This window comes from Oncorhynchus clarkii, chromosome 20 (genome assembly GCF_045791955.1).
Source record: "Oncorhynchus clarkii lewisi isolate Uvic-CL-2024 chromosome 20, UVic_Ocla_1.0, whole genome shotgun sequence".
Classification (NCBI taxonomy): domain Eukaryota; kingdom Metazoa; phylum Chordata; class Actinopteri; order Salmoniformes; family Salmonidae; genus Oncorhynchus; species Oncorhynchus clarkii.
In genome coordinates, this window is record NC_092166.1 from 42526304 (window position 1) to 42598392 (window position 72089).

A 72089-nucleotide genomic window follows, 5' to 3' on the forward strand; every position below is an offset into this window, starting at 1 on the left:
CCACGACACCCCCTACATGTACACAGCCTGAGGACGTGTTTGATGGGGTGGTCAGTACTACTTTTGTGGACCCCATCAAGGCCTCTGTAGCCACGCTTTTAGACGTGGTGATTGTAGAATATATACGAGAAAAATGCATCGGTTGTGAGATCAATCACCCCAGCCAGCGCAAGCATCCATGCCTATACGACCCCCCAAGATACTACTTCTTCAACCATTTTGAGGCGCTGGTGAAAAGACTTTGGTCCTGCAGGTTTATACCATCGCTGGTCAGAGCCCTGGAGTCTATGGGTCTTGTGCCGTCTATCCCCAGAGTTTACGGGGCTTTCCTACATGAACTGAAGGAGGCGATCTACATCCACGAGAAACTCAAAGAAATTTGACACACCCTGGTGGACAATAACAAATACAGGGAAGCTGTAGTGGCTGATGTGATGACTTTCTGGCTCAATAAACCCCAAGAGACCGAGTGACATTTTTGTTATTTAGATGTAAAGCAATGAATGGGTAACTATGTGTATACGATGTTAGAGAGAATAAATACATTTTTTATTTTGAGAGAACTTACAAATGCTATGCATCAAATTATTGAAAATAAAGTGAACAATGTATCGTTCTACACAACCCACAATTCCGGGACTAATGTAGAGAGTGTGCTGAAAATGGAACAAATCATGAATCATGTACGACATGCGGGCGAGAGTCTACAATTGACACAATTGGTCTCCCGTCTTGGGGGTGATTCTGAAGAACTAGAAACAACTTTGTCTAAGATTTTACTTTATTTGTTTGAAACACCATTTAATTGTAACGTATCATATTTGTTGTTTATATACTTACATAGCGGATGTGTGTGTTTTAAAAATTCAGCGACACAAGCCTGTTAATCTAAACCAAATATACAGGGTGTTGCATGATGTGATCATTGAGAAAACGGGGACATGTATCCTGCAACGAATTCTGAATTGTCTGTATACGTAATACATAATGTTTTCTTGAAAATAAAAATAAAAAGAATGAAAATGAAATGTTGTCGTTATTTGAAAGTGGCTCATTAACGTTATTGTACCTCAGAGAGGCAAGAAGGATGGCAGAGCAGATGTTGAAAAACATTTATTATAATCCCTCTAACCCTGGGTCTTATGGTGGTAAGGAACGTTTACAGAGAGCTATAGTCGAAGAAACAGGTAGCCGGTTAAGCGATGCTAAAGTGAATGAGTGGTTATCAGAGCAGGATGCGCACACTCTACATAAACCCATTAGAAAACAATTTCCAAGAAATAGAGTTTTTTCTACACAACCATTGTCCCAATTTCAGGCTGATCTATGTGACATGCAGGCCCTTGCAGATAAAATGATGGAAATCGCTACATGCTAACGGTTATAGATATTTTCTCTAAAATAGCTTTTGTCAGGGTCTTAAAAAATAAGAGTGGGGCAGAGGTGACCCGGGCCTTCTCTCCTGACTCTATCTTGAAGGAAGGAGGAGCCCCCAAGAAAGTGCAGACTGATGGCGGAAAATATTTTTTTAATAATACTTTTCAGAAACTCATGAAGAAGCACAATATAGTACATTTTGCTACAGGCTCGGATTTGAAAGCTTCAGTTGTTGAACGCTTTAATAGAACTCTGAAGGAGCGGATGCGGCGCTATTTTGCAGCTCACAACACGCATAGATACAGTGCCTTGCGAAAGTATTCGGCCCCCTTGAACTTTGCGACCTTTTGCCACATTTCAGGCTTCAAACATAAAGATATAAAACTGTATTTTTTTGTGAAGAATCAACAACAAGTGGGACACATTTATTGGATTGGATATTTCAAACTTTTTTAACAAATCAAAAACTGAAAAATTGGGCGTGCAAAATTATTCAGCCCCTTTACTTTCAGTGCAGCAAACTCTCTCCAGAAGTTCAGTGAGGATCTCTGAATGAAACAATGTTGACCTAAATGACTAATGATGATAAATACAATCCACCTGTGTGTAATCAAGTCTCCGTATAAATGCACCGTTAAAAGCGCAGAGAGAATCATGAAGAACAAGGAACACACCAGGCAGGTCCGAGATACTGTTGTGAAGAAGTTTAAAGCCGGATTTGGATACAAAAAGATTTCCCAAACTTTAAACATCCCAAGGAGCACTGTGCAAGCGATAATATGGAAATGGAAGGAGTATCAGACCACTGCAAATCTACCAAGACCTGGCCGTCCCTCTAAACTTTCAGCTCATACAAGGAGAAGACTGATCAGAGATTCAGCCAAGAGGCCCATGATCACTCTGGATGAACTGCAGAGATCTACAGCTGAGGTGGGAGACTCTGTCCATAGGACAACAATCAGTCGTATATTGCACAAATCTGGCCTTTATGGAAGAGTGGCAAGAAGAAAGCCATTTCTTAAAGATATCCATAAAAAGTGTTGTTTAAAGTTTGCCACAAGCCACCTGGGAGACACACCAAACATGTGGAAGAAGGTGCTCTGGTCAGATGAAACCAAAATTGAACTTTTTGGCAACAATGCAAAACGTTATGTTTGGCGTAAAAGCAACACAGCTCATCACCCTGAACACACCATCCCCACTGTCAAACATGGTGGTGGCAGCATCATGGTTTGGGCCTGCTTTTCTTCAGCAGGGACAGGGAAGATGGTTAAAATTGATGGGAAGATGGATGGAGCCAAATACAGGACCATTCTGGAAGAAAACCTGATGGAGTCTGCAAAAGACCTGAGACTGGGACGGAGATTTGTCTTCCAACAAGACAATGATCCAAAACATAAAGCAAAATCTACAATGGAATGGTTCAAAAATAAACATATCCAGGTGTTAGAATGGCCAAGTCAAAGTCCAGACCTGAATCCAATCGAGAATCTGTGGAAAGAACTGAAAACTGCTGTTCACAAATGCTTTCCATCCAACCTCACTGAGCTCGAGCTGTTTTGCAAGGAGGAATGGGAAAACATTTCAGTCTCTCGATGTGCAAAACTGATAGAGACATACCCCAAGCGACTTACAGCTGTAATCGCAGCAAAAGGTGGCGCTACAAAGTATTAACTTAAGGGGGCTGAATAATTTTGCACGCCCAATTTTTCAGTTTTTGATTTGTTAAAAAAGTTTGAAATATCCAATAAATGTCGTTCCACTTCATGATTGTGTCCCACTTGTTGTTGATTCTTCACAAAAAAATACAATTTTATATCTTTATGTTTGAAGCCTGAAATGTGGCAAAGGGTCGCAAAGTTCAAGGGGGCCGAATACTTTCGCAAGGCACTGTATGACAGAAACATTTGTTTGAATGGTAACAGCTCTTCAATTCCTGTTTCATTTAGTATGCTGAACGAAGCCTATGATAGTAAGCTTGTGGGTGTTCATTCGGAGATTGTTTGACAGTGTTAACCAGTGAGCTGTCGTGTTTGTGAGTCGCAAAACCATTGAATTCTAATTTCAAAGCTGTGGCAAGTTTAGCGTAGTAGTTTTGCATGTGTTGCTGTTATAGACGAATGGAACTTGTCACGTGTCTATTCGATGTATGCTTCAACAGGTAAAGCCTGTCAGAACACGTATTGTTTCTGTAGCCATCCAATGCGTCCTCTATGTCTGCTAGGAACGTCTCAGTGTCGTTTGGCTGACCTGGAACGAGGTCAAAGATGAGGAAGGTTTTGACGAGTTTGTCAAGGGATTCCGTGCCAAGCGGGCGGAGAGGTTTGGCTTCATTCTGTGGGGATATTGGGGCCGAAAGGACAAGAGGAGAAGCTAAGCTTTGGCACGATGGTGCAGAGTACATAAAAGCCCTTTTACCAAATTCAGATCGGACATTTGGAATAGTTAGCAGGATTAAGTCCAGCGAACGAAGAGAGTACTCACCACATTTCTGAACAATAAAAATGCCAGCCAACCCTGGTATACAAAGTGAGGTGGTGCGTAAGGGTTTTGCAGTTTAAAATCAATCTCAAAGTGCCATGGTAAAGGCTGTCAATTGATCTCAAACACTGAGCGGAAGCATTCATATATAAAATATCCCCATAGTCTAGTAAAGGCATAAATGTAGCTTATACTAGCCTCCTTCTGGCTTCAAAGGAAAAACAGGCCTTATTCCTAAAATAAAATCCTAATTTCAGCCTCAATTTTTTTGTAAATGGTTAAATATGCATTTTTTTCACCTTTATTTAACCAGGTAAGCTAGTTGAGAACAAGTTCTCATTTGCAACTGCGACCTGGCCAAGATAAAGTATAGCAGTTCGACACATACAACAACACAGAGTTACACATGGAATGAACAAAACATACAGTCAATAATACAGTAGAAAAAAAGAAAACAAAGTCTATATACAGTGAGTGCAAATAAGGTCAAATAAGGGAGTTAAGGCAATAAATAGGCCATGGTGGCGAAGTAATTACAATATGGCAGTTAAACACTGGAATGGTAGATTTGCAAAAGATGGATGTGCAAGTGGAGATACTGTGGTGCAAAAGGAGCAAAATAAATAAATACAGTATGGGAATGAGGTAGATAGATGGTCTGTACACAGATGGGCTATGAACAGGTGCAGTGATCTGTGAGCTGCTCTGACAGCTGGTTCTTAAAGCTAGTGAGGGAGATGGGAATCTCCAGCTTCAGTGATTTTTGCAATTCGTTCCAGTCAGTGGCAGCAGAGAACTGGAAGGAAAGGCGACCAAAGGAGGAATTGGCTTTGGGGGTGACCAGTGAGATATACCTGCTGGAGCGTGTGCTACGAGTGGGTGCTGCTATGGTGACCAGCGAGCTGAGATAGGGCGGGGCTTTACCTAGCAGAGACTTGTAGATAACCTGTAGCCAGTGGGTTTGGCACCTAGGTATTTGTAGTTATCCACGTATTCTAAGTCAGAGCCGTCCAGAGTAGTGATGCTGGATGGGCGGGCAGGTGCGGGCAATGATCGGTTGAATAGCATGCATTTAGTTTTATTTGCATTTAAGAGCAGTTGGAGGCCACGGAAGGAGAGTTGTATGGCATAGAAGCTCGTCTGGAGGTTAGTTAACACAGTGTCCAAAGAAGAGCCAGAAGCATACAGAATACTGTCGTCTGGGTAGAGGTGGATCAGAGAATCACCAGCAGCAAGAGTGACATCATTGATGCATACAGAGAAGAGAGTCGGCCCGAGAATTGAACCCTGTGGCACCCCCAAGGAGACTGCCAGAGGTCCGGACAACAGGCCCTCCGATTTGACACACTGAGCTCTATCAGAGAATTAGTTGGTGAACCAGGCGAGGCAATCATTTGAGAAACCAAGGCTGTTGAGTCTGCCAATAAGAATGTGGTGATTGACAGAGTCGAAAGCCTTGGCCAGGTCGATGAATACATCTGCACAGTAATGTCTCTTATCGATGGCGGTTATGATATCGTTAAGGACCTTGAGCGTGGCTGAGGTGCACCCATGACCAGCTCGGAAACCAGATTGCATAGTGGAGAAGGTACGATGTGATTCAAAAGGGTCAGTAATCTGTTTGTTAACTTGGCTTTCGAAGACCTTAGAAAGGCAGGGTAGGATAGATATAGGGCTGTAGCAGTTTGGGTCTAGAGTGTCTCCCCCTTTGAAGAGGGGGATGACCGCGGCAGCTTTCCAATCTTTGGGAATCTCAGACGATACGAAAGAGAGGTTGAACAGGCTAGTAATAGGGGTTGCAACAATTTCTGCAGATAATTTAAGAAAGAAAGGGTCCAGATTGTCTAGCCCGGCTGATTTGTAGGGGTCAAGATTTTGCAGCTCTTTCAGAACATCAGATATCTGGATATGGGTGAAGGAGAAATGGTGCGGGCTTGATCTGGTTGCGGTGGAAGGTGCCGGGCAGTTGACCGGGGTAGGGGTAGCCAGGTGGAAAGCATGGCCAGCCGTAGAGAAATGCTTATTGAAATTCTCAATTATAGTGGATTTGTCGGTTGTAACAGTGTTTCCTAGCCTCAGAGCAGTGGGTAGCTGGGATGAGTTGCTCTTATTCTCCATGGACTTTACAGTGTCCCAGAACTTTTTTGAGTTTGTACTGCAGGATGCAAATTTCTTTTTGAAAACGCTAGCCTTAGCTTTCCTAACTGCCTGTGTATATTGGTTCCTAACTTCCCTGAAAAGTTGCATATCACGGGGGCTATTCGATGCTAATGCAGTACGCTACAGGATGTTTTTGTGCTGGTCAAGGGCAGACAGGTCTGGAGTGAACCAAGGGCTATATCTATTCCTGGTTCTACATTTTTTGAATGGGGCATGCCTATTTAAGATGATGAGGAAGGCACTTTTAAAGAATAACCAGGCATCTTCTACTGTCGGGATGAGGTCAATGTCGTTCCAGGATACCCCGGCCAGGTCGATTAGAAAGGCCTGCTCGTAGAAGTGTTTTAGGGAGTGTTTGACAGTGATGAGGGGTGGTCGTTTGCTCGCAGACCCATTACGGATGCAGGCAATGAGGCAGTGATCGCTGAGATCTTGGTTGAAAACAGCAGAGGTGTATTTGGAGGATGAGTTAGTTCGGATGATATCCTTGAGGGTGCCCGTGTTTACGGATTTGGGGTTATATCTGGTAGGCTTATTGATAAATTGTGTGAGATTGAGGGCATCAAGCTTAGATTGTAGGATGGCCGGGGTGTTAAGCATGTCCCAGTTTAGGTCACCTAGCAGCACGAGCTCAGAAGATAGATGAGGGGCAATCAAATCACATATGGAGTCCAGGGCACAGCAGGGGGCAGACGGTTGTCTATAGCAAGCGGCAACGGTGAGAGACTTGTTTCTGAAATTTTTAGAAGTAGAAGCTCAAATTGTTTGGGTACAGACCTGGATAGTAAGACAAAACTCTGCAGGTTATCTTTGTAGTAAATTGCAACACCGCCCCCTTTGGCAGTTCTATCTTGTCGGAAAATGTTATAGTTAGGAATGGAGATTTCAAGGTTTTTGGTTGTCTTCCTAAGCCAGGATTCAGACACGGCTAGGACATCCAGATTGGTGGAGTGTGCTAGGGCAGTGAATAAAACAAATTTAGGGAGGAGGCTTCTAATGTTAACAAGCATGAAACCAAGGCTTTTACGGTTGCAGAAGTCAACAAATGAGAGAGCCTGGGGGATGGGAGTGGAGGTAGACACTGCAGGGCCTGGATTAACCTCTACATCACCAGAGGAACCGAGGAGGAGTAGGATAAGGGTACGGCTAAAGGCTAACAGAACTGGACGCCTAGTTCATTCAGAACAGAGAGTAAAAGGAGCAGATTTCTGGGCACGGTAGAATATATTTAAGGCATAATGTACAGACAAAGGTTTAGTATGATGTGAATACAGTGGGGGTAAACCTGTGCATGTAGTGATAATGAAAGAGATATTGTCTCTAGAAATAGCATTTAAACCAGGTGATGTCACTGCGTTTGTGGGGTGTGGAACTAAATTGTTTGCCGAGGCGTGTTGAGCAGTGCTAGAGGCTCTACAGTGAAATAAAACAATAGTTACAAACCAGAACAGCAATCTACACGGCATCGTGACGTTAGGGAAAGGCATGCGTAGCCGGGTGATCATACAAGTCCAGTGCGTGGCTTCAGGCAGCTAGCGGCACGGGGCTAACAATATACAAACTGGAGATGTTTTTGAAGGAGGCTTTTTGTCAGTCACAAATTTTGCATATCTATACTTACTCAGCTTTCAAATAATAATGTCTGTTGCAATGTTGTCTTTTTCCAGTTTCGTACAACTCACACAGAGAGAGAGAAAAGTTATTGTTGAGAGAATTGTGTGCATACTGTAGCTGAAAGCAATTGGGGTTTAGCTCAGCCCCACAGACTGCAGTTGACCATAGATGTTGGCAATAGATGTAAGGCCTATGGTATGTAAGTGAAGTCAAGGTAGGGCTGAGGCGGTCATAACATTTTGTCAGCCGGTGAATGTCAAGCAAATAACTGCCGGTCTTATGGTAATTGCTCGTTAATTAGCATAAACACGTTTAGCATCTCCACGCATAGCCTACAAGCCACTGATTCAGACCTTTGGAGCATCTTCATTTTAAAAAGTCTAATAAATCAATTTAGTATTGCCGACACCATCAAAATATATCCATTATTTATTTTAGACAGGTCTAAAGAAACATGATATGAAAAAATGTAGTCTATTTCAGAAGAACAGAATAGCATGCTCTGAGTTGTCCTTATGTTAGGCCCTGATATGGCTGTGGGCTACACTAGTTAATTTAGCAGACAATATTTGCATATTTTTTCATTATTTTATAGTATGAAGAATACAATTGAACATAGCTGAATAAAATAGAAAGGATATTTTCTCTAAGCGATTTACTGGAAAGTGCGCACATGCAGCTAGTTTGAGTGGTCAACAAAGAAACATCTCCTCCTATATGCTTAAGAGTTATTTATGCAACATTAGTTGTGATACAAATGTTGGGCTATATGTTTTGATTTGCAATACATTCTAAGGCTGCAGGATGCGACTCTTATGATAATTTGCATGAAAGACATGAGCTCTGTTTTGTTTCTTGTGCAGGCTGCACACACTTCATCAGTCCCTCAGTCACAAATTGAATAGCACTTGATAATATTCTCCCAGGCCTCAAATTTCCTTGCGGCATCCCCTTGTGTGGCTGTTACGCCCCCTAAAAAATCCATGCCTTTTGCGGCCAAAGTGACTTTTAATTATAATTATAATTCCCTTCTCCCGGCTGCCGTGCTACAAAGCATCTCTCACTCACATGGTTCTCTCATGTATCTCAATTCTTATTAGCCAATGCCGTCACGTGATCAATTCCTTCTCACAGGCATCTCAGCAAGGAAGTAGACTAAGTGAAGACAGACACAATGGGGATGCAACTGCGCATGTCCCTTTTATCAAAATTTGAGGCACATATTGAAGATGTTAGAGGAACTGTCCATATTTAGCCTACTTTGTCAGCCAACAAGATGAGTAGGCCTAACGAACAGCAAAAGCACTAGACTACATCAATCTACTATTCCCCATAGTATAAAAGTTTACCTATTCTATTGGAGCAGCAATGCGCACACGGCTATAGGCTATAAGCGGGAATGTACTGTTCTCAAAAGTGACCGCAAATGCGATTATTGTTGTCATGCTTTATTATAAAGGTGCATTTTTATGGTGAAATGTATATTCCCCATACTTGAAACTCACGCACCGCCTATGTATGCCAGTTAGGCTCTACACCCGTTGTAAAGCGGATTAATGCGCTTCATTTTAAGAAGTTATTTGGCCACTTTAGTTGTGATACAAACCTTATCAAAACATATAGGCCTATGGGCTAGGCTACATGAGACGTGTGACTATGATTTGAAAAAGTCAAAACAAAAAAGGCATGTGCTGTTTCTTGCCTGACTGCACACTCTGGGCAAGTGATAGGCTAATATGGTCACCCATCAGAATATTCGTCATTTAATGTTGTCTTTACATATTCTAAAATGAATGGACCATTATCAGTCACCTGTCTCAGAACAAGGGCATAAAAAAGACATGTCTTCTATGCACTTAAATAGCGAATGGAGGACAGTTTTTCAGTGGTTCATTTTAATGCCAGCCAGGTAGGCTATACTCCTGTTGTAAAGCAAAGCAATGCTATAGAAAACTGATGAGATCCTCTTCTTTTTAATAGAGACCATCAAAAATCTGTTTTCTCATGCAATTGTTACGCAACATGGGCTCTCATGAAGTGTTTGATTTGATTTTTGAAAACATTTGCATTGATATCAGAGTGATTCGAGGGACAATTGAGTGCTAAGTACCAGGCTGTTAGCAAGTTTGGTGGGCTACTAATAACCATCCACAGCATCAGAGCTTGGAAAAGCCTAGTTACCATGACTTAACGGTCACATGGAATGTGACTGCGGTCATGACTCGTCAACGCCGTTATGGCGGTAATATGGTCACCGTAACAGCCCTAAGTCAACACCATATGTTTCGAAAAGAGTTTCATTTAGTTTAACTGTGAAGATGTACAACCTTATTGCTTTATTGTAAACTCAGACCAGAGAGAGCAAGAGAGAAAGAGAGAGAAAGAAATAAAGAGAGAGAGTGAGAAGAAGAAAAAGGAGCGAGAGGTAGAGTCTGAGAGTTGAAACCCTCCCTCTACAGGGCAGTGCTTCAGTCTCTCTAGTCAGAGGCGTCCGTCGGGTCTGTTCAGCCATGCAGTCTGTGGCTGCTGAAACCCCTCTTCTCTCATCAGTCTCTTACTCCTCTCTCACTGGCTGAGGATTCCCTGACTGGCTCTATCCAAGCTGCATTTAATTGAAGGGTGCCAGGTTGTAACCACCTAGCAAGCAGGGCTAATTAGCTCAGAAAGCTGTACTGGAGCAGGAGACTCACAGCTACACCGCTGTCTAACGGACTGACTGGATGATAGAAACACACAGAACTAGATCTCCGGTGGAGGAAAGAGAGAGGGTGAGAGAGGGAGAGGAGACATTTACAGGCGACTGTGTGAGAGAATGAGAGAGAAGAGAGAGAGTTAGAAACAGCAGCAAGACTCAGAGTGTGAGAGGTGGAGCAATAGGAGGAGGGGAGGGGAAGGGAGGAAACGGGAAATGCAAAGCCAAGTGAGGGAGAGCGACGGGAAGCCTGCAGCAACAAATAAGACTGAGGAACGAAACAGGAGAGGTAAAGAGAGAGAAGGAGAGAGAGAAGGGATAGGGGGAGGGAGGGAGGTGGAAAAGAGGGGCCACGAGCAGGAGAGAGGGCTGCAGGGTGAAGGAGTGAGAGAAAAGTTAGAAAAGTGAGAGAGGGGGTCAGGGGAAAGAAAGAAAAGAGCATAGAGAAAAACAAGTATAGAAGAGAAGGGGAAACAAGAGGCAGGAAGAAAGGGGGGAGGGAAGTCTTAGGTAAGAAAAAAAGAGCAGAGCTGAAAAAAAGTTTTGTTTTGCGGTGGAGTCAGTCATAGATGAGGAAAACAGCTTGAGTGAATGGCTAGTTTGGAGTTGGAGAGCAGCGTGGAGGAGGAGGGGAGGAGGAGGGGAGGAGAAGGAAACCAGTTGTTGTTTAAGGCGTTTTCCACAGCAGCCTCTACTCTAGACGGACTGTTTTCATTCTGACATGTACTCAGACAGCACACGGATGGGACACTATAGATTCATTCATCAAAACACAGACGACTGCTGCTACTGCCTTCACTGTGTCCAATACGGACCCACGCTGTACCAGGGAGGACCAGGGGGGTACAGACCACCACCCACGCACCCAGACCACCCAGAGTTGGACCTCAGAGGAGACATCAGCCTTCCTCCTTTCCCTGTGGAGCCAGAGGATATAGAACCTGGACTAGAGAAGTGTGAGAGAGGAGGTGAAGGAAGAGGAGATGGTGGAGGGGGAGAAGGTGGAGAAGGAGAAGGTGAAGGAAGTGGTGCTGAAGCTGGAGCTGGATGGGGTGTAAGTGGTCACTGTGCCCCACAGAGGAGGCCAGTGTTCACCGGGCCGGGTCAGCATGGTCAACCTCAGCCAGGCCAGTTTAGCCCCAGCCACCCCTGGAACTACAACCCTGCCCAGTGGACCTGCCCAGTGGAGTCTGGCCTGGGTCTGTTCTACTCCCCTGTGAAAGAACAGTGTGGCTATGTGGGACAGGGTGGAGGTGGCACTGCTGGGACAGGGATCGGGACAGACCCATTCAACAGCAATAGAAAAGCGTCAGCCTCATCACTCCCCCTGGACCCGGCAAACACACAGTTCAGGGGTCAGCGGACCAAACACAGACAGGCTAGCTACAGCTACGGTCCTGAGAAACCGATCTGGGATCAGTCAAAATACAGACTAGAAAGACAGGCTAGCTATAGTCCACAGGAGCAACACAGACAGGCTAGTCTCGGTTTAGAAAAGCAGGTCTGGGGTCAGTCGAACCACAGGCTAGAAAGACAGAATAGCTTCAGTCCACAAGAAATACACAGCCAGGTTAGCTACATTTACAGTCCAGAAGACAAGCTGACACAACGACAGCTAGTCAGCTACGGTCCAGAACAAAAGGTCTGGGGTCAGTTGAAACACAGACAGACTAGCTACAGCTACAGTCCAGAGGAACAGGTCTGGGGATATGCTGGAGATGAACATGATCATTTGGACAGGTGTGTACCGCTTGAACAAAGAGAATTACACCCTCACATGCCAAATGGACATAGTGGTGGTGGTGGTCCCAGCCCCAGGCATGTGTACTCTCAGGGCGTGGGAGATAGAACTAACTACCAGGAGAGGACTACTAGATTAATGGCTGGGGGAGCTGTAGGTGGGGCAGGAGTGGACAGCTGTAATGGACGACATGTCCCTGCTGGCTCTGGCTCTGTTCAGAAGACTTTATTTTCCACTGAAGTCCCCCAGAAACAGTTGGTCAGCCAGCCCAGGCAGATGAGTCATTGTGGGCCTGGCCTTGGCCATAGAACCCCAAGTCATGGAGCTACTGGACCAGTGCATGGAGCCACTATAGGCAGGGAAGAGAGATTCAACCAAAGGGCCAAACAGCCAGCAAGCCAGGGAGTCAACCAGAACCAGGGAGGAGACCCAGACGTAGACCCCCAGAGACAGAGGGTGAAGCAGAAGGATGGTCAGGGTTCAGTCCGGAAAAGCCAGTGTTCGGTCTGGGAGAACCAGTGTCATGTCCGGGAAAACAAGGGTTCTGTCCGGCAGAAGGAGGGCTTGGTTCGGGAGCAGATCAGACAGGTGGTGTCAGACCTCGAGGGGGTCCTGGGAGGTCTCAAACAGGTCCACGTGGAGATGAAGGAGGTAAGAACCCTTTGCTGTAGACAGCCTGGTTAATCCAGAAAAAAATGAAATTGAAAGCATCCCAGTGTTGTCTAATTTTTCATACCTTAGCTTGTCCATTGAGCTTTTGTCAATACTGTATGTTTAACCTAGCAGTTAGTCTGGTCCCAGATCTGTGTGGGGCCAAACATGGGAACTTTTGCTTAGACCATGGTTTAAACCATTGGTATGAAATGGCTTGCTGCTAGCTTTTCTCATCCGATGCTAAGGGCGGCCAGCTGATTAGATAATTATATCCGTTAACAAATTCCATCTCAGCCAATTAAAACGACTGCAGTAATCCACTAGGTGAAGTCTAGCATCCTCCTGGCTTCACTACTTATGAAACTGATGCAGTAAAAGACACAAAATCTGATTGTGCTTTCCTGTCAATTCTGTTACACATGCTATTGATTGACTGGCCTAGCCTTTATAGACATTCAGATCAACAATAGAGCTATCATCATTGTCATGGATGTGTTATTAGCTGGGTTAGCATATATCAGCACCATTTTTCTTCAATGTTGATATAGGCAAGCCTAGCCCACTATAGGCAAACACGTAGTAAATTAATAATATGAATTGAGCTTCTTGGAGTCACTCAGACCAAAATACAGGCTATAGTATAGGCCTAATATAGAAATATGAATCACTACAATGAATATAGGTGAAGATACATAAACGTATACACTTAATTGTACAAGGATTTATATGCATTTTGATAATCGGTTACTTCGTCACATTTGCACTATTTTTACTTGAGTACACATGGTAAATTACTATTGGGTAAATGACTGCTATTTGACCACACCACAAGAGTCATTGCCTTTGACTTTTACAATGTCTGAATATAAACTTACATGTTATATAATCCTCCTACTTTTTTTCAGTCAAAGTACATGGATGTTTGTTAAATGGATGAGCAAAAACTTTGGTCATATACGGTATCAGTCAAAAGTTTGGAGGGGTTTTCTTTATTTTTACTATTTTCCACATTGTAGAATAATAGTGAAGATATCACAACTATGAAATAACACATATGGAATCACGTAATAAACACTAAAGTGTTAAGAAAATCTAAATGTATTTTATATGTTAGATTCTTCAAAGTACCCACCCTTTGGCTAGATGACAGCTTTGCACACTCTTGGCATTCTCCTAACCAGCTTCATGAGGTACTCACCTGGAATGCACTTCAATTCACAGGTGTGCCTTGTTAAAAGTTCATTTGTGTCATTTCTTTCCTTGTTAATGCATTTGAGCATATCAGTTGTATTGTGAAAATGTAGGGGTGGTATACAGAAAATTGCCCTATTTGGGGAAAGATCAAGTCCATATTATGGCAAGAACAGCTCAAATAAGCAAAGAGAAACAACAGTCCATCATTACTTTAAGACATGAAGGTCAGTCAATATGGAAAATGTCAAGAACTTTTAACTTTTCTTCAAGTGCAGTCGCAAAAACCATCAAGTGCTATGACTAAACTGGCTCTCATGAGGACCGCCACAGGAAAGGAAGACCCAGAGTTACCTCTGCTGCAGAGGAAAAGTTCATTAGCGTTACCAGCCTCAGAAATTGCAGCCCAAATAAATGCTTCACAGACTTCAAGTAACAGACACATCTCAACAGCAACTCTTCAGAGGAGACTTAGTGAATCATGCGATCAAATTGCTGCAAAGAAACCACTACTAAAGGACACCAATCAGAAGAAGAGACTTTCTTGGGCCAAGAAACTTGAGCAATGGACATTAGACCGGTGGAAATCTGCACTTTGGTATGATGAGTTAAAATTTGAGATTTTTGGTTCCAAATACTGTCTTTGTGAGACGCAGAGTAGGTGAACAGATGATCTCCGCACGTGTGGTTCCCACCGTGAAGCATGGAGGGAGGAGGGATGTTTGTGTGGGGGTGTTTTGCTGGTGAAGCTGTCTGTGAATTATTTAGAATTGAAGGCCACTTAACTGCCATGGCTACCACAGCATTCTGCAGTGATACGCCATCCAATCTGGTTTGCACTTAGTGGGACTATAATTTGTTTTTCAACAGGACAATGACCCAACACACCTCCAGGCTGTGTAAGGGCTATTTAACCAAGAAGGAGAGTGATGGAGTGCTGCATCAGATAACCTTGCCTCCACAATCACCCAACCTCAACCCAATTGAGATGGTTTGGGATGAGTTGGACCGCAGAGTGAAGGAAAAGCAGCCAACAAGTGCTCAGCATATGTGGGAACTCCTTCAAGACTGTTGGAAAAGCATTCCTCATGAAGCTGGTTGAGAGAATGCCAAAATTGTGCAAAGTGGTCATCAATGCAAAGGGTTTCTACTTTGATGAATCTAAAATATATTTTGATTTGTTAACACATTTTTGGTTACAACATGATTCCATATGTGTTATTTCATAGTGTTGATGTCTTCACTTTTATTCTACAATGTAGAAAATAGTAAAAATAAAAACCCTTGGATGTGTAGGTGTGTCCAAACGTTTGACTAGTACTGTATTCAAAAGCCGTTTTGAATCTTGTATGATGTCAGGAGCCTAGTCAAGGAAGTATATTGTCACACTCCACTTAGACCATGGGTAACAAATTAAACCAAGCAGTTAGCCACATGGGCAGATTGTTAAATCAACAATCTGCCTCTGGTGGCTAAATTGGATGGTTGCTCTACCATTTAAGGTCTCTGATAGGTTGTTTCGTTATTTTGTTACAATATATAATTATCTGATCAGCTGGCCATCCTCAGGATCGTGTTGAAATTATTAAGGCTTATCATTTTGAGTTCCGTCCATCTCATTTTCCATTGACTGTACTTACCAAGCCCTTGAAGTGTTCCAAAAACACATGTGATCTCACACTGAGTATACATTAAGAACAACTGCTCTTTCCATGACATAAACTGACCAGGTGAATCCATGTGAAAGCTATGATCCCTTATTGATGTTACTTGTTAAATCCACTTAAATTAGTGTAAATGAATGGGATGAGACAGCTTAAAGAATGATTTTTAAGCCTTGTGACAATTGAGACATGAATTGTGTGTGTCTGCCATTCAGAGGGCGATTGGGCAATACAAAAGATTTAAGTGCCTTTGGAATTGTAGTAGGTGTCAGGCGCACCGGTTTGTGTCAGGAACTGTAACGCTGCTGGGTTTTTCATGCTCAATAGTTTCCAATGTGTATCAAGAATGGTCCACAACCCAAAGGATATCAACTCATTATTAGGAAGGTGTTACTAATGTTTGGTATATTCAGTGTATGTGAAATGAATGTGATCACTTGTGAAGTGTTCCAAAAACACGTTATTTTCACATGATTCCACATGTGAAATCATGTGATTCATCTGTAAGTGAGGACCCAGCAATCATTTTGATAGATATGTTTTCATTAATGTGTTTATTATGAATTGTAATAAATTAATGTTATGAGTAAAATAGACATAGGGAGAGGAGTTGACTGAAATGTACTCAGAGATCAGAGGACGAGGCTATGTAACCTTAAGTCTATGTATACATTTCAGCAGGGTCTATGCTTACATTGACATCTGAGGCAAAGCAGACACAGATCAATGGATATCCTCTCTTTCTGTTTATGTAATGGTACATGACATTTAAATTACATTTGCATTCAGCTTTGCAGAAAAAAATACATTGCAGGCAAGTATGGAACAAGATAGCATTGCTTGTGTTTCACATCATTTCTTGTAGTTGCATTGATTTAAAGCTATTCACATAAACCTTTTGGCTAAAACCTGCTGCTGAAATTGGCAGAGACACAAGCAACACTTTAAAGAGCCTGCCTTGAGACAGGTTCTGAATTATGGTTTGCTTTTATGGTGTCCATATGCAATAGGGCTGTAATGTACTGTACGCTGTAAAACACAATCTACATCTCATAAGTCTTAGCTCTTAAGCGGCAATCAACTGACATGTCATATCATAATGTAGTATAATGTAGTGTTAATTAATGTAGTATAATGTATTAATATACAGTATTTTAGTAATGTAGTATATTGACTATGTATTGTCATTTAGGTGGTTGAACAGATTGATCTGCTGACAGCTAACATTGACCTGGAAGAGGGATCATGTAACAGTTCCCCTCATGGTGGTGACGCCATCCCCAACCCCAGAGACTGCAGAGTCCTGATGTATAATCAGAAGACTAGTACTGGAGAGCAGATGTATACCCACAAGATTAGGACTGTTGACCTGAAGACTAATGGAGACCAGGGATTACTGTACAGAGACCCTGACCATACTGTCACCATACAAACTACCTCTCCGTCCCATGTCCTCACCGCATCAGTCATCAAAACCAACCGGGTTGGCGTCACAGCCCTGAGCCCCCTGAGCCCGAGCCCTTCCAAAGACTCCAAACCAGAAAGACGCGGGCTCAACAAAGACCCTCCTATACCTGGCCCTTCCAGAGACATAAACCATGTGACCCAGACCCCTGGGCTAGAACAGATTCCCTCCCTACCCCTACTATTACCGACCCACACCCCTATCCCCACAGCCATGGTTGGATACAGTGTCCCGTCTCGTAGGAGCCAGAAACCACCACTGTACCCCCACCCCAAAGGACGGATGGAGAGGCTTAATAAGGGTCTGGCTCCACCACCCTACCCGGCCCAGTTAGCCCTGCCGGTCCTGCCCCACCTGGCCCAGCCACCCTACCCTACCCACCCTAACCACCCTGCCCTGCCGCCCAGTGCCCTGAAGACACCCCCATACCTGGAGAAAAGCAGACCGAGCTCCAGCATGGTGTGAGGGGACAGCCTCACTTCCGTGGGGGCCGGGAACATATATGACAAGGACAGACCTACACTGAGAGGTAGTCTGAGAGGGACTGACCAGGGACATGGTAAGTGTGTTTGTGTGTGTGTCTGCTTATGTTGTCACTTGGGTGCTGGTGATGGGGGAAAAACTCTATAAAGTTACATATTGGGATATTATTTTTTATTTCTTAGTATTTTTTTTACCCCTTTTTCTCCCCAATTTCATGGTATCCAATTGATAGTTACAGTCTTGTCCCATCGCTGCAACTCCTGTACGGACTCGGGAGACTCCTGTACGGACTCGGTCGAGAGTCGCGCATCCTCCGAAACACAATCCAGCGAAGCCACACTGCTTCTTGACAATGTGCTAGCAGCACAGCTAGCACTGCGATGCAGTGCCTTAAACCTCTGCGCCATTTGGGAGGCCTCTGGGATATTATTTTTGATTATTGATCGTATTGTTTTGACTATTTCGCAATATAATTTTAGATTGCTGTACCTGCACTAAAACTCCAGGATTTTTTCTTCATAGCTTGTTCTCCATCTTCTTTTTAATAAAGTAGCCAATTCGTTTTCAGCACTTTTATTTCCATGAATGATCAAAACTCGTTTTATCATGGCTCTCTCTTCTCCCTCTGCAGAAGACATAGTTGAGCAATAAAATCACAGTATTGAATTGAAATGCATATAGAATCGTGAGAATTGCAATAGATATCATATCGGCACCTAAGTATTGTGAGAATATCATATCGTGAGATCCCTAGCAATTCCAGCCTTAATGGGTTTCTTTGTGAGATCCCTGGCAATTCCCAGCCTTAATGGGTTCCTTCCTAATGGTTCTGACTCATGACTTCATGACTTTTTTAACAAATCAAAAACTGAAAAATTGGGCGTGCAAAATTATTCAGCCCCTTTACTTTCAGTGCAGCAAACTCTCTCCAGAAGTTCAGTGAGGATCTCTGAATGATCCAATGTTGACCTAAATGACTAATGATGATAAATACAATCCACCCGTGTGTAATCAAGTCTCCGTATAAATGCACCTGCACTGTGATAGTCTCAGAGGTCTGTTAAAAGCGCAGAGAGCATCATGAAGAACAAGGAACACACCAGGCAGGTCCAAGATACTGTTGTGAAGAAGTTTAAAGCCGGATTTGGATACAAAAAGATTTCCCAAGCTTTAAACATCCCAAGGAGCACTGTGCAAGCGATAATATTGAAATGGAAGGAGTATCAGACCACTGCAAATCTACCAAGACCTGGCCGTCCCTCTAAACTTTCAGCTCATACAAGGAGAAGACTGATCAGAGATGCAGCCAAGAGGCCCATGATCACTTTGGATGAACTGCAGAGATCTACAGCTGAGGTGGGAGACTCTGTCCATAGGACAACAATCAGTCGTATATTGCACAAATCTGGCCTTTATGGAAGAGTGGCAAGAAGAAAGCCATTTCTTAAAGATATCCATAAAAAGTATTGTTTAAAGTTTGCCACAAGTCACCTGGGAGACACACCAAACATGTGGAAGAAGGTGCTCTGGTCAGATGAAACCAAAATTGAAGTTTTTGGCAACAATGTAAGACGTTATGTTTGGCGTAAAAGCAACACAGCTCATCACCTTGAACACACCATCCCCACTGTCAAACATGGTGGTGGCAGCATCATGGTTTGGGCCTGCTTTTCTTCAGCAGGGACAGGGAAGATGGTTAAAATTGATGGGAAGATGGATGGAGCCAAATACAGGACCATTCTGGAAGAAAACCTGATGGAGTCTGCAAAAGACCTGAGACTGGGACGGAGATTTGTCTTCCAACAAGACAATGATCCAAAACATAAAGCAAAATCTACAATGGAATGGTTCAAAAATAAACATATCCAGGTGTTAGAATGGCCAAGTCAAAGTCCAGACCTGAATCCAATCGAGAATCTGTGGAAAGAACTGAAAACTGCTGTTCACAAATGCTCTCCATCCAACCTCACTGAGCTCGAGCTGTTTTGCAAGGAGGAATGGGAAAAAATGTCAGTCTCTCGATGTGCAAAACTGATAGAGACATACCCCAAGCGACTTACAGCTGTAATCGCAGCAAAAGGTGGCGCTACAAAGTATTAACTTAAGGGGGCTGAATAATTTTGCACGCCCAATTTTTCAGTTTTTGATTTGTTAAAAAAGTTTGAAATATCCAATAAATGTCGTTCCACTTCATGATTGTGTCCCACTTGTTGTTGATTCTTCACAAAAAAATACAGTTTTATATCTTTATGTTTGAAGCCTGAAATGTGGCAAAAGGTCGCAAAGTTCAAGGGGGACGAATACTTTCGCAAGGCACTGTATGTACGTGATGCATGTACTTCATGATGGTAGTATAACAATTTGATTATACAAAATAATATTGGAGCAGCTATATTTGTGAAAATGCGAGATGATTGCTTGTATGTGTGTGTGTGTGTATGTATCTGTGTGTCTGCTAATGTCACATGAGTTCCCACTTCTCGTTATATCTTAGTCATCATGACTTCAGAGAAGTGGAGAGTAGGCTGGAGTTCAATCATTTCTTGTAACGAGACACTGACATCTGATATTGATAGTGGAAACAAATGTCACTAAGTATTTATAGGATAACAGTCATGAGTCAATATATATCTGAGCATTGCGGGACTACAAAATAACTCCCTGACACATTTATCTTACTATCATTCACAGATATAATATTTATAAAGATTGTGTTACACATGAAAGATCTAATTGACCACCATCAAACATCACAAATTAAGAATTCCAGAACACGTGTCTAAATGGCTGCAGAGATTTACACCACCATGTATAAATATTTGAGTAGATAAGGTCCCCAAAAATACAATATTGTTCGATTTGGTAAAGAAGCGTGAAAATTGGCACACTTTTATAATTTTTAACACTTAACAACACCTGATATAATGCCATTCATCAAAGCCCTGGGTCGGTATATAACGCCCCCTGTAGGCCAATTGTGAAAATGCATGTAGGGTACTAGGAGGTAACTAGCCCCCTCTAAGAACAATGTCTAATTGTTGACACAAAAAAGCAACGTTTGGAGAAGAAAAATTGGTATATGGATGAAAGTCATGCTTAGTCAAATAAACTATAAAGGGAATTAAATGGCTACAGTTTACACTTTTTTGATTATTTCATGAAAAGTAGATTTTTTTTAAAGTACTGGGGTAACTGCCCCCCTCCCCCCGGGGGTGCCAGTTACCCCGGTAGAAGATTATGGCATAGGATTTCACACAAGTGTGTTAAAATCCATTTAATTCTTTAGTAAGTAATACTTAAAAGCTAAGTACAGTTGTCTCATTTTAATTATTTAAATAAAATATGGGGGGGAAGTGGTGTTGCACATGTCACCATTAATATCCGCACTATGAGGAGATTTGATGTAAAGTCCCTCTTTTTAACTCACATGAATTTTCTTTGTTCTTTCTTTGTTGTTAATTTTCGATACAATCCATTATGTACAAATGCACCTAATATTATTTGAATAATGCAAGATTTAAAACCCAGCAGTCTTTAAAATGATATTCAGGATCAAAAGGTTTTCAATAGTTGGAATATAATATTGGAATGGAATATAACCAAAACTATTAAATGACATTGGAATATAACATTTCATACAATAACTTAACTAATTAACTCAGTGTAACATTGATGTGACAACTTTCTTATGCTCTGCTATTGCACAATTCTAAATTGTACATAGGTCCCAAATAAAGCTATCCCCAGTAAAATTGGAGCACCCCTCATGAGCCCACCAATCCAGTCCCCACCTGTGACTGAAAACAGGGGGAGAGGTGCCAATTGAAAAGCTCTCTTAAAAACATAGCTAGCTAGCTATCTACCTACATAACATAAAATGCTGTGTAAATTAGCTAAAAGGTTATAAAGTAACGTCAACTGTGAAGCTATCAGTCACTAGTGTAAACATTTACAACTGCAATTAAGTTATGTTATCTTTTGAATTACCTCAGACGATCTGATAGTAAGGTTGCTAGCTAGCTAGCATTTTCTGCTAGTGAAGTTGCTAGCTAGCAAGCTAGCATAAACTAGCAATAACTGGGCCAGTCATTTTCTAAAAGACAGGTAGAAACACATTTGTAACACTTTGGGGGTGTATATCATGGCTCCCCCCTCTCTCACTCTCCCCACCACAAATGTTATGACTTTACGACAGGTCATAAATACCTGGTAGAAACTGCCATGCAGTATTGAGGGAGAGAGTCTACCACAGGGCTGCCCAACCCTCTTCCTGGATATCTACCGTCCTGTGGGTTATCAGTTAAACATAGTGGCAGGTAATTTTTTACCCTTTCGACAACACAAGGGTTAAATGTGAAGACTTATTTTATCAAATCAATCCTCTATGTGTAATTATTATTACGTGATTAAACTAATCATGTAAACTTTAATTAACTAGGAAGTCTCTATTTCCCGAATTGACTCTTCAGATATTTTCATATCTTATCAAAACAGTCACTTATTAATGAATTATTATTATTACCTCATCAGTTCTTATTAGTGAACAGTGCAAACCCTTGGATATCTGCACAAACCCTAGTTTCCATAATGAATCAGCAATATACATGTTGACCTAATTATTTATTTACTAGCTAACTAAATAATCACACAGTATTACATAACAAACAAACAGTAGATATTTGGGTTCTACATGATACAAAGAAAAAGTCCCCGCGGACGAAGCCGATATGGCAGCTTGGTAGACGAAGGAAAAGGGTGGGGACTGAGAGAGCGAGACAGAGAAAACGGATTCACTACACCAAGTGGATAATTATAATCATTGAAATGCTAATTCTTTGCACATGAACGGCCGCTTATTCGAGAATAATTTAAATGTATATATTTACACCATGTCGTTGTTGTCTCTCCGTAGAAAACAGTCACTTGTTCTGTAGAGTTCATCAGAGTCTCTGGTAAACTTTCCCAGAAGACACAATGTCTTTCGTAGTTGTAGGTGGTTAGAATGGGTACTTCAGAGTACATTTCGGAAATGTTCTTATAGAATCGATGCTTCGGCGGTTGTCGGTATTCTCGTTCTAGACTTACGTAATTTCTAGCTGCAGACCAGTAATTGAATGTCTAAGATTTGCTCTTATTCTGTAGTGATCGATAGTCTCCGAGTTGAACCATTTCCAGACGTGTAGCCAAAACTACAGCTGTATGGTCTCCGATGGCCTATAAAATTGTAGCCGTTCCAACGTGGGGACTCTGTCCCGGCGTTCTCTGACTTAAAACCTCTTAGAGCTCCCCCCCTACTTTTTTCAACTTCCGCCTGAAAACATACCCAAATCTAACTGCCTGTAGCTCAGGCACAGAACCAAGGATATGCATATTCTTGGTACCATTTGAAAGAAAACACTCTGAAGCTTGTGTAAATGTGAATTGAATGTAACACAATAGATCTGGTTTAGATAATACAATGAAAAAAACATACGTTTTTTTTTTATTGTTGTATCATCATCTTTAAAATGAACAAGATAAAACAAACATTCAGATAGGATGATGCGGACAATTTCAGTGAAAAACATAAGAGGGCAACAGTACTTGTGCAAAGTTTCAGAATGATAACTTCCAAAATGAGTGTGCTACATGACATTTATCATGAAGTCACCCCGGTGTCCCACACAAGTAGCCCAAATGTACCCAAGTGGCCAAATTGGTGAAGTTATACATTTTGAATGGAATAACTATATACAAAATACCAAAATGTTATTCTAACACCCCCCCCCACCCCCAATTTTTTTTTTTTTAAATTAGAAAAAAAAAAAAAAAAAATAGATACATTTACAAAATAACAATTTCAATATTTGGAAGACCCTCAGTCCTCTACACAATATTGTGCTACTGATGCCAGGAGCCATAGCAGTCTCTTTCTGCTGTAAAGCAGAGGGTCACCAAGCATGTGGTGCAGGTGATGGGGGACCTCATTCTGCAAAGAACACAGCGACGCCTCCATGCTGTGCCCTTTTGGCCCTGAGGCACATCCATGCCTGCAGAAATAAATTTGGGCAGATGAACACCACTTGTGGCAGGACCTGGATGAACCAGCTTCAGTGGGGGATGGACACCTTGGCACTGGGGGCTCCCATTCGGAGTCAGTGTCACTGTGAAAGAAAATGTTCAGTAAGAATAGTTTCACATATGAGCCCTGTATCAACAGGTATAATAAACAGATATATATAGAGTACAGTGAACATAAGGTTGAATATATTATTATAGACCTGCTAGATCTACTGTCTCATTTATATTATGACATTTCAGCTAGATCTACTGTCTCTATTATATTACAACAGACCAGCTGTATCTACTGTCTCCATTTCACTTTGGCCATTGTTGTGGGCCTGCCCTCCCCTCAACAGCCTCAAATAGGCTATTTCATTTAACAAATAATATTTAATATTATTAATTTCAAATAACGGCATTAGCATGAGAAGAACTTACCAGTCCAAAACGATGTTCTCTCCATTCAAAAAATATTCCTCCATTTGGGAATCGCTAAATGAATCATCCTTGATCAATTTCTTCTAAAATTGTGTGTACATCTGTATATCTAGACTTAGATTTAGCTTTCCCTGACTTCGTCGCCATACTGATTGATATATAAACAGCTGAATATGCGCTTTACCAAAACAATGTTGTGCGCAACATGCGTTGCTCCTTCCGGTATGAATCGTCAGTGGCGAATGAACCTCTTTACGCCGGAGTTTACTACATGGGTTGGTCTTCCAAAACATAAACATTACATATTGCCGTTTACCTCAGCTCATTGGCTATCTACCCAGCTAGATTTCAAGACGATCAGTGGTCATTGGGTTAAAATACAGTCAATCAACGAAACAGCTTACTTGTTGTCTTTGCAGACAGGTTAACAGCAGAGAAAACCACCTAAATGATATTTGTCCTAGAGTGAAACATCGCCTTTGTTCATATTTCCATGAAAGCTGTACACGACCAGGGTACAAAGATTGTCTTAGGGTCATTTTTGATCATCATTTGAGGCACACACACACACACACACACACACACACACACACACACACACACACACACACACACACACACACACTGAGAAATTTAGATTATGTGCTACTGATTGAACAAAACTAAAACTTTCTTGTGCATGTGCAGCATCTCCCCTCCACGACCCCACACATAACTTAAGTTCACAGACAAAATAAAAACAATTTCAGACTAAGTAAACATTTCTTGAAAGCATTGTTTACTAATGGGGAATGCAGTCAGAGGCTATAAAGGTGCTGCAGATGTCATTCCTACTTGTATATTTAAAAAACAAATTATAGATCTTACTTCATTGGAATATATCGATAACTTTTTCAAAATGTAAAAAAAATTGATAAACTTATCACAAAATTATTTGTTGAAATATCTCCAAAAGCTATGATGACACAGAGGACATGTTTTGTTGAGCAAAAGCAGTGGCAGCCAGGGAAAGTGATCTTAATATGAATTACAGTGGTGCGAGCAGTTACCCCAGGGGGCTAGTTACCCCCTAGTACCCTAAATGTATTGATGTTTGGGTCAACGCTTCACCTGTGTTGGGTCTACATGGCCCCAAAATAGCTTGAAAGTGTTGTATTGGTTTGGGGAACACATTCCATAAACCAACACCATAAGGCCTTTTTATGTAATTTTTTACTTATGATCGCAACTGATTTAAAAAACATAAAAAATTGTAGTAAGATTTTTATATTTTCACTGTCAGGTGTGCTCCCTCTCCGGCCTCTAGGTTACCAGGCTGCTCGTTATGGCGCACACTTGTCACCATCGTTACGCGAATCAGTGCATAATGACACTCACCTGGACTTCATATAACTGCCCTATATATGTCACTCCCTTTGGTCCCTTCCCAAGGCGTCATTGTTTCAGTTCTTGGGTCATGTCTATGCGTTGTTTGTGTTACGTGTTTGTTTCATTTATTTATTAAAAAAACTCACTCCCTGAATTTGCTTCTCGATTCTCATTCACTTTCAAAGTTGTGTATTAAATACAAAGTCACCTTTTACACTTTTACACCCATGGAGCTGGTTGGCCATTTTGTAAAACTGTTATCCTAGAGTGTAATTGGTTAAATATGTACACTGTAGCTGGATATATTTATTTGAACATATACTGGCTTTTTGTAAAAGTTTTGTGATCTTAACAGAAAGGGACATCAGATTTTATGTCACATTTCTTAAAAGTGCCATGGTATATATAATATATAAGCAGTATGAAACTTTGTATTTAACACACCACTTTAAAAGTGAAAATATCAACATTATACTGAGTTTTCTGATGGTTTTTCATAATTGTTGCGATCATGAAGGAAAAAACAAAGGCCATATGCTGTTGGTTGATTGAATGTGTTCCCCAAACCAATACAAACATTTAAAGCTATTGTTGGGGCCATGTAGACTCAAAATGTCAATACAGGTAAATGTATATGTATAAATGTATATTCACAAATGGTGCTACAAGCCAACCTGAGGCTTGGCTAAAATGGCACAATATGAGTTTTTTTCAGCATGAAAAGTTATGTGTCAGTTTTCACGCTTCTATACCACATTGAACAATTTTCTAGCTTATCAACTGGACTAAAAAAAAAATAATGAGAGAGAAAGAGAGAGTGAGCGTTCCCTCTTGTGCAGAATATGTGTAACTGCAATCTATTTTTTTTCTGGCCTGTACCTTGTGTCTGTGAGTTGGGCAAGCACAATCTGGTTTTAATCATAAAGCCTTTGGACAGATATCAGAGCAGAATGAGGCAAACCAAAAGCTAGCTTGTTATATTTGAGATGGTCACATAAACATGAGCAGTTCTAGACATTGTTCAACATGGCGAGAGTCAAAGACGGTGTGGATATAAAGAACAGCTTCCAGGGAGAAAAGGCCTGTGACTTCTGGTTAAAGCTTTGAAAATAGGCTTTGAAATAATGGAGAAGTAGATCGATTTTTTTTGTACATTTTCTTGTAAATCGCTTGTAAGTACACAACTATGGTTATTTTCTACGCAATACATTTTGCAGTGTTAAACTTACACTTACAGTAAAGAGTGCATTTTAACACCATCTCAGGCAACATATGGTGCTAGTCTACAGTATTCTGATTATAGTGTTAATATTGAGTGTTAACGTAAAACTCTGCAATGTAAAAAATTAACACTGCAGTACACTTGCCAGTGTTACTGAAATGTAACACTATGGGGTAAGTAACACTCACAATGTTATTTATATTCAACACTAGTGTTGATCTAAAGTTAACTCCTATTAGTGTTAAACAAAACACTGTTGCAGCAAGTCATTTTGGATGTTGTTTTAACACTGTATGGTGTAAATCCTAAATTGCATATTTCATATGGTGCCTTTTCTTTTTGAGTGAATTGTGAAGTTACCACCCATGACTAAATTGTTAGTAAGAGGGACATGGTTGTTTAATTCATTATTTTTAAAGGCCTGTGGCTTTCACCAAATAAGTATCTAGGTGAAGGTTTTCTTTAAAATGTTACTTTATGACAATTCATTTGTTGTCCTTAATTAAGCCATTTTGCCACAACTTTGGAAGTATGTTTGGGGTCATTGTCCATTTGGAAGACCCATTTGAGACCAAGTTTTAACTTCCTGACTGATGTCTTGAGATGCTGCTTCAATATATCCACATAATTTTACTTCCTCATGATGCCATCTATTTTGTGAAGTGCACCAGTCCCTCCTGCAGCAAAGCACCCCTACAACATGATGCTGCCACCCATGTGCTTCACGGTTGGGATGGTATTCTTCAGATTGCAAGCCTCCCCCTTTTTCCTCCAAACATAACGATGGTCATTATGGCCAAACAGTTATATTTTTGTTTCAACAGACCAGAGGACATTTCTCCCAAAAGTACAATCTTTGCCCCCATGTGCAGTTGCCAACCGTAGTCTGGCTTTTTTGTGGCCGTTTTTTTGGAGCAGTGGCTTCGTCCTTGCTGAGTGGCCTTTCAGGTTATATCGATATAGGACTCGTTTTACTGTAGATATTTTATTTTTTATCTATTATCGCTCCTCTTCTCTGCTGTCCTCAAAAGCACATATTGTATTTGTATGATTAGCCTTGGATGAAATAAATAACAGGCAGAGATTTAATTGGACTCATATTGGATTTATACATTGCAGGCATGACCTTTTATCTTATATTCCTACTCCTCCATCTACAGTAGCAAGGCTGAACAACAAGGACACATACTTAACCTATGAGTTCATCCTCCTTGACACTATCTAGGTTTCCATCACTACTTAATTAAAGACTGTACAATACAGAAATGCCTTTATGGAAGGAGAAATACATTCTTAAAAGTCTAAGGCGTTGGGAGGGGAAGTTCCAAGCTGACATATTAGTGTGTAGGCTAAACCTTTCGGATGCTACAGACGTTTTCATGAGAAGACCGATTTTTGGAATCTCCTAGTCTGACAAACAGAGCTGTAAGCTCTGCCACTTTCCACCACAGATGCAGAAGGGCGACATAGGTGGATGCTGTGGATTGAGTAGCAGCCCATGCAAAAACATGACAGCTCTAGCTTAAACTGACGGATTTTGATGTTAATTTTTTTATTATGTTACATAGATTTGTGCACTCGTGTGTCAATAGACTCTAGGGGGTTAAATGTATATCAATTTATTGGCTTCACTGGGGAACAGGGTCAATTCAATTCAGCAGGTAAGCTGAAATTGTAAGAATTTAAATGGAATTGACCCCAACCCTTCTGGGCAGATGCTCTTGATACAGAATGTAAAGCCACAATTGGTAATTTGTTATGTTTTTAACCAAAACAGTGCCTTCAGAAAGTATTAACACCCCTTGACTTTTTCCACATTTTATTTTTACAGCCTGAATTTAAAATGGATTAAATGTTGATTTTTTTGTCACTGGCCTACACACAATACCCCATAATGTCAAAGTGGAATTATGTTTAATAATTTTTACTAATTCATAAATAATGAAAGGCTGAAATGTCTTGAGTCATTAAGTATCCTTTCTTATGGCAAGCCTTAATAAGTTCAGGGAGTAACAGTTTGCTTAACAAGTCACATAATAAGTTGCATGAACTCTGTGTGCATTAATAGTGTTTAACATGATTTTTTGAATGACTACCTCATTTCTGTACCCCCACACATACAATTGTCCCTTAGTCGAGCAGTGAATTTCAAACACAGATTCAACCATAAAGACCAGGAAGGTTTTCCAATCCCTCGCAATGAAGGGCACCTATTGGTTGATGGGTAAAAAAAAGAAAAAGCAGACAATGAATATCCGTTTGAGCATGGTGAAGTGATTAATTACACTTTGAATAGTGTAACAATACACCCATTCACCACAAAGATTATTTTTACAGCGTTTAATGGCTGTGATAGGAGAAACCTTGTTGTTACTCCACAATAAATCAAATCAAATCAAATGTATTTATATAGCCCTTTGTACATCAGCTGATATCTCAAAGTGCTGTACAGAAACCCAGCCTAAAACCCCAAAGAGCAAGCAATGCAGGTGTAGAAGCACGGTGGCTAGGAAAAACTCCCTAGAAAGGCCAAAACCTAGGAAGAAACCTAGAGAGGAACCAGGCTATGAGGGGTGGCCAGTCCTCTTCTGGCTGTGCCGGGTGGAGATTTTAACCGAACATGGCCAAGATGTTCAAATGTTCATAAATGACAAGCATGGTCAAATAATAATAATCACAGTAGTTGTCGAGGGTGCAGCAAGTCAGCACCTCAGGAGTAAATGTCAGTTGGCTTTTCATAGCCGATCATTAAGAGTATCTCTACCACTCCTGCTGCCTATAGAGAGTTGAAAACAGCAGGCCTGGGACAGGTAGCACGTCCGGTGAACAGGTCAGGATTCCATAGCCGCAGGCAGAACAGTTGAAACTGGAGCAGCAGCACGGCCAGGTGGACTGGGGACAGCAAGGAGTCATCATGCCAGGTAGTCCTGAGGCATGGTCCTAGGGCCCAGGTCCTCCGAGAGAGAGAAAGAAAGAGAGAAAGAGAGAATTAGACAGAGCATACTTAAATTAATTTGGGACACCGGATAAGACAGGAGAAGTACTTCAGATATAACAAACTGACCCTAGCCCCCAGACACATAAACTGCTGCAGCATAAATACCGGAGGCTAAGACAGGAGGGGTCAGGAGACACTGTGGCCCCATCCGATGATACTCCCGGACAGGGCCAAACAGGAAGGATATAACCCAACCCACTTTGCCGAAGTACAGCCCCCACACCACTAGAGGGATATCTTCAACCACCAACTTACCATCCTGAGACAAGGCCAAGTATAGCCCACAAAGATCTCCGCCACGGCACAACCCAAGGGGGGGCTATACTAACCTAAATGGCAGAGTGAAAAGAAGGAAGCCTGTCCAGAATATTCCAAAACATGCATTCTGTTTGCAATAAGGCACTAAAGTAAAACTGCAAGAATGTAGAACTGAAATTAACTTTATGTACTGAATACAAAGCATTATGTTTTGGGAAAATCCAACACAGCACATCACTGAGTACCATTCTTCATATTTTCAAGCATTGTGGTGGTTGCATCATGTTATGTGTATGCTTGTCATCGGCAAGGACTAGGGGGTTGTCTAGGATAAAAATAAACTTAATAAAGTTAAGCACAGGCAAAATTCTAGAGCAAAACCTGGTTTAGGCACTGTATATCATTAATTTAAATTACCATTGACCATTAGTTGTATTGTAGATTGCAATTTTAAGTGCTGTGTTGTTGTCTTCCTCAGGAGCCCTGACGTGGTGAAGAGATTACTTCAGTCAGTGGTGGACACAGAGACAGAGTTTGGCCTGAAGATGGGGTTATTTCCAAGGGTGAACGCTCTAGACAGACAGGAGGGGAAGGGGATTCCACATTACAGAATGAGATGCACAGACCCGAGACACAGTATGCAGCAAGCACTTCAACCTAACATATATAACTTAAAGCAGCAAAAAGACACATTTCTGATACAAGTTGGACAATAAAGTATTATATTCATAACTCAACCCTACTTGAATTATACAACGAAGGTTATCAACCAAAGAATCTGTAGAAAAATGAGAATCGATGTTGGAAGTTATATGATTATAGTATCTATATTAATGTTTATAAATGTTTATTTTAAAATGTTCTGAGATATTAGAAAATTGTACTGTCTGAAACATCCAAATAGAAATACTTCCTATTGACAACTGAATGTCTTACATTTGTTACATTTGTGTATGGATTAAAAGACAACAATGACCTAATAATGGACATTGATTTTTATTTGAAATTATTTATGTTCTGGTTTGGCACCAATGGAAGACAGTAGTCTGTCTCAGTATGTTTCTTCTCCACTTGACTCTCTGTATTTCATGGCACTAGGGTCTAAACTGCCTTTGCCTACATCCCAAATTACACCCTATTCCCTATATAGTGCACTACTTTTGATCATAGCCCAATGATGGGAGTCATTTGGAACGCAACATGTATGTCTCTTGCTGTCTTTATGCCATGGCACAGACTGCTGTGTGTTGGAGCCGTCTGCACGTAGGCCTGCTAACCTCTCTGTCTCTCTGTTTATTTAAGTCTTGTCGGAGAGTTTCACCAATTCTCTCCCAGATACTCTGCCCCTACTTTTAGGTTTCTACAGTACATACGGTCAAGCTCTGTGTCTCAATATCAGACCTAGGTTCAAATGCTACTTGCAATCTTTCAAATACTTCTTTAGATATTTCCTCTAGCCTGGCTAAAGTTCCAGATGAACGGGTTTTACAGTTTTGAAACTATTCTATTGGGCCCAGTAAGCCACGCAAGCTCAATCAAGCACAGATAAAGTGTTTGAAATAATAAGTCTGCTCAGTGTCCAGCTCTCTCTGTGGTTTACAAACCCTGTTTCCTCCTGTCACTCCAGTCTCCTCCACCCTCACCACAGCTCTCTTTCTCCTCTGTTGACGTCAAGCCCTGTTGACCGATGACGAATGTACTGAGTGTGTACCACTACAAACTGTTAGTCACACCCGCAGAAACGCCACACGGCACAGTAGTTACGTGTCTCTGGCCGTGTCTCAGACGCTGTGTCCAAAATGGCACCCTATTTATTCCATATGTAGTGCACTACTTTTGACCAGGGATGCAGGCTCAGACTGTCCTGGAAAGAGTAATTGTGTGGTGATGGGGCGAGAGGGGTGAGGTTGTGAGTAGATGCTAAGCCACTGAGGATTAGGGAGAGTCACAAGGTCAAAGACGCACACACATCTGTTCTAAGGTACCGTAGCAGAGGTAGCCTACTTTTAGTCACTTGCGGGAAAACCTTTTGGATGTTCAAATTAGTTCAAAACTAATGTGCACTGTTCAACCACATTCTATATGGTTTCCTTATCATTCAAGCACTTATGCAAAAAAATAATTACAATGTAGAAATCTTCCAAATGATGAGAAACCACCTCTCATCCTATTCAATAGCTAAGCATGTTTGGTCATTAAGTTGCTCTCATACTTCAAAATTGTGTGACTTTTCTAGTTCTCCTATTCTTTTGCAATGTTTTACACAAATACATATTTTGATTTGTAAAGACAGGCCATGGAGGCCCAGGTCAGAATAAAACATTTAAATCTCCTCTTCAAAGCCAAGTTGACTGACTTCTCTGCAGTGCTGGTACAGGATCTTGATCCGCTTGATCTAGATCAAGATCTATATAGATCTCTATAGATCTATATAAAAAAAGTATTATTCACCTAAAATCTGAAATCCACAAAAGAAGCTAGCCAGAAGCAAGCCAAAAGCTAGCCAGAAGCTAGCCAGTTTACTGGCTAAGGTTAGTATTCAGCTAACCACGGTTGGCGGTCATCAGCTATCCTTTAGCTCTTTGGAAGTATGTTTGGGGTCATTGTCCATTTGGAAGACCCATTTGAGACCAAGTTTTAACTGATGTCTTGAGATGTTGCTTCTGTCACACCCTGACCATAGTTTGCTCTGTATGTTTCTATGTTTTGGTTGGTCAGGATGTGATCTGAGTGGGCATTCTATGTTACATGTCTAGTTTGTCTAGTTCTATGTTTGGCCTGATATGGTTCTCAATCAGAGGCAGGTGTTAGTCATTGTCTCTGATTGGGAACCATATTTAGGTAGCCTGTTTGGTGTTGGGTTTTTGTGGGTGATTGTTCCTGTCTCTGTGTTTGCACCAGATAGGGCTTTTTGGTCCGCCTCTACTTCACCACAAGAAAACCGTTACAGCTTCAATATATCCACATAATTTTACTCCCTCATGATGCTGGAATCTAGAATTGTCTCTCCAGACCTGACTACCCTTAACCAACACAAAAACATCCTATGGCTTTCTGCATTAGCATCGAACAGCCCCCGTGATATGCAACTTTTCAGGGAAGTTAGAAACCAATGTACACAGGCAGTTAGAAAAGCCAAGGCTAGCTTTTTCAAGCAGACATTTGCTTCCTGCAACACAAACTCCAAAAAGTTTTGGGACACTGTAAAGTCCATGGAGAGTAAGAACACCTCCTCCCAGTTGCCCACTGCACGGAGGATAGGAAACTCTGTCACCACCGATAAATCCACTATAATTGAGAACTTCAATAAGCATTTTTCTACGCCTGGACATGCTTTCCATCTGGCTACCCCTACCCCGGTCAACAGCACTGCAACCCCCACAGCAACTCGCCCAGGACTTTCCCATTTCTCCTTCTCCCAAATCCAGTCAGCTGATGTTGTGAAAGAGCTGCAAAATCTGGACCCATACAAATCAGCCGGGCTAGACAATCTGGACCCTTTCTTTCTAAAACTGTCTGCCGAAATTGTTGCAACCCCTATTACTAGCCTGTTCAACCTCTCTTTGTGTCATCTGAGATTCTGAAAGATTGGAAAGCTGCCGTGGCCATCCCCCTCTTCAAAGGGGGTGACACTCTAGACCCAAACTGCTACAGACCTATATCTATCCTACCCTGCCTTTCTAAGGTCTTCGAAAGCCAAGTTAACAAACAGATTACCGACCATTTCGAATCCCACCGTACCTTCTCCGCTATGCAATCTGGTTTCAGAGCTGGTCATGGGTGCACCTCAGCCACGCTCAAGGTCCTAAAGGACATCATAACCGCCATCGATAAGAGACATTACTGTGCAGCCATATTCATCGACCTGGCCAAGGCTTTCGACTCTGTCAATCACCACATCCTCATCGGCAGACTCGATAGCCTTGGTTTCTCAAATGATTGCCTCGCCTGGTACACCAACTACTTCTCTGATAGAGTTCAGTGTGTCAAATCGGAGGGCCTATTGTCCGGGCCTCTGGCAGTCTCTATGGGGGTGCCACAGGGTTCAATTCTTGGGCCGACTTTCTTCTCTGTATACATCAATGATGTCGCTCTTGCTGCTGGTGAGTCTCTGATCCACCTCTACGCAGATGACACCATTCTGTATACTTCTGGCCCTTCTTTGGACACTGTATTAACAACCCTCCAGACGAGCTTCAATGCCATACAACTCTCCTTCCGTTGCCTCCAACTGCTCTAAAATACAAGTAAAATTAAATGCATGCTTTTCAACCGATCACTGCCTGCACCTGCCCGCCCTTCCAGCATCACTACTGGACGGTTCTGACTTAGAATATGTGGACAACTACAAATACCTAGGTGTCTGGTTAGACTGTAAACTCTCTTTCCAGACTCACATCAAACATCTCCAATCCAAAGTTCAATCTAGAATTGGCTTCCTATTTGGCAACAAAGCATCCTTCACTCATGCTGCCAAACATACCCTCGTAAAACTGACCATCCTACCAATCCTCAACTTTGGCGATGTCATTTACAAAATAGCCTCCATTATCCTACTCAATAAATTGGATGCAGTCTATCACAGAGCCATCCGTCTTGTCACCAAAGCCCCATATACTACCCACCACTGCGACCTGTGCTTTCTCGTTGGCTGGCCCTCGCTTCATACTCATCGCCAAACCCACTGGCTCCAGGTCATCTATAAGACCCTGCTAGGTAAAGTCCCCCCTTATCTCAACTTGCTGGTCACCATAGCACCACCCACCTGTAGCACGCGCTCCAGCAGGTATATCTCTCTGGTCACCCCCAAAAACAATTCCCCCTTTGCCGCCTCTCCTTCCAGTTGACTGGAACGAACTACAAAAATCTCTGAAACTGGAAACACTTATCTCCCTCACTAGCTTTAATCACCAGCTGTCAGAGCAGCTCACAGATTACTGCACCTGTACAAAGCCCATCTATAATTTAGCCCAAACAACTACCCCTTCCCCTACTGTATTTATTTATTTATTTTGCTCCTTTGCACCCCATTATTTCTATTTCTACTTTGCACATTCATCCACTGCAAATCTACCATTCCAGTGTTTAACTTGCTATATTGTATTTAATTCGCCACCTTGGCCTTTTTTTTGCCTTTACCTCCCTTATCTCACCTCATTTGCTGACATTGTATATAGACTTATTTTTCTATTGTATTATTGACTGTATGTTTGTTTTACTCCATGTGTAACTCTGTGTTGTTGTATGTGTCGAACTGCTTTGCTTTATCTTAGCCAGGTTGAAATTGTAAGTGAGACTTGTTCTCAACTTGCCTACCTGGTTAAAAAAGGTGACATAATAAAAATAAAAAGATAATACCACAGACACATAAAGCCCCCGGAAGCTTTGAACAAATCACTCTACTTTGACCGCTCAGCCAAGGCTGTCTGCATACAGTATCTCTCCTCTATTCATCTCCTCAGACACATGGCACTAGCCGGGACGCTGTTGACTGTTGGCTGTGCCTCCTATGTAAACAGTGAAATGACTCTGGTATGTCTGACAGTGGCTGGAACCAAGAACAACACTACTACACTGTGTCCTACTCCCAAATGGCGCCCTATTCCCTATAGTGCCCTACTTTAGACCAGAGCCCCAAAAGCAGTGCACTACATAGGGACTAGGAATAGGGTGACATTTGGGACACACACCTAGACTCTCTTCCTTAACAACTACTGACACCTCCTGTTGGACTGTTGACTGATTCCACCCAGAACTAATACAGGAGTAGGATGGATAGGCATACCAGCATACCCTATAAGCTATTAATACTGCAGGTGTGGATAACCAGGAAGGTATTCTTATTTCTTACTGTTGGCTGTGTCTGGTGTCTGGTGAGGTTCCAGTCAGGGGGAAAAGTACAGACTTCCTGAGTAGTTCTGTGTGTCTGTGTGTCTGCCGGCTGGCCGGTTGGTCCGTCCGTCCGTCCGTCCGTCCGCCTGCCTTATAGGGTCAGTCCGACTGTCCGACTGCCTGTCTTATAGGATACAGTGCCTTGCGAAAGTATTCGGCCCCCTTGAACTTTGCGACCTTTTGCCACATTTCAGGCTTCAAACATAAAGATATAAAACTGTATTTTTTTGTGAAGAATCAACAACAAGTGGGACACAATCATGAAGTGGAACGACATTTATTGGATATTTCAAACTTTTTTAACAAATCAAAAACTGAAAAATTGGGTGTGCAAAATTATTCAGCCCCTTTACTTACAGTGCAGCAAACTCTCTACAGAAGTTCAGTGAGGATCTCTGAATGATCCAATGTTGACCTAAATGACTAATGATGATAAATACAATCCACCTGTGTGTAATCAAGTCTCCGTATAAATGCACCTGCACTGTGATAGTCTCAGAGGTCCGTTAAAAGCGCAGAGAGCATCATGAAGAACAAGGAACACACCAGGCAGGTCCGAGATACTGTTGTGAAGAAGTTTAAAGCCGGATTTGGATACAAAAAGATTTCCCAAGCTTTAAACATCCCAAGGAGCACTGTGCAAGCGATAATATTGAAATGGAAGGAGTATCAGACCACTGCAAATCTACCAAGACCTGGCCGTCCCTCTAAACTTTCAGCTCATACAAGGAGAAGACTGATCAGAGATTCAGCCAAGAGGCCCATGATCACTCTGGATGAACTGTAGAGATCTACAGCTGAGGTGGGAGACTCTGTCCATAGGACAACAATCAGTCGTATATTGCACAAATCTGGCCTTTATGGAAGAGTGGCAAGAAGAAAGCCATTTCTTAAAGATATCCATAAAAAGTGTCGTTTAAAGTTTGCCACAAGCCACCTGGGAGACACACCAAACATGTGGAAGAAGGTGCTCTGGTCAGATGAAACCAAAATTGAACTTTTTGGCAACAATGCAAAACGTTATGTTTGGCGTAAAAGCAACACAGCTGAACACACCATCCCCACTGTCAAACATGGTGGTGGCAGCATCATAGTATCAAAGTATTAACTTAAGGGGGCTGAATAATTTGGCACGCCCAATTTTTCAGTTTTTGATTTGTTAAAAAAGTTTGAAATATCCAATAAATGTCGTTCCACTTCATGAATGTGTCCCACTTGTTGTTGATTCTTCACAAAAAAATACAGTTTTATATCTTTATGTTTGAAGCCTGAAATGTGGCAAAAGGTCGCAAAGTTCAAGGGGGCCGAATACTTTCGCAAGGCACTGTGTGTCTGTCTGTCTGTCCTGAACAGCAGCTGGGTGCTAAAACCACAAGGTTTGACTATGGTATAGACTCTTCCACATATTGTTGTTTGTTTCACCTTGCATCTGGCCATTTAGTTCTGGAAATTAAGTTCATACTATAAAAAATGTTTTTAACAGATACTTTTTTTTAAAGGGAGGGAGCAAGCGAATACATTTTTTTATATGAAAGTGGACCCCTTATGTAAAATCCTATTACATTTAAATGCTAGTCATTTAGCAAACACTCCTATCCAGAGAAACTTACATTAGTGCACTCATCTTAAGATAGCTAGGTGGGACAACAACATATTACAACCGTATAAAGTACGTTTCCTTCAACAAAGTAATTATCAACATAGCGACCTTTGTTCAAAACCTAGCGATCAAATCAAGAGATTTTAGCTTCTGCGGAGGCTAAAAGAGGGATCGTTCAGACATAATCCGGGAATAGGCTGTGTGTCTCTGTCCTGAAAGTTTGAGGACATTATTTTTGCTATAATCTTACAATTTTTCACTACTACTTTCTCATTTTTATATAACACATTTTTTTTTATGGGTAACTCCATTATTTAGTTTATTATAGGTCAAATTCAGTCATTTTTATCTCAATATCAAAATATCTCTGGATAACAATTTAAGAGGATTTTCACTCTGGCTTTGCCATGGCATACAATCATTACTATATTAACAACATTAAGCTTTTGCATAAAGATCAACATTATCCAAACCACAAGCTAGAACGAGCACATTTTCATTTTACTGGTAGAATCGTGAAGTAGTTTCGACTTCAAATCAAATTTTATTTGTCAGATGCGTTGAATACAACAGGTTTAGTAGACCTTGATGAAATGCTTACTAACAAGCCCTTAACCAACAATGCAGTTTAAAGAAAAATAAGTGTTAAGTAAAAATATATAAGTAAAAAATAACAAATAATTAAAGAGCAGCAGTAAAATAACAGTAGCGAGGCTATATACAGGGGTTACCGGTACAGAGTCAATGTGCGGGGGCACAGGTTATTCGAGGTAATTGAGGCAATATGTACATGTAGGTAGAGTTAAAGTGACTATGCATAGATAATAACCAGAGCGTAGCAGCAGCGTAAAAGAGTTGGTGGGGTGAGGGGGGTGGGAGGGACAATGCAAATAGTCTGGGTAGCCATTTTATTAGCTGTTCAGGAGTCTTATGGCTTGGGGGTAGAAGCTGTTAAGAAGCCTTTTGGACCTAGACTTGGCGCTCTGGTACTGCTTGCCGTGCAGTAGCAGAGAGAACAGTTTATGACTAGGGTTGCTGGAGTCTTTGACAATTTTTAGGGCCGTCCTTTGACACCGCCTGGTATAGAGGTCCTGGATGGCAGGAAGCTTGTCCCCTGTGATGTACTGGGCCGTACGCACTACACTCTGTAGTCGGAGGCTGAGCAGTTGCCATACCAGGCAGTGATGCTCTCGATGGTGAAGGTGTAGAACTTTTTGAGGATTTGAGGACCCATAACAAATCTCTTCAGTCTCCTGAGGGGGAATAGGCATTCAATCTGGTTGTGCTAATTACAAAAAAGCTTGTGTTAACTAAGGCCAGTGTGCGTCCTTGTTGATATACCACACACACACTTTGGTTGAGGCAACTTGCCATACATAGCACTAAGTGCCCTAGCCCATCAATACTACATACACTGTGCTGTGGTATTCTGTGCCTGTGCATCTTCCACTTTATTAAACCACCTCAACTGGAATCCTACCTGTCTGTCGTCTTGGCCTACCCTAAAGAATATACAGTCCACCAAGTCCTCACTTTCACACACTGTCAATCAATTTAGCCTATGCCATGGTTGTCACTGCTAGACGTTTGGGGTTGCAGGTAGCCTAGAGGTTAGAGCGTTGGACTAGTAACCGCAAGGTTGCCAGATCAAATCCCAGAGCTGATAAGGTAAAAATAAATTGTTCTTCCCCTGACCAAGGCAGTTCACTGTTCCTAGGCTGTCAATGAAAATAAGAATTTGTTCTTAACTGACTTGCCAAGTAAAATAAAATAGCTACTGTACCTTTAGCAGAGTAAACATAAGCTAGCTAATGTTAGCAAATAAGAGTAACTCAATCTGGTAGTCATCTATTTCACCATTGTCTGGAAAACTCTCTGTTACTAAAAATAGAATTGTCGATATAGCTAACTCACTATAGGTGTGTTGGTAGTAATGATGAATGTGTATAAATAGTCTACGGTTGCTTAGTTGGTTCTCAGCTGGTTAGCAATCTTGCTGCCAATTTAGTGATGCTAACTAGCTAACAGCAAGCTGACAGTATTGCAATGTCCATGTTAGGTGTGCAAAGATCAATACAATTAGAGTGGTGGTTAAATTCCCAGCTAGCAATCAGGCATTGTCCTAGGGGGCCGGAACTGATTGAATCGGCCCAAAATCGGGTGTTGGACTCGGAATCAAAATGAATGATTGAATTGGCCCGGAATCAAAATGAATGACTGCCCAGAATCTGCCCAAGTGCATCAGGCCGTTTCCGTCTACCGGAATTCAGCCGACTTTGCCGGCATCTTTGCTGGCCCGGTACAAAATTACCCAGGTTAGTAATTGTAAATATTACTATTATACATTTATGCATACAAATTATACCCATCCACCCCCCAAAAATGTGCCCGTGTCAGTGTGCATGCGCCTGGCCCACTACAGGACAAGGACATCCCGGCCTGCCAAAACCTCTCCTAACTCGGACGACGCTGGGTCAATTGTGCGTCGCCTCATGGGTCTTTCGGTCGTTGCTGGCACGGGCATCAAACTAGCATCTGTAGCAAAACAGTTTGCACTGCAATGCAGTATCTTAGACCGCTGCGCCACTTGGGAGGCTCCATTCTCAAAGTTGAATTGCTTATCAATTGCTTTGCTCAAAGTATCAAAATACTACTACTTAAACAGGACTCTTAAAGAATTTAATTTACATGTTAATTGTATTCTTTGATCACAGAAACAATGAGAAAATATGGAAAAATAAATAAATAATTAAATGTTATATAAAGCAACCCAATCTGCCAGAGAGTAGCACCAATCGGCCCGAGCCCCAAGTAATACATTTGGGCCAGATAACTCACACCGGAATCGGCCCGAGCTCAATCCGCGCATCCTAGCCATAAGTAATACTGCCTAAGGCAGCCCAGACTCGGGCCACATGACTTCAGCCGAGTCTGACTCTCAGCCGAGTGCCCGGACTTTCAGCCGCAATCGGCCCAGATTCACTATGCTAGCTGGGTTGTATATTGTTGTTTGTTTTGTTCTAGGTGGTACATAATCTGATTCCACCAGCATGTTACCAACCCCAAGCTCTGCACAAAGTTAGAAAAAATATTCACAAGCTGAAGGCTAAGATAGCTCGATTTACAGTACGCATAGCATGAATTGGGTAGTGTTTATATGTGTTTGTGTTAGTGTTATGGGGTTACAGGTGGTAGCCTGATGTCCACAGAGTACCTTCCAGACCATGTCATCAATTTAGTGTACCCCTTTTCTGTTTTTACCTTTTCTCTTTGTAAAACTATCTGGTGTCCTTGCTGAAAAATAGTCCCTGCTGGAGTCCCTGCTGAAAAATACCCCAATGTGGTGGCATTTTGGGTACACAAGCATGAGGGAGGGGACACACCTTGCGATTATGGAGTACAACAAGTGGGACACAAACAAGCAAGGGACACTGCAAGGTTTAAAATCAAGACAACAGTAATGACACAACCACCTCATTGTTAGCTCTGCATATTCTCAAATTACAATACAAAGACAAAAATCCCCTGCTACTATTGATAAGAATTATCTGTCAAAGTTAATGGGCTGGGGGAGTTTTACAGGTAGGTCTTTGAGATTAGGAAGGGGTTTTTGGTTGTACTTAGAGACAGTAAATGTATTGTTGTTTATTAGAATGATTCACAGCTGAGCTCTCTCAGTTTAGATGAACGCTGATTGGCTATTATTTTATTTAGGGAGGCCAAATGCTCACTGGCTTCCCTTTCATTCAATGTTACGGGCGAAAACATTGTCATACTCTTTCTGTCCACCAGATAGATCAGATAGATACACTATACATACTGAGACAGAGGGACGCTGTTTCATTCAGCCTCTGAAGGAAATTTATGAAACAGAGAGATGGGGAAGCCTTGGCATCAATAAATACATGCCACTGCACAAAAATACATACTGTGTAAGAACTGCCTTCCCAGCCAATTCACTTTGTTGACTGATCTTTTATCAAAAAAGCAGCTCCCAATGTCCCTAATTGTCCCTAAACAATACTCTCATCTGTCTCTATACACTTAGGTCCCACAGGTCGACACCTTTACCAAAAAAAAGCATATTTCCCTACATCCCTTACACAAAAAGTGTCAAATGTTAACACAACAACCATATTCTGCAAGAGCTCAAACAGGTGGTGGTTAAGGTCTGCGAGCCCTACACCACTTCTGGTAGTCTTATCCAACTTATCCAACAGAGAGTACAAGACCATTCGTCAGAAGCACTCTTCTTCCACAAACATATGTTAGACATTCAGATACATCCAAAGAATGTTTATCAAAGTCTAAAATACAGGGGAGTGTACAATATGTAATACTAACTCAAAAAGAGAACTGGGTATACAACAAGAATGTTATATGGTAAAAGTAACAAACAAAAAAAGACAGTATAAACAGTGTAGTACAGTTCAGTGTGTACACAGGTGTAGTCAAGTGCAGAGAACTGTAGCTACAGATTGTTACAACAGATAATGTGATTTAATCAAATATTTTTTGGTATCCATTACTGGGAGTAATAGGACAGGTACTGTTTGGTGTAGCACTGACAATTTTTGACCAACCTTAGCTTGGTGATGCTGTCATCATCCTCGATTTGTGGAAACAGGAGTCTTAAAATGTCCGTGTCCAGTTACAGGAGGTCTGTTTGAATTTAGAAAATGCTCCATTATTAAAACACTTTTTTGTTTCAATCAAGAAATCATCTTATCGATTTCAAGTCTTCTCTCATTGATCGAGACAGGTGAGTGTCCATCCCAAAGTGTCGCATGTCATGATGACAGACACTTGTCTCGATCAATGAGAGATGACTTGAAATAGACAAGATGATTTCTTGATTGAAACAAAAAAGTATTTATTTTAATAACTGAGCATTTTTTCTGAATTCAAACTAGTTGAACATACATGCATGTGCATAGGCATAGAGATTACTTTTAGAAAAATATCTAGCCTAATAGAAATAAATATGGCATAATCCTCAACTTTTGCACAGTGACCAGTCCATTCAAATAAATAGTTGAAGTTGGAAGACCCATTTGCGACCAAGCTTTAATGTCTTGAGATGTTGCTTCAATATATCCACATAATTTTACTTCCTCATGATGCCATCTATTTTGTGAAGTGCACCAGTCCCTCCTGCAGCAAAGCACCCCCACAACATGATGCTGCCACCCCCGTGCTTCACGGTTGGGATGGTGTTCTTCGGCTTGCAAGCCTCCCCCTTTTTCCTCCAAACATAACGATGGTCATTATGGCCAAACAGTTCTATTTTTGTTTCATCAGACCAGAGGACATTTCTTCAAAAAGTACGATCTTTGTCCCCATGTGCAGTTGCCAACGGTAGTCTGGCTTTTTTATGGCGGTTTTGGACCAGTGGCTTCTTCCTTGCTGAGTGGCCTTTCAGGTTATGTCGATATAGGACTCGTTTTTTACTGTTGATATAGATACTTTTGTACCTGTTTCCTCCAGCATCTTCACAAGGTCCTTTGCTGTTGTTATGGAATTGATTTGCACTTTTGCACCAAAGTACGTTCATCTCTAGGAGACAGAACGCGTCTCCTTCCTGAGCGGTATTCCGGCTGTGTGGTCCCATGGTGTTTATACTTGCGTACTGTTGTTTGTACAGATGAACGTGGTACCTTCAGGCATTTGGAAATTGCTCCCAAGGACGAACCAGACTTATAGAGGTCAACAATTTTTTTTATGATGTCTTGGCTGATTTCTTTTGATTTTCCCATGATGTCAAGCAAAGAGGCACTGAGTTTTTTTTTTTTTTTTTTTTTTTTTTTTTTTTTTTTTTTATTTAACCAGGCAAGTCAGTTAAGAACAAATTCTTATTTTCAATGACGGCCTGGGAACAGTGGGTTAACTGCCTGTTCAGGGGCAGAACGACAGATTTGTACCTTGTCAGCTCGGGGGTTTGAACTCGCAACCTTCCGGTTACTAGTCCAACGCTCTAACCACTAGGCTACGCTGCCGCCCCGAGTTTGAAGATAGGCCTTGAAATACATCCACAGGTACACCTCCAATTGACTCCAATTATGTCAATTATACTATCAGAAGCTTCTAAAGCCATGATATCATTTTCTGGAATTTTCCAAGCTGTTTAAAGGCACGTCAACTTAGTGTATGTTAACTTCTGACCCACTGAAATTGTGATACAGTGAATTATAAGTGAAATAATCTGTCTGTAAACAATTGTTGGAAAAATGACTTGTGACATGCACAAAGTAGATGTCCTAACTGATTTGCCAAAACTATAGTTTGTTAACAAGAAATTTGTGGAGTGGTTGAAAAATGAGTTTTTGTTACTTTCCCCACTTTAAATGCAAAGACTGGTGTGTGTCAATGATTTTTTTTTTTTTTACCACCAAACTTCAAACAGAATTCATCACCGGTCCTCCTCACACATGACTTTACTCAGAGGTGGATGAGGCGTGCAAGTGTGTGTGTGTGACATGTCGTCTCACGGTTTAGTAAGTCTTCTGAGCTAGTGTTTATTTAATTCTGTATGTTAGTGGGGATGTCTGCATGTCCCTGCCTGCCTGCCAGTTGTACAACATCGCTGTAGGATACCGGCCCATAGCCCTGATGTATATTATGGCTGAACTCGGCTCTATTCCTCATCTCAATGAGATGACAGAGTAGCTGTGGAATTTCTCTGCTCAGTGCCTAAACCAACCTGCCTCGGGAGGCCAGCCCTGGACCCGGCTCCAGGCATGAATAGCACATTGCAGGACATCGCAGACCAGGAGCACTCTGTGTCTATACAACTGCATCCTGCCCCTGCCCCTTGCTCACATTGCCCATTTTTTGTCAAATCTGACCTGCAAATATCCAGCCAACCCTTAACACCGATTCCACACAGACGCAGTGGAGGGAACGTCTGTGTTTGCCAGAGCATTTTTGTGGATCAGCAGCATGGTTCATAGCTAGCAAATTAATCTGAAATATTTAGCTGCCAGTTAGCTAAGTAACGGGCTGTTCCTCATTGGAATTTGTTAAGCAACAGCAACAGTTACTAACTACACTACAGAAGAACAAGCAGAAAGCTCAGGGACCTGTGTTAGCTTCTTTGAGCTTGTCAATGTTCTACTCTCTGTCTATTTCACCTGTATGTTGGCCCAATATGGTGTCATGTCTCCCAATATGGAGTATGTGTCACAACTTGCTTCCTATGCACTATATAGTACATTACTTTTGACCAGACCCTCATGGGCCCTCATCAAAAGTAGTGCAGTAGGCCTGTATAAGGAATTGGGTACCATTTGGGATACACATTAAAGGATTTTTCCTTCCTGCCAAGTTGCACCAACAATAGCTGGGTTGATGTGATTGTCTGAGGGATGTTAAGCAGAGGCTGCCAACCATCTCCATGTACTTTAGTTCCCCTTGAAAACCCTAGCCAGGAGAACCACTCAGATGTCTGAGCTGGGTTCTAGCATTCTTCTTCATGCTACATGGCTCACAGCTGAGCAAACAGACACTGTCTTCTCTTCAACATGGCATGTTTGAAATGACAGGCCTATCCAAAAAGGCACAGGCCCTTTCTAGAAGACCTGGCTGCCAGTAGATGTCTAAGAAACCAAGCACTAAGCATCTAATGTTCTTGTTCAAACCGTTTAAATGTTCAATGTTTGATGCTCTATTGAGTCTAGGCTACTGGCTTTTACTCAGATTGTCACTGACTGTCTGTAAATATTGGGCTGGAATTCCTAGACAGACGGGATGGAATGTAGTTGACTAAAGAGGAGGGGGATTTTCCAGGCAGACAATTTCAATAACATAGACAATCTATTCTGGCACAGACACACCTTAGAGGCGTCCAGTGTAAAACAGCTCATTTGCTGTTTGTTTTATATGTTCACTGTTCTTTCACAACAGTCTATGTCTGCTATGGTGACTTTAAATAGTGCATATGCATGTTTTGTTCCCAAATTGGGTTATTTATTCAATGTTACATTTCTTTCAGTTACGAAATGTGTTATAACAAGTTTGGTACATGGTGAAATAACCAACTCTTTCATTTCAGAATACACTTGATCTAAAAGGCTTGTAAAAATATCCTATCTGTCAAAATGTGTCAGGAATAATGTACAAAAACCTTAATAACATTAAGAGATGTGACCTCTACTCCTTATCCCTACCCTACCCTTTACCTCTTAACCCAATATAGGCCATGAGACTGCTACTAGAAGTCAAGGTGTGCTTGGTATTTACGTGGTGGAGAGAGAAAAGGGCTTCATTCATCCCTCTGCATTGCGCGGTGCTTTAGTAGACAAGGCAGGGTCCTTTCACATCCTCTGGCCTCTGTCTTCACAGAGCCCTGTCAGCAAACACACCGCTACAGATCACACTGCCACAGTAGAGCAGCTTGCAATGTTTGGTTCTCTGTGTGTTTGGTTCTCTCTTAGCTTCAGGGCTTAGTATTTCAGCCAAGCCAAAATCTGCACACACTCATCTCCAATCAGTACCAAGGTTGGGGTAAATTCCATTAAAATTCCAGTTAATTCAGAAATTAAGCCAAATTTCAATTGCATATTTTACTTATTGAAATGCTTTGTAGAGAATTGGAATTTCAGCGTACTTCCTAAATTGTCTGGAATTAAAATGGAATTGACCCCCAACCCTTCTCAGTACCAAGGTTTCCAGTCTCCATTCATCAGGTAAAATGAGACAATTTCAGTCTATACATACTGCAGTATTTACAAAGCAGCATAACAACATACCTCATATCCCTCCTACACACTTTTTGTAACATATAGTTGGTATATTTATGATCAATTCCTTCCACAAAAATCTAACGGACACAAAGGTGCCCAATGTTTCATGCGACAAAAAGAATAGCCAGATGTGAACGTATTTTTTATATTCTCACTCTTCACCATGTTTATTGTATCAACATTAACAAAAACAACTGGAATATTAACAGGTTTGAGCGTCATATAAACAACTTTTCATTACAATTTAAAATAAAACATGTCTTCATTCGCTCACACACACTTACAAAGTGAATGGAAATATATTATTTAATTAATACTTAGCACATACAGGTCAGGCATTTGCAACGTATTAATTATGGCCACCAAGTGGTTACTCAACTGCATCTAACTATACAACTGCAGATCAAATATAAAAAATCTAAATAATATTATTCAAGCATAGTCTAATTCAAGCACAGTACTTTTTCCATTCCATTTTCAAGATCATGCTAAATAATACAAAAATATTCCTCTTCTTCAACGGATAATGTCATATCGATATAAATACATTGTCATGTAATAATGCTCAGTAAATGACTATGTTACAAAAGTTTTGGGTAAAAAAAATCCTCTTTTACAACTGATTTCCAAACATATAACACCCTAAATAACCCAAGGAACACATTAAGTTTAGAGGGGAATGCTGCACAATTTTATTAAAACGACTCCATCTACAACCGCAACAACTGGTTGAGTTTACAGTACTTCAAGAGACAAGAGGAAAATACCTCAGAATCTTACATTCCAAGGCAAGATTTAACCCCTGTGGAGATAGGAAGAGAGAGATGAACATTAAGAAATATTTAGTGTCTCAAATCATATTTACAGTGTATTTGGAAAGTATTCAGACCCCTTCCCTTTTTCTACATTTTGTTAGGTTACAGGTTAGGTTACCTTATTCTAAAATTGATCAAATAAAAAATGTTCATCATCAATCTACACACAATGCCCCATAATGACAAAGAAAAAACAGATTTTTAGAAATGTATTTATTTATTTAAATATATTTAAAAAAACATAGACCTTATTTAAATTAGTATTCAGACCCTTTGCTATGAGACTCGAGATTAAGCTCAGATGCATCTTGTTTCCATTGATCAATCTTGAGATGTTTCTACAACTTGATTCGAGTCCACCTGTGGTGAATTTAATTGATTGGACATGATTTGGAAAGCCACACACCTGCTATATAAGGTCCCACAGTTGACAATACATGTCAGAGCAAAAACCAAGCCGTGAGGTCGAATGAATATTCCGTAGAGCTCCGAGACAGGATCATGTCGAGGCACAGATCTGGGAAAGGGGTACCAAAAAATCTCTGCAACATTGAAGGTCCCCAAGAACACAATGGTCTCCATCATTCTTAAATAGAAGAAGTTTGGAACTGGTCAGTGAGATGACCAAGAACCTGATGGTCACTCTGACAGAGCTGATGGTCACTCAGTTCCTCTGTGGAGATGGGAAAACCTTTCAGAAGGACAACCATCTCTGCTGCAGCCCTCCACCAATCAGGCCTTTATGGTAGAGTGGCCAGACGGAAGCCATTCCTCAGTAAAAGGCACATGACAGCCCGCTTTGAGTTTTCCAAAAGGCACCTTGTCACGACTCCAACCAAAGGTGGCTCCCCTTCCCGTTCGGGTGGCGCTCGGCGGTCTGCCCGTTTCTTTGTGCGGGATTGATCATTGTAACCCTGGTGTTTGCTACAGACGAATGTGTTTGTGTATTTAGTGCTAGACTGTTTTCGTTCCCTGTGTCTGGGGCATTTTGTTTGAGCACCCAAAAGTGGGGTGGCCGTGGTTCAAAGGAGCACTTTATTGAACTATCTGCTTTCCTGCGCCTGATTTCACCCTCACGACACCCAGGACCTTACACACCTAAAGGACTCTCAGACCATGAGAAACAAGATTCTCTGGTCTGATAAAACCAAGATTGAACTCTTTGGCCTGAATGCCAATCGTCACGTCTGGAGGAACCCTGGCACCATCCATACTGTGAAGCATGGTGGTGGCAGCATCATGTTGTGGGGATGCTTCTCATCGGCAGGGACTGGGAGACTAGTCTGGATCAAGGGAAAGATGAACGGAGCAAAGAACAGAGAGATCCTTGATGAAAACCTGCTCCATAGCGCTCAGGACCTCAGACTGGAACGAAGGTTCACCTTCCAACAGGACAAAGACCCTAAGCAGACAGCCAAGACAACACAGTAGTCGCTTCAGGACAAGTCTCTGAATGTCCTTGAGTGGCCCAGCCAGAGCCTGGACTTGAACCCGATTTAAATTTCTGGAGAGACCTTTCAGGTCTGTACAGCGACACTCCCAATCCAACCTGACAGAGCTTGAGATGATCTGCAGAGAAGAATGGGAGAAACTTCCCAAGTACAGGTGTGTCAAGCTTGTAGCGTCATACCCAAGAAGACTTGAGGCTGTCATTGCTGCCAAAGGTGCTTCAACAAAGTACAAACAAAGAGTAAAGTGTCTGAATACTTAGGTGAATATGACATTTCAGTTGTTTCTTTTTAATACATTTTCAAGAATGTTTAAAAACCTGTTTTTGCTTTGTCATTATGGGGTATTGTGTGTAGATTGATGAGGAATTTAAATAAACTATTTAATCCATTTTAGAATAAGGCTGTAACGTAAAACAAAATGTGGAGAAAGTCAAGGGGTCTGAATACTTTCCGGATGCACTGTATGCTATTATACTAATTGTAATGCTATTACAATTACGAAAAACATCTATATTTGCCATTCAGACTCTATTTTCTGCACTTACATGCCTTTTGGGATGGTAAAAACTATGCAGGGCTGAGACCTTGATATATATCACATCATGGCCAATCACAGAGAATATATGATTATATTGGCCAATCACAGAGAATCTTACCTGGTTAGCCGACAGTTCCGTGTTTGAACCTGAGTACCTGTGTATGTGACATCACATCTCACCACGTTGTTGGAATAGTCTGATTCTTGCACATGATAACTGGGGTTGACTGTGACCTAAGAAAATAAAGATTTGTGTGAACAACACTGCTTCGGTGAGATGGCCAAAGCACATACAGATCGGACTAGGCTAAAAAAAACGCATTTAAAGTGAATCATTACCAAACAGAGAGTTCCTGTTGTAAGCTTTAGACAAATCAAATCAAATGTTTTATTTGTCACATGCGATCCAGACACAATAATCATATAATGTAGTTACCCTCAGGACGTAGTTTCCTGTAGGAACATCAGTGATGTCGATCCACTGACAGTCAATATTCGCAGCATATGTATCATGACATCCTGGACTCAGCCCCTGTTCAACACAAAACACAGTTAGAGCAAAATGTGGATCATATTCACCTTTTGTTACATCAGTAGGGGCCCTAAGCACTTTGTGCAGTACCCGTACCATACGTACCTGTGTATGGGCTGCAATTGTGGATTCACAAAATGGTATGATGTTGTGTTTGTAGTGCAGTACTCACCTGTGTATGTGCTGTGCATGCGTAGCGTCGTCTGAATCCAGCATCACAGCCGGTGTCCTCCAGACAAAAACTGGCCTTGTGTCCCTCTGCCACCTTCCTTCCTGTTGTGACCTCCAGCAGATCATAGTTACTGAAGGCATCCATACTGTGGTAGTGTCTAGGGCAGGAGAAAGGAGGAAGTTTTTACATACCGTATATACCATCGTTGTGCAGTAAAACCATTTATTTTTTATTTTATTTTATTTATTTCACCTTTATTTAACCAGGTAGGCAAGTTGAGAACAAGTTCTCATTTACAATTGCGACCTGGCCAAGATAAAGCAAAGCAGTTCGACACATACAACGACACAGAGTTACACATAGAGTAAAACAAACATACAGTCAATAATACAGTATAAACAAGTCTATATACGATGTGAGCAAATGAGGTGAGATAAGGGAGTTAAAGGCAAAAAGGCCATGGTGGCAAAGTAAATACAATATAGCAAGTAAAACACTGGAATGGTAGATTTGCAATGGGAGAATGTGCAAAGTAGAAATAAAAATAATGGGGTGCAAAGGAGCAAAATAAATAAATTAATTAAATACAGTAGTGAAAGAGGTAGTTGTTTGGGCTAAATTATAGGTGGGCTATGTACAGGTGCAGTAATCTGTGAGCTGCTCTGACAGTTGGTGCTTAAAGCTAGTGAGGGAGATAAGTGTTTCCAGTTTCAGAGATTTTTGTAGTTCGTTCCAGTCATTGGCAGCAGAGAACTGGAAGGAGAGGCGGCCAAAGAAAGAATTGGTTTTGGGGGTGACTAGAGAGATATACCTGCTGGAGCGTGTGCTACAGGTGGGAGATGCAATGGTGACCAGCGAGCTGAGATAAGGGGGGACATTACCTAGCAGGGTCTTGTAGATGACATGGAGCCAGTGGGTTTGGCGACGAGTATGAAGCGAGGGCCAGCCAACGAGAGCGTACAGGTCGCAATGGTGGGTAGTATATGGGGCTTTGGTGACAAAACGGATTGCACTGTGATAGACTGCATCCAATTTGTTGAGTAGGGTATTGGAGGCTATTTTGTAAATGACATCGCCAAAGTCGAGGATTGGTAGGATGGTCAGTTTTACAAGGGTATGTTTGGCAGCATGAGTGAAGGATGCTTTGTTGCGAAATAGGAAGCCAATTCTAGATTTAACTTTGGATTGGAGATGTTTGATATGGGTCTGGAAGGAGAGTTTACAGTCTAACCAGACACCTAAGTATTTGTAGTTGTCCACGTATTCTAAGTCAGAGCCGTCCAGAGTAGTAATGTTGGATAGGCGGGTAGGTACAGGTAGCGATCGGTTGAAGAGCATGCATTTAGTTTTACTTGTATTTAAGAGCAATTGGAGGCCACGGAAGGAGAGTTGTATGGCATTGAAGCTTGCCTGGAGGGTTGTTAACACAGTGTCCAAAGAAGGGCCAGAAGTATACAGAATGGTGTCGTCTGCGTAGAGGTGGATCAGAGACTCACCAGCAGCAAGAGCGACCTCATTGATGTATACAGAGAAGAGAGTCGGTCCAAGAATTGAACCCTGTGGCACCCCCATAGAGACTGCCAGAGGTCCGGACAGCAGACCCTCCGATTTGATACACTGAACTCTATCAGAGAAGTAGTTGGTGAACCAGGCGAGGCAATCATTTGAGAAACCAAGGCTGTCGAGTCTGCCGATGAGGATGTGGTGATTGACAGAGTCGAAAGCCTTGGCCAGATCAATGAATACGGCTGCACAGTAATGTTTCTTATCGATGGCGGTTAAGATATCATTTAGGACCTTGAGCGTGGCTGAGGTGCACCCATGACCAGCTCTGAAACCAGATTGCATAGCAGAGAAGGTATGGTGAGATTCAAAATGGTCGGTAATCTGTTTGTTGACTTGGCTTTCGAAGACCTTAGAAAGGCATGGTAGGATAGATATAGGTCTGTAGCAGTTTGGGTCAAGAGTGTCACCCCCTTTGAAGAGGGGGATGACCGCAGCTGCTTTCCAATCTTTGGGAATCTCAGACGACACGAAAGAGAGGTTGAACAGGCTAGTAATAGGGGTGGCAACAATTTTGGCAGATAATTTTAGAAAGAAAGGGTCCAGATTGTCTAGCCCGGCTGATTTGTAGGGGTCCAGATTTTGCAGCTCATTCAGAACATCAGCTGAGCAGATTTGGGAGAAGGAGAAATGGGGAAGGCTTGGGCGAGTTGTTGTGAGGGGTGCAGTGCTGTTGACCGGGGTAGGAGTAGCCAGGTGGAAAGCATGGCCAGCCGTAGAAAAATGCTTATTGAAATTCTCAATTATGGTGGATTTATCAGTGGTGACAGTGTTTCCTATCTTCAGTGCAGTGGGCAGCTGGGAGGAGGTGTTCTTATTCTCCATGGACTTTACAGTGTCCCAGAACTTTTTTGAGTTAGTGTTGCAGGAAGCAAATTTCTGCTTGAAAAAGCTAGCCTTGGCTTTTCTAACTGCCTGTGTATAATGGTTTCTAGCTTCCCTGAACAGCTGCATATCACGGGGGCTGTTCGATGCTAATGCAGAACGCCATAGGATGTTTTTGTGTTGGTTAAGGGCAGTCAGGTCTGGGGAGAACCAAGGGCTATATCTGTTCCTGGTTCTAAATGTCTTGAATGGGGCATGTTTATTTAAGATGGTTAGGAAGGCATTTTAAAAAAAAATGAAAAGTAGTGCACCTAAGCTGAAATCTGGTGTTTGGAGTGTGTTTGAATGTAAACCCAATGTAACTGTTATGATACGCAGAATGTATTTCAAAACAGAATGGATGTACTCTGAAACACCCAAAGTGGTTCTTCTTATTTTTAAGAAAGTGTTGTGAAAACACTATTTGGTGTTTCAGTTCATGTAAAAGGCAGGACCAAAACAAAAACAAAATATTTTGTCAGACTGTATCTCTCATTCAATCATTTATGCTATTGGTTTATAACACACATTTTGATTGATGATTTTCATTCAATATTTTGATTAACATTTTAAAGTAGACACTGGGTCTCCTGCTTGTCAAAACACCGCCCGAGTCCAATCAGCCAGTCTTCAGGACAAAATAGTTGTGCTTAACCACCCTTGTTACACTGAGCACATTGGGCCTGATTCAAACTTGAGATAAGTACACTTAACATGGGCTCAATGAAATATGGATTTAAGCCCATGTTAGATCAACTTATCTTAGGGCCTATAGAGAATTTTCTGGGGGTGAAATTACACCTTAATTTTTTCTGTGCTTTGTTTAGACATATTAAGAACAGGAGGAGAACGAAAAGGAGTGAAAGTTGGACAGGCGGAAGTGGGAATTTAACCCTGACTGCTGGGGGAGTAAGACAACAGCTTTCTTTGGAATTTGATCCCCCCCATCCACACAGCCACGTACTCTGTGAGGAACTTAGGCCCCAATATCAGAACCAAAATGTGAACTTCAAACATTGTGCTGCCGTACTATTCAGAATTCACCCAGTCTGATGCATGGAGGTGGACAGAGGGCATGCATGGCAGGTGTGACCTCTAGCAAACTGTATGGTCAAGTATAAAGACGGCCCTTCAAAAACTCAGACAGGTGAGAGCACACCAAACACGCAGATGAAACTCTCCAAAACAATCTAAGAAAGTATGTAAATGAAAATGTGACTACAAAATGTTAGCACTAGTGATGGGAAAGTGAGGCTTTTTGAAGGCTCCGGCACTTTCACCAAATTGTGACGAAAAAACTGGTCATTACTCTGAACTTCATTATCTGTTCACAATGCACATTAGTGACATCTGCTGGTCAGCAATAAATAGCAGCATGTGATTATCAGAGACACTTTTTTCTCCTCTGTTTTCATGAAAACTCCTTCACTTAGGGCCCCCAAAAGGCTAGGACTGGCTCTGATTGCATGTGTCGGTATGGATTTGGGTACGTAGACCCGTGAGCCACTGTGACACCACATGATGAGTTCGGATTTTGTGGCTCCCACCCCCATCAAACTTGCCCATCCCGGCATTAGCATAATGGTTGACTGGTAGATCATATTGAGCCATGGGCTGGTTTGTATATGTGCTAACAAGTTTTGTATAAATACTACTGCTAACATTAGCAGTCATTAGGCAGGTTTCTATTGACCCAGGTTTATTCAACAAAATAAATAAATAATGATTGCTGAATCATTTTGAAGGTATGTCATCACATTACTATAAAGCTCCACTCCACATTTAATTTGAAATGCATACTGCTTTCTAAATCTATTTGTCCACTATAAAAATGTTTCTTTGCAGGACAAGGTTTGTCAAGACTTAGAGAATGCCTGAACTGCTTCACCTTGCTTTTCTGGTTGGCTGTATGCAATTTTCATCATCCAATTATTTCAGATTTACAGTTGTGTAGGTTTCACCATTGTACGGGCCCTGGCGATATGTTGGCACATGATAATGATTAGGATATGGCAAATATTTGTCAAATCTTACATTCTTTCCATGTTGGCTTTTGCGGGTTATCTGAGACATGATAGGTGGGAGGGCTTACAGGATCTCGGGAATGTATTAATTAATGCGCAAATAGTCTAAGTGGATAATGGAAATACTCCAAATACTTTTTTCTTTATTCAACACACTTTTTTTGGGGTGTGACACCATTAAGCCCAACAGTTTTTTTTTCGACACAAGACAATTCAATGGAAACGCACCGTAGCAGGCAATTGTCGTATCTGTTTGTCAACTTTCTAAATGTCGACAAAAAATGATTGTAAAAGTTAATGGAAACATAGCTAACGCATGTATTTATTTTCCATGAATGTTAAATATAATGTCATATCTACGGTGATTTTGAAGAATATTCAGGAATACATGCTTACACCTACAATGATTAAGAAACTACACAAGACAAACAAAACGATCACAGATAACACACAAAAAATACAGCAGCAGATTGTTACATTCACACACAGGTTATTCCCCTAACAGCACAAGAACTTGTATTGCCTGTCAGGAGTGACTAATTCCTATGGAATGAGGGAGACCTGAGACAAATGGAGCTAGTTCTTTCTACTTCCTATATGTAATTTACTTGGATTTACTTACTGGTGACAGCTGTGCCATTCCCACTGGTGTCTTGGTTTGACCGGAAGGAAGTCAGTTGTGCCTTGGTTCTTGACCTTCTGGGGGAAGCGGAGCAGTACTCTGTAGTCTATGTCCCTGGCTGTGCTCGCTGACCTGGGAGAGATCACATATGGAAAGATACATTAACTGTCATCCTATCAGATCAAGTAAACATTTGCAATGGTCAAAATTAGTACATTTGACGTGTATTGGCTGTAGAAAACAACAGTAGCTAAGTGAGATCCTCTTTGCTGCTTATTGAGTCACAAATTACCAGTCTGAAGGCATCATTTATATTAACCACACATAACAGCAGGAATTTAAGAGACAATGGGATAATGTTGATTTTTTTCTGAAAGTGTATGTATTGTGGATTAAGAGATAAACATAACATATAATATAAAATAAATTACACACAAAGCCATTTGCATAGGCACTTATAACTTACCTCGCCAAACAGTTCTCCTCAGCTGCACAGCGCAGCGAGTACATCTGCATCTGCTGGATGTAGGCACCAGCCTGGATGGAATACGGGTCTGGGACGAGGTCTGGGAGCCCTTGGGAATGATATAAGGCATTAAATATGGCTTTATAATCGCTTATAATGATTGCACAAGGAACATTTAAAATTCTACACGTGCGACAATTAGCATACTCACCATTCTGGAAATATCTGGTTCCGTATCCAGTGCCAGGAGCTGGCGCCGGGGGACGCCGCGTGCGCACTACCGGAGTTCTGCCTCTGGAGGGGTACATGTTGTAGAAAACCGAATTCCGGTGGTTTTTAAAAGGGTTCCTAGGGTCGTCCGAGACCATGTCCTCGCCGTTACTCGCTGCCTCGATCGACGTCTCAGCACTGTTATCGGGTCTGGGTAGTGGAGGAGCATCCCTGCCGTTGGGGACGACATAACCTGAGTTGGAATGTTCCATTTGTGCGGTTTGCCTGGAGATAGATGCTTCCGGCTCAGCGCGTATCTGTTGGTATTCTCCACCCGGCACAAGCACTGCCTCGCTTCCCCGGGGTGGAGAGGCATGAACCCCCGAGCGAGCATCCCCGGTAGCATCCTGAGTGACTGGCGTTCCTCTCCTCGGTATTCCGCTACCGGAGAACTCGGGGAGCAGCGCGGGGACTGATGCGTTGACTCGGTATGTGTACTCTGGAGAGTAGCGCCGTGCGCCAGGGGACCCCGCCACTCCCGCTCGGTATGGAACCGCAGGTTGCTGTCTGGCGCCTGAGTGCCGCCGAGCATTGGGCACCACGTACTGCTCATTGTCATGTCCTAGAGCTACAGATCCAGGATCTAGAACATTGTTGGTTTGGTCCCGTAAATGTTCTGCGCCTAAATTCGATTCCACTCGTCCAGATCTTATGTGAGCCACTCTGCCTTCCCGCGTTCCAGGCTGCATCTGGCCGGTGCCATCCCTCCTAGTGCTCACGTATACCGTGGACTGGCTCCTTGGGCGCGCCAGTGGTTGATACTCTGACCCGGTGCTCATTAGACTGTACACCTGACCGTTATTCTTCCACTGAATCCTCTGCCGCCAAGGCCCCACTCGCTCACGCGATGGCTGCTGCTGTCCAGTAATAAGATGAGCCAGTCCTTGGAGGAGGTAAACGAGTAAAACCGACCATTTCGCCATAACTGTTAATTTAAACGTACTAACCCCACTCTAAAACCCACTACGACATTAAACAATAGGCCTGCTCTGTGACATGTAGGCCTATTTTGCAGAGAATAGGTTAATTAAGGTGGGTGTGTGGAGTAGATCAAAGTTCTGAGGAGGAGCGCGCGCACTATCCGTTTTAATGAGTAGGCCTACGCAATATAGCCTGGTAGTTTTCTCTGCGTGCGGCGCTATTGACAGTTGGAGAGAACAGGAAAATTGGAATTCTCAGACATTTTATGAAAACGGGCTAGTTTATTTACGCATGCACAGAAAGCCTGAGGTTCGAGAGAAACGCTTTAACTCTTTCCTCCCTGTGAAGTGCAGTTACACAAGACTTGTACTGTACTGTAGCTTACATAAGCATTTGTCGTTTGGGGTCATCTAAATAGTATCGTCATTTTTTTGTGTTTCTCATTATCAATTTGGGCAATACTTCAATAAAATGGATACAAATACAAGGAAGTGTTTTATGTGTCACTGATTTCCCCATTTTAGTACATTTGGCAAATGTTTTTCGTAAAAATGATCAAATAGCTAGCTAGCTACAATTATTACTGCTAGTTTGCAATTATTGTCCCTCTCTTCTAAAGTAATAAATATAAATTGTTCAATCTCATTACCACATGCTAAATAATGAAAATTGCTTGAGGAGAGACTAGGCCTATCTATTAAAAGACTACTTCCTTGCTTTTATATACTATACCTTTCTTCAGTGGATATTGGTTGTTCACTCATAAAATAGGCCTAGCCAACTTGTCTACATATATTTAATTGTGAACAACACAGTGGGCTAATATACATATCCAAGTGCTGACATTTCTAAACCCTCTCTCATCCCTCTGTCTGTCTGTATGGACAAACAAGCCCTGGTATAGGAGAGCAGGCCATGGGGTGGCAGTGTAAATCTGTGTTTGAGATACTTGTCAGGACATGCTGTCACAGAGTTTCTGTTAGGCTAGTTGCATTGAAACATTATCACAATTCGACCGTGGACATTCCATATTGCTATTCATAATACAGCGTCTAATGACACATGAAGTTAATATTGAAATAGAATCAAATCAATCACACATATTCTGTTAATTTTGTTTGAGGCAGACATACTCACTACAATGATACAGTTGATACTGGGGTCTGTGGACACATTCTTATGTGGAAAATATTTTCATATGGTAGGCTACATCAGATCAATTGAATCGAATATCTCCTACAAAATGTGATTATTGGTCAGTTGGCACCTTGGAGAGACCAGGAGAAGTCAGTGCGTGAACACATGCGTAAGGGCATTTTATAGGCTGCTGGCCCAATAGCATGCTTTCTGGCAAAATAAATCTGTTGCAAAATGTGCAGCTGAGGAGAACAGTTTGGCGAGGTAAGCTGTAGGTGTCCATGCAACTGGCTTTGTGCGCTATTTTTTCACAGTATATGTTCTTTTTATATCTTCATCCACAATTCATACATTTTCAGAAATAATTCCTGCATTATCCCATTGTCTTGTAGATTCCGAGTGTTTAATAGTCACATGTACAGGGTTGCAGGTATGATTGCAGGGTACAGTGAACATCTTAGGATCGGAACTCCAACATGCAGGACTTAAGTTAAATCAAATAATGAAAATATCAATTTAAAAAAGTGCACTATATACATCATAACAACTGCAGCAGTGGTTAATGAAAAAAATGGCCATTGGGGTGGAGGCAGAATAAAGACTGTTGGAGGGGGGGGGGGGGGGGGGGGGGGGGGGTGACCATAAGGGAAGCAGCATGACCAGTGAGGGGGTGTGGTGACCAAGATAAATAAAAAATAATGTTGTTGGGGTGGGGGCAGAGTAAAAGTCCAGTGGGGGGGATATCCATATGGAGAGCAGCAGGTAAGGTAAGTGAACGTTGAGGGGGTGGGGTGGAGGGGGGTGTCCGTAGGGGGGGGGGGGGGTAGCAGAGGAGGGGGGGGGGGGGGGGGGGGGGGGGGCAGGGCAGGTAGCAGACCAGTGGTGGCTAATCAGCAGCCTGATGGTCTGAAAATAGAAGCTATTGGCCAGTCTTTCAGTTTTTGCCATGATGCTTCTGTACTGCCCGTGTCTGAGTGATCGAAGCTGGGAGAACAGGACATGGTTCAAATGGGGACAGGACGAATTTCTGCATTATCCTGATTTTTAAGAATCGCTGTCATGCCTTCTTCACCACTGTGTCCGTGTGGTTAGACCATTTCAACTTCTCTGAGATATGTATGCGAATTTGAAGTTATTGACCATCTCTTCGGCCAACACTATCACACTCAATTCGTGCAAATATGTACAAAAAGTATTTCAGCAGATTTCGTGCATTTTTGTGTGGCTTAATTAATGTGAAAAGACACACATTTCTGTGTGACTTCATTTATGGGAAACTACATTTTTGTGAGGTAAACTTCCGAACAATCTTTTTGAAAGTTATTATAGCAATGCATGATGGGCAATGGTGTTCTACACTGCCTTTTTTATGTTTATTTATTTATTTATTAATGCCAATACTGTTTTCTATGCTTGTTTTCGCTTAATACTTTGGGATACTGGTGCACTTGTAGTCAGAAAGGCCATTTTTTCGTGTAGGTAACAGTAGGCCTACATGATTTTCTTCATAACACATTTCATATTTTGTCGTACCTAGATTGCACCATTTTCTTCTTAATGCATTTAACACAAGGCTCCACTTTTTCATGTACATTACACAATTTCTTTCAAATGAATTTTATACAAGGCTATGTCGAATTTTATGAGGGTTGCCAGATCTGAGAAAAATATTTTTTTTATTAAACATTTTTCAAATCAAATCAAATCAAATTTTATTTGTCACATACACATGGTTAGCAGATGTTAATGCGAGTGTAGCGAAATGCTTGTGCTTCTAGTTCCGACAATGCAGTAATAACAAGTAATCTAACTAACAATTCCAAAACTACTGTCTTGTACACAGTGTAAGGGGATAAAGAATATGTACATAAGGATATATGAATGAGTGATGGTACAGAGCAGCATAGGCAAGATACAGTAGATGGTATCGAGTACAGTATGTACAAATGAGATGAGTATGTAAACAAAGTGGCATAGTTTAAAGTGGCTAGTGATACATGTATTACATAAGGATACAGTCGATGATATAGAGTACAGTATATACGTATGCATATGAGATGAATAATGTAGGGTAAGTAACATTATATAAGGTAGCATTGTTTAAAGTGGCTAGTGATATATTTACATCATTTCCCATCAATTCCCATTATTAAAGTGGCTGGAGTTGAGTCAGTGTCAGTGTGTTGGCAGCAGCCACTCAGTGTTAGTGGTGGCTGTTTAACAGTCTGATGGCCTTGAGATAGAAGCTGTTTTTCAGTCTCTCGGTCCCAGCTTTGATGCACCTGTACTGACCTCGCCTTCTGGATGATAGCGAGGTGAACAGGCAGTGGCTCGGGTGGTTGATGTCCTTGATGATCTTTATGGCCTTCCTGTGACATCGGGTGGTGTAGGTGTCCTGGAGGGCAGGTAGTTTGCCCCCGGTGATGCGTTGTGCAGACCTCACTACCCTCTGGAGAGCCTTACGGTTGAGGGCGGTGCAGTTGCCATACCAGGCGGTGATACAGCCTGCCAGGATGCTCTCAATTGTGCATCTGTAGAAGTTTGTGAGTGCTTTTGGTGACAAGCCGCATTTCTTCAGCCTCCTGAGGTTGAAGAGGCGCTGCTGCGCCTTCTTCACGATGCTGTCTGTGTGAGTGGACCAATTCAGTTTGTCTGTGATGTGTATGCCGAGGAACTTAAAACTTGCTACCCTCTCCACTACTGTTCCATCGATGTGGATAGGGGGGTGTTCCCTCTGCTGTTTCCTGAAGTCCACAATCGAGGTTATTTTCCTGACACCACACTCCGAGGGCCCTCACCTCCTCCCTGTAGGCCGTCTCGTCGTTGTTGGTAATCAAGCCTACCACTGTTGTGTCGTCCGCAAACTTGATGATTGAGTTGGAGGCGTGCGTGGCCACGCAGTCGTGGGTGAACAGGGAGTACAGGAGAGGGCTCAGAACGCACCCTTGTGGGGCCCCAGTGTTGAGGATCAGCGGGGAGGAGATGTTGTTGCCTACCCTCACCACCTGGGGGCGGCCCGTCAGGAAGTCCAGTACCCAGTTGCACAGGGCGGGGTCGAGACCCAGGGTCTCGAGCTTGATGACGAGCTTGGAGGGTACTATGGTGTTGAATGCCGAGCTGTAGTCGATGAACAGCATTCTCACATAGGTATTCCTCTTGTCCAGATGGGTTAGGGCAGTGTGCAGTGTGGTTGAGATTGCATCGTCTGTGGACCTATTTGGGCGGTAAGCAAATTGGAGTGGGTCTAGGGTGTCAGGTAGGGTGGAGGTGATATGGTCCTTGACTAGTCTCTCAAAGCACTTCATGATGACGGATGTGAGTGCTACGGGGCGGTAGTCGTTTAGCTCAGTTACCTTAGCTTTCTTGGGAACAGGAACAATGGTGGCCCTCTTGAAGCATGTGGGAACAGCAGACTGGTATAGGGATTGATTGAATATGTCCGTAAACACACCGGCCAGCTGGTCTGCGCATGCTCTGAGGGCGCGGCTGGGGATGCCGTCTGGGCCTGCAGCCTTGCGAGGGTTAACACGTTTAAATGTCTTACTCACCTCGGCTGCAGTGAAGGAGAGACCGCATGTTTTCGTTGCAGGCCGTGTCAGTGGCACTGTATTGTCCTCAAAGCGGGCAAAAAAGTTATTTAGTCTGCCTGGGAGCAAGACATCCTGGTCCGTAGCGGGGCTGGATTTCTTCCTGTAGTCCGTCATTGACTGTAGACCCTGCCACATGCCTCTTGTGTCTGAGCCGTTGAATTGGGGTATTGTTAAAAGTTGGGGAATGGGGATACACTTTTATGATGGGAAATTATAATACACACCATAATACACACACACAAACACTTACACACACTCACTTTGTTTGTAATATATTCATTTTATAGCCAACTCTTGATTTTTGTACGAATAGTTTTTTAAATCAAATATTTGTATCTAGTTGTCACATATTCATTATCTTTGTAGTTTGCATGCTTCAATAATGACTAACAGGGTTAAATAGTTGTAAATCTCTGCTTGATTTAGCTTTTGGTATATTTGGCATTTTAATACATATTCTGTTATGCACGTGAGTGAGGACCCAAAAGCGGTTTAACAAAAACAGAGTCCTTTAATGTCAAAACACAGGGAAGACATAGATCCTCTTCAGATGTATATAATGGCAAAATAGACAACCCGCAGAGAGGGCGACAAATGAATCATAAAGTCCTTCTAATATTCACAGAAGAGTCCCCCTTCTTAGCAGCAGAGGAGAATAGCTGGGTTAGAGTCCCCTTCTTAGCAGCAGAGGAGAATAGCTGGGTTAGCGGCGACAGACTGCTGGTCTCTCTGGGTAGGCGCGGGTCGTAGAGGACAGAGGTACCTGATCACACGTAGCATCAGATGAACAGGCAGATTCCGACAGGACGGGACAAGGGTGAAGCAAATGAGACGATAGTTTGGTTCTGGCATGAGAAACTCAAACGAGAATCTGACAAAGACAGAAGCAGGAACAGAGAGAGAAATAGAGACCTAATCAGAGGGAAAAAGGGAACAGGTGGGAAAAGGGTGAACGAGGTAGTTAGAGAAGATGAGGAACAGCTGGGGGAAGGAGAGGAAGAGAAGGTAACCTAATACGACCAGCAGAGGGAGACGGAGTGAAGAGAAAGAACAGGAACAAGACATAATATGACAATACATGACATATTCTGTATTTCCACTGAAGAAAGCAGTAATTAATCAACACACTAATGTAAATAAATGGACACTACCTGTTATAAAGCGGAAATTGTTCTCCGTAAATACAGTACCAGTCAAAAGTTTGGACACACCTACTCATTCAAGGATTTTTCTTTATTTTTACTATTTCTACATTATAGAATAACAGTGAAGACATCAAAACTATGAAATAACACATATGGAATCATGTAGTAACCAAAAAAGTGTTAAACAAATCAAAATATAGTTTAGATTTTAGATTCTTCAAAGTAGCCTTGATGACAGCTTTGAACACTTTTAGCATTCTCTATATCAGCTTCACCTGGAATGATTTTCCAACAGTCTTGAAGGAGGTCCCGATATAGGTGACCCGTTTTCAGGAAACTAGGCATATGTCGCAAGTCACAACATCACAGGAGAGCCGTTTGAACATAAAACAGTTTTTTTCAATAACAAACTTTTATTCCATCTGTAAATACAAATTAAGTTCTTAAATTATGAGCCTAGTTGGTTTAGCCAAAGAAAAAGGCAGGAACCTTCCCGCTAGCCATGATAGGCTGAGATAATGAGTGGGCTAGACATGCTGAGAGATGAGTTTCAGATTGGTCTGCGGTATAGCATCTTGTGTCTGTAAAATGAGCTGCTTGTTATGCATATATAATCCTTTCTACTGCAGTTTTTTCCGAAAGATATACCGTTAGCCATGGAGAACTGCAAATATGTTGCTACTGCTCTCAATAACATTGCTGCCTTCAATTTATCAGGCACTATCGACAAAGGTCAGTTGGAAACAGTTGTGATGGACTACGTTCTGGAGGACGATCGTGCCATGCGGACTCTCTCTGACTCTGAAAATAAATCAGATGATGAGGAAATCCCTTATTTAGGTAAAAAGATTTTCATTGAAGAAGACATTGTAGAGTTTTCTGATGACAGTGACAGTGAGAGACAGAATAACAACAACAAAATCCAGAAAAACGCATATCCAAAATGTTTTAAATTGATTTGCATTTTAATGAGGGAAATAAGTATTTGACCCCTCTGCAAAACATGACTTAGTACTTGGTGGCAAAACGCTTGTTGGCAATCACAGAGGTCAGATGTTTCTTGTAGTTGGCCACCAGGTTTGCACACATCTCAGGAGGGATTTTGTCCCACTCCTCTTTGCAGATCTCCTCCAAGTCATTAAGGTTGCGAGGCTGACGTTTGGCAACTCAAACCTTCAGCTCCCTCCAAAGATTTTCTATGGGATTAAGGTCTGGAGACTGGCTAGGCCACTCCGGGACCTTAATATGCTTCTTCTTGAGCCACTCCTATGTTGCCTTGGCTGTGTGTTTTGGGCCATTGTCATGCTGGAATACCCATCCACGACCCATTTTCAATGCCCTGGCTGAGGGAAGGAGGTTCTCACCCAAGATTTGATGCTACATGGCCCCGTCCATCGTCCCTTTGATGCGGTGAAGTTGTCCTGTCCCCTTAGCAGAAGAACACCCCCAAAGCATAATGTTTCCACCTCCATGTTTGACGGTGGGGATGATGTTCTTGGGGTCATAGGCAGCATTCCTCCTCCTCCAAACACGGCGAGTTGAGTTGATGCCAAAGAGCTCAATTTTGGTCTCATCTGACCACAACACTTTCACCCAGTTGTCCTCTGAATCATTCAGATGTTCATTGGCAAACTTCAGACAGGCATGTGTATGTGCTTTCTTGAGCAGGGGGACCTTGCGGGTGCTGCAGGATTTCAGTCCTTCATGGCGTAGTGTGTTACCAATTGTTTTCTTGGTGACTATGGTGCCAGCTGCCTTGAGATTATTGACAAGATCTGGGATGATTCCTCACCGTTCTCATGATCATTGCAACTCCACGAGGTGAGATCTTGCATGGAGCCCCAGGCCGAGGGAGATTGACAGTTCTTTTGTGTTTCTTCCATTTGCAAATAATCGCACCAACTGTTGTCACCTTCTCACCAAGCTGCTTGGCAATGGTCTTGTAGCCTATTCCAGCCTTGTGTAGGTCTACAATCTAGTCCCTGACATCCTTGGAGAGCTCTTTGGTCTTGGCCATGGTGGAGAGTTTGGAATCTGATTGATTGATTGCTTCTGTGGACAGGTGTCTTTTATACAGGTAACACGCTGAGATTAGGAACACTCCCGTTAAGAGTGTGCTCCTAATCTCAGCTCGTTACCTGTATAAAAGACACCTGGGAGCCAGAACTCTTTCTGATTGAGAGGGGGCAAATACTTATTTCCCTCATTAGAATGCAAATCAATTTATAACATTTTTGACATGCGTTTTTCTGGATTTTGTTGTTGTTATTCTTTCTCTCACTGTTCAAATAAACCTACAATTAAAATTATAGACGGATAATTTTTTTGTCAGTGGGCAAACGTACAAAATCAGCAGGGGATCTAATACTTTTTTTCCCTCACTGTATGTGTGGTTACTGTAAATAATGCCTTTAATTGGTTATTTGTGACTCACTTCGCAACATAAACAGGATTTCCCTTAGCTACTACTGTTTTGTACTGCTAAATAAACGCAAAACTTACTCATTTTGACAATTGCTCAATTTGAGCATCCCCCCTCTTGACAGAGTTAATTTCCTGCAATTCTACACAATTTGCTGTGGGGCATAGCCAAAATGTTGCCGTTTTAATTCAAATTTTCTGCAATTCTACTCATTTTCCCAAGGGGTGGAGAGACAAACATGCTAATTTTAAATGATATCTGAGTGATAGTAACTAACAAAATCAATTGGGGCCCCGGTCAGTAATTCGACCATGATTATTACAAGTTTGATAGTTGGCTAGACTAATTTACCAATCTAAAAAATGTCAGCTGACATTGACTTAATTGAATGATTGTCATTGACTGACATACAGTGAGCTCCAAAAAAGTATTGGGACAGTGACACTTTTGTTGTTGTTTTGGCTCTGTACTCCAGCACTTTGGATTTGAAATGATACAATGAGTATGAGGTTAAAGTGTAGACGGTCAGCTTCAATGTGAGGGTATTTTCATCCATAGACATTTTAGCAAATTTATTGAAAATGAAATACAGAAATATCTTTACATAAGTATTCACACCCCTGAGTCAATACTTTGTAAAAGCACCTTTGGCACCGATTACAGATGTGAGTCTTTTTGGGTAAGTCTCTATGTGCATTCCACTGCCAATTTTTCTATTCATAATTTCTGAGGCTCTGTCAAATTTGTTGTTTATCATTTCTAGACAACCATTTTCAGATCATGTCATAGATTTCCAAGTAGATTTTAAGTTAAAACTGTAACTCGGTCACTCGGGAACATTCACTGTCTTCTTGGTAAGCAATTCCCACGTAGATTTGGCCTTGTGTTTTCGGTTATCTTCTTTTGCTGAAAGGTGTATTAACCTCCCAGTGTCTGGAGAAAAGCTGACTGAACCAGGTTTTCTTCTGGAATTTTCTTCACCCCACCCCCCCATTCGGTTTCTCTTTCATTCTGAAAAACTCCCCAGTCTTTAACGATTACAAGCACACCCATAACATAATGCTGCCACCACTATGCTTGAAAATATGGAGAGTAGTACTCAGTAATTAATGTGTTGTGTTGGATTTTCCCCAAGAAAACACTTCGTATTCAGGACAAAAAGTTAATTGCTTTACCAATTCTTTTGCAATATTACATTAGTGCCATGTTGCAAATAAGATGCATGTTTTTTATTTTATTTTATTCTGTACATTTTTCCTTCTTATCACTCTGTCAATTAGGTAAATATTGTGGAGTAAGTACAATGTTGTTGATTCATCATCAGTTTTCTCTTATCACAGCCATTCAACTCTGTAACTTTTTTAAAGTCACCATTGGTCTCATGGTGAAATCCCTGAGTGGTTTCCTTCCACTCTGGCAAATTAGTCAGGAAGGACACCTGTATCTTTGTATCTAATAACTTCCCCATGCTGAAAGGGATATTCAATATCTGGCTTTTTTTATACCCATCTACCAATAGGTCCCCTTCTTTGCGAAGCATTGGAAAACCTCCCTGGTCTTTGTGGTTAAATCTGTGTTTGAAATTCACTGCGCGACTGAGGGACAGTGGTGGAAAAAGTACCCAATTGTCATACTTGAGTAAAAGTAAAGATACTTGAGTCAATTTCTATTGAGGTAAAAGTGAAAGTATCTGGTTATAAACATACTTAAGTATCAAAAGTACATGTAATTGCTAATATATACTTAAGTATCAAAAGTAAAAGTATAAATCATTTCAAATACCGTATAATAAGCAAACTATATGGCTCCAAACCATTTTCTTGTTTTAATTTTTATTTTACGGATAGCCAGGGGCATACTCCAACACTTAGACATTGATGATAAACAAACCGTTTGTGTTTAGTGAGTCCACCAGATCTGATGCAGTAGGGATGAGATAGGATGTTCTCTAAGTGTGTGAATTAGACCATTTTCCTGTCAAGCTAAGCATTCAAAATGTAATGAGTACTTTTGGGTGTCAGGGAAAATGTTTGGAGTAGAAAGTACATTATTGTCTTGAGGAATGCAGTGGAGTAAAAGTAAAAGTTGTCAAAACATATAAATAGTAAAGTACAGATACCCCCCAAAACTACTTAAGTAGTACTTTCAATTATTTTTTACTTAAGTACTTTACACCACTGCTGGGGGACCTTACAGACAATTGTATGTTTGGGGTACAGAGATGAAGTAGTCATTAAAAAATGATGTTAAACACTATTATTGCTCACAGAGGAAAGGGAAAGGGGAATACCTAATCAGTTGTATAACTGATTGCCTTAAACTGAAATGTCTTCCGCAATCAGAAGGGTGCCATCCACGAGAGTGAGTCCATGCACCTTATTATGTGACTTAAGCACATTTTCACTCCTGAACTTATTTAGGCTTGCCAAAACAAAGGGGTTGAATTCTTATTCACTCAAGATATTACAGCTTCTAATTTTGTATTCATTTGAAATAAAGTAGAAAAACATATTTCCATTTTGACATAATGGGGTATTGTACAGTATGTAGGCCAATGACAATAAATCTCAATTTAATAAATGTTAAATTCAGACTGTGGAAAAAGTCACGGGGTGTGAGTTTAATCCTAGACACATGAAAAGTGGGATGTATACGGAGGGTATGTGGCAACAGAAGACGAACAGCAGAGGGGCGAATGATTTTGGAGATGGGGAAAGCAAACGACAGTGGCAGACAAATGTCTGGGCCGAGGGTATGCCGACCTCTTCCTCTTGCTCCGGGAAGAGCGTGGGCTGATAACTCAGGGAACACTCGAAAGGTGAGAGCTGCGGTGGCAGAGCAGGGGAGGGTGTTGCGGGCGTATTCAACCCATGTTACTGGCTCCAGGTGGTGGGGTTGGCGGAGACAAGGCAGCGAAGAGTTGTCTACAGGTCTGGATTTGCTCACTCTGACTGGCCGTTGGACTGAGGTGGAACCCAGAGGACAGGCTGGCCAACAACCCAATAAGTGTGCAGAACGCTTTCCAGAACCGGGACGAGAACTTAGGACCCTGGAGCTTGGGGAGAGGAATGAAATGGGCGGCTTTGGAAAACCAGTCCACCACTGACACCAGGGTACCATCCAAAAAACACTCATCTGCCCCAGAGTCAATGAGTACCCAGAGAGATTTTGACTGGTTCCCCAACAGCAGGATCGCATGGAAAGGGGTGTGAGTAAGGGGAGAGGAAAAGTTCTTCGCATGGCCCTCCAGAGTACTCACCCCTACCGGTGAGCCTGGAGAAGGACACGAAATGACCAGTAGTCCCGCAATACAGGCAACTCTTTGTGTGAATCCGGTGTAGACGTTATGCTGGTGACAGTCTAGCTCTGCCAAGTTGCATTGGCTCGGGAAGAGGTGAATCGGCAGACTTCGGAGAACTCGGGTAGCCTCGTGTCCTCTCGACAACGGAGACGTCGGGGACTTCCGGGATGCCTCGGAGGCTAGATGGAATCCTTGGGTGGGCGAGTGGAGTCGGACCTCTTCTCCTTCCTACATTCCCGTAGCCGCCCATCGATCCAAATGGTCAAGGCAAAGAGTGAGTCAAGATCTGTTGATAGTTCCCGGGATGCTAATTCGTCATTTACTTCCTCCGATAATCTGTGCAGGAATATGTCGAACACCGCTTCTGGCTTCCAGGCACTCTCAGCTGCCAACGTGTGGAAATTCACAGCTTAGTCTGCGGGAGTCTTGCCGAAGCTAGAGTAACTTCTGGGCAGCCTCTCTCCTGGACAATGGAGAATCAAAAACCTTCTTCACCTCTTCCACGAACTCCTCCAGACTGAAGCATATGGCCAACTGTTGTTCCCACATGGCCGTAACCCAGGTTAGAGCCCTCCCGGACATCAGCGTGTTCAGGCACGCTATCTTTGTGCGGTCCAAGGGGAAGGAAGAAGGCTGCAGCTCGATGATGAGAGAACACTGCACAAGGTTCCCGACTCGCCAGCAAACCATTCCGGGGAGGTAAGTGGGGTTCTTGAGAAACCAGGGTGGCTAGGGAAGCCGTGCTGCTAACAGCTGGGTTTCTAAGGGCTGGGAGGTTACTGTCGTGGAAGGCTGCCTGACAGACAACGCACAGAATTTTCCCAGCAATACGTTCAATGCACAGTCATGGCGTTCGGCCAAGGACTGGAACCCTTCCATAAGCCCACAAAGCAACTCCTTGTGTCTTCCAATAGTGGCTCCTTGGGAGGAGACAGTGTTGTGGAGCTGGTCCGAGTCTGCTGGGTCTGTCATGGCCAGTTCGTACTGTCACTCATCAGGAGAAGACCCAGATGCATACAGTTTCAAAGTAACAAAAGCTTATTACAATAACTGGGGGGCAGGCAACGACATGTCAAGGGCAGTCAGTAATCCAGAGCAGAGACAGAAATGTACAGAACAGCAGTCGGTCTCAGGGTCAGGGCAGGCAGATATCAGTAATCCAGAGTGGTGTGAGAAGGTGCAGAACGACAGGCAGGCTCAGGGTCAGGGCAGGCAGAATGGTCAAAACTGGGAAAGCTAGAAAATAGGAACTAGAGAAAGACAGGAGCATGGGGAAAACGCTGTAGGCTTGACGAAACAAAACAAACTGGCAAAAGACAAACCGAGAACACAGGTATGAGATAAAGAGGAAGACGGGCAACACCTGGAGGGGGGTGGAGACAAGGACAAAGGACAAAGACAGGTGAAACAGATCAGTTTTGTTAAAACGGCATTGTTGGTTAAGGGCTTGTGAGTAAGTATTTATCGGTAAGGTTTATTGTATTCTGTGCATGTGATGACTAACATTTGATTTGATATTGTCATTAAAACATTGTTGATTGGTTGACAAGATTAACTCTGCTCATTGGTCAACCATGCGTGGCAGCCACTCAAGACCTCAGCTTGTTTCATCTCGAGTGCCAAGCCTCTCACGGGAGCCAGCACCATGAACCGCTTGCTTGTGTTTTGCCGCCCGCCACCCTTCTCCCATTGAAGTCCATGACTGCCCATATAGAGTATACAGCAGCAACTTGCCACGTGCCGCTTCGGCCGCCAAGACTGGCTTGCTTGTAGGCATGTTGACAGCATAGAGCAACACGTTTAGTTGTGCATCAAAAATGTTGCCTAGTTTGTATGACGGTCTGGTTATTAAATGGTTAAATCATTTATTTCATCTTCATTTCATTACTTTATTCACAGGTAAATAATTGAAGCTTTTTAAAATGATTAATACAAATGTATTTCATTGGTTATTTGAATATGATAGGCATATTTAAAAAAAACAATTAAAAAAAATCGTATTGACACGATGACACCGAATGAAATGTCTTCCCGCTAATATTTCCACACATCTCCATTTCATCATGAATCGCAAACAGGAAACTCCTGGCCATTGGCGTGTATGTCAAGGGAAACCAGGCTTCCACAAATATTTGACCCCAAAAAATTAATTATTATTATTTATATTTAGTCTCTCTGTGTCTTCATAACTGTCTGTCAATTCGCAAGTGGCAAAATCTCACCTGAGAAATCATCCGAGTGAGGGAGACAGCACCCCTCTGTCTCAGTATGTGTAGCCCATTTATCTGAAGCTGTCTGGAACAAAAAAGTATGACATGGTCCTCCTGAGTGGCACAGCGGTCCAAGGCACAGAGTGTTTCGGCGTAACTACAGCCTGGGGTTTGGCTGTGTCATAACCGGCCGTGACCGGGATTCCCATTGTGCGGTGCACAATTGGGAACAATTTGACCATTTTTTTAGTAGAGGGTTTGGCCGGGGGGCTTTACTGGGCTCATTGCACTCTAGCGACACCTTGTGGTGCGCCGGGCGCCTGAAGGCTGACTTCGGCAGACAGTTGAACAGTATTTCCTCTGACAGTGGTGCAGCTGGCTTTCCGGTTAAGCGAGCAGGTGTTAAGAAGCTCTATCGAGCCAGTTGGGGAGTTGCATTGATGAGACAAGATTGTAATCAAAAAATTGGGGAGAAAAAGGTGGTAAAAAAAAGTATGGCTGGTTTGAATTTGGCTTCCACCAATCAAATCACATCTTAAGCAACACATCATCATTGTCAGAAAAATGTGTCTGTTTCTGGTCTGCTTGTGTTAATGTCCTGCAGTAGCTACCTTGCTAAATCAATCCTTTCCTATGCCATGGATAGCGTTGGGAATTTGGACTTGTGGTTTTGACTTAATTCTTTGTACAGGCCATTGATTATGAAGGCGATTCTCATCTAACCATGAATTCATATATTGTGCCACTGGCCTGAGATGATTGAAGTTGACTATGTAGCCTAGATGTAGCCTAGTAGGTTCACGTTAACTAGCTAGCTAACTTAGCTGGTTCATTGTTGCTCATGCAAAGAAGTTAGGCTAGCAAGCATTTTAGCTAGTTAGTTTATGACAACAAAAACTAATAGCGTACTCTATGACTGAGCCATAGACCGTTTTGCCAACATGAAAGAGAGGATGGCATTGGCGTTTAACTAGTCTACAATTAGGGTGAGTCAACGTATTATTATTTTTACTTGAGTGTACACACACACACTCACACACACACACACACACACACACACACACACACACACACACACACACACACACACACACACACACAGAAATCAGTACCATGGAAAGCCACGTTGATTTGACTAAATTGTTGTTTTTGGTATCTTTAAGTTTGTTTTCAGTGTATTTGTCACACCCTGACCTTAGTATTCTTTGTTTTCTTTATTGTTTTGGTTAGGTCAGGGTGTGACATGGTTGATGTATGTGTTTTTGTACTGTCTAGGGGTTTTGTAGGTTTATTGGGTCGTTTACTATCTAGGTGTTTATGTATGTCTATGGTTGCCTAGATTGGTTCTCAATTAGAGGCAGTTGTTTATCGTTGTCTCTAATTGGGAACCATATTTAGGCAGCCATCTTCTTTGGGTATTTCGTGGGTTATTGTCTATGTCTATGTCTAGTTGTCTGCACTAGTATTATATATGCCGTCCTAGGCGAGACAAAAAAATCCCAGCAAAACTAGAATAGAGGGCCTACAGTGTCGGCCCACAATGCAATTTTATGAATGTTTTTACCTTTGTAAAAACCAAAGCTTAAGATGTCATTTGGCTATTTAAGGTCTGCGTATCAGCTACCCAAGTTTATCTGGAGTTATTTTGAGCTTATTTGCAATCAGAATCAATGTGTTTATACAGCCGGAAATGCAGAAGTATTTTCTGCGCTATGATCAGCTTGTCAAACGAAAGTCCTACAACTGATTTATGTTTTAATTTAGCCCACGGAGTGAAACTGCCGGACACCAGTCATTCCATATTGTCCATTTTATTTTGACCTGTCATGTTTTAAGGATATGGTGTTTGTTAACATGTCATATTCAAATCGTAGCGCATTTTTATTTGATAGGGGCGCCATTTAGGCTATTTCATTGGAGACACAAGTTTGTCATAACTTTTTTTATTTAACAAGAACAAATTAT

At 42.0% G+C, this 72089-nt stretch overlaps 2 protein-coding genes across 2 annotated transcripts; one reads left to right on the forward strand and one right to left on the reverse strand.

The window, feature by feature from the left end:
- Positions 1 to 10550: 10550 nt before the first annotated feature.
- Positions 10551 to 30835, forward strand: LOC139377437 (uncharacterized). The gene is made up of 3 exons (XM_071120466.1): positions 10551 to 12716; positions 16767 to 17598; positions 30327 to 30835. The coding sequence occupies exons 1-2, from the start codon at positions 11046 to 11048 to the stop codon at positions 17502 to 17504; spliced, it is 2409 nt and encodes an 802-aa protein (XP_070976567.1). The 5' UTR covers positions 10551 to 11045; the 3' UTR covers positions 17505 to 17598; positions 30327 to 30835.
- An 18164-nt stretch (positions 30836 to 48999) lies between these two features.
- LOC139377438 (protein-lysine 6-oxidase-like) lies at positions 49000 to 56321 on the reverse strand. The gene is made up of 6 exons (XM_071120467.1): positions 55340 to 56321; positions 55129 to 55237; positions 54663 to 54794; positions 49590 to 49746; positions 49322 to 49417; positions 49000 to 49119 (listed from the first exon to the last, which is right to left on the reverse strand). Exons 1-6 carry the CDS (start codon positions 56319 to 56321, stop codon positions 49000 to 49002), a joined length of 1596 nt encoding a protein of 531 aa, XP_070976568.1.
- Between the last annotated feature and the right edge of the window lie 15768 nt (positions 56322 to 72089).

Bases quoted from the DNA above. Each gene is read 5' to 3' on its own strand.
- LOC139377437 (XM_071120466.1), top strand. From the start codon at position 11,046: ATGTACTCAGACAGCACACGGATGGGACACTATAGATTCATTCATCAA. The intron at 12,717-16,766 runs GTAAGAACCCTT...ATTGTCATTTAG, and splicing joins TCCACGTGGAGATGAAGGAG to GTGGTTGAACAGATTGATCT.
- LOC139377438 (XM_071120467.1), bottom strand. From the start codon at position 56,321: ATGGCGAAATGGTCGGTTTTACTCGTTTACCTCCTCCAAGGACTGGCT. The intron at 54,795-55,128 runs GTAAGTTATAAG...GATCTCTCCCAG, and splicing joins GAGGAGAACTGTTTGGCGAG to GTCAGCGAGCACAGCCAGGG. The intron at 49,120-49,321 runs GTAACTACATTA...TTATTTTCTTAG, and splicing joins CAGGAAACTACGTCCTGAGG to GTCACAGTCAACCCCAGTTA.